The sequence below is a fragment of the Girardinichthys multiradiatus genome, chromosome 20 (genome assembly GCF_021462225.1).
Source record: "Girardinichthys multiradiatus isolate DD_20200921_A chromosome 20, DD_fGirMul_XY1, whole genome shotgun sequence".
Taxonomy (NCBI): Eukaryota; Metazoa; Chordata; class Actinopteri; order Cyprinodontiformes; family Goodeidae; genus Girardinichthys; species Girardinichthys multiradiatus.
Window position 1 is genome coordinate 51,404,880 of NC_061812.1, and position 58,929 is coordinate 51,463,808.

General features: G+C 40.9%; 2 protein-coding genes across 6 annotated transcripts; one reads left to right on the forward strand and one right to left on the reverse strand.

The window, feature by feature from the left end:
- The first annotated feature begins 4,536 nt into the window (after nt 1-4,536).
- elk4 (ETS transcription factor ELK4) lies at nt 4,537-25,215 on the forward strand. Of its 3 annotated transcripts, XM_047348146.1 has the most exons (6): nt 4,541-4,703; nt 6,214-6,428; nt 13,058-13,825; nt 14,016-14,255; nt 21,332-21,451; nt 21,555-25,215. In XM_047348146.1, exons 2-6 carry the CDS (start codon nt 6,222-6,224, stop codon nt 21,651-21,653), a joined length of 1,434 nt encoding a protein of 477 aa, XP_047204102.1. In that variant the 5' UTR covers nt 4,541-4,703; nt 6,214-6,221; the 3' UTR covers nt 21,654-25,215. The 3 variants fall into 3 exon arrangements, with proteins under 3 accessions (XP_047204104.1, XP_047204103.1, XP_047204102.1); XM_047348148.1 differs by lacking the exons at nt 21,332-21,451; nt 21,555-25,215 and adding an exon at nt 17,657-17,942 and having other exon boundaries at nt 4,537-4,703; XM_047348147.1 differs by lacking the exons at nt 21,332-21,451; nt 21,555-25,215 and adding an exon at nt 16,720-17,254 and having other exon boundaries at nt 4,537-4,703.
- Nucleotides 25,216-27,308: 2,093 nt separating this feature from the next.
- Nucleotides 27,309-54,621, reverse strand: mfsd4aa (major facilitator superfamily domain containing 4Aa). Of its 3 annotated transcripts, XM_047348300.1 has the most exons (11): nt 54,313-54,597; nt 46,149-46,347; nt 44,524-44,570; nt 42,393-42,644; nt 40,876-41,005; nt 40,691-40,806; nt 39,726-39,899; nt 36,014-36,161; nt 35,849-35,919; nt 33,824-33,944; nt 27,309-28,375 (listed from the first exon to the last, which is right to left on the reverse strand). In XM_047348300.1, the coding sequence occupies exons 1-11, from the start codon at nt 54,451-54,453 to the stop codon at nt 28,248-28,250; spliced, it is 1,527 nt and encodes a 508-aa protein (XP_047204256.1). In that variant the 5' UTR covers nt 54,454-54,597; the 3' UTR covers nt 27,309-28,247. The 3 variants fall into 3 exon arrangements, with proteins under 3 accessions (XP_047204256.1, XP_047204255.1, XP_047204257.1); XM_047348299.1 differs by lacking the exon at nt 44,524-44,570 and having other exon boundaries at nt 54,313-54,621; XM_047348301.1 differs by lacking the exons at nt 44,524-44,570; nt 46,149-46,347.
- Between the last annotated feature and the right edge of the window lie 4,308 nt (nt 54,622-58,929).

Sequence of the window (58,929 nt, forward strand, 5' to 3'; positions counted from 1 at the left end):
CACACAGAGGTCAAAATACAGCTTAAAATAATTTGAGAGTAATCCAAGGCCGTATGGACAGCAGATGATATTTGCTTGGTAGCTTCCAGTCTGAATACAGTCCCCACAAGAGGCAAGGTGTTTATTTAATGCAAACTGAAGAGAAGTTCAGATGGCATTAAATGTCTTTGTTGTTTTCATTGATCTTATTTCATTAGAGAGTATAAGCTGAGCACATTTTATCATTTGGAATTTCATTACCAACCCCATTGTCTTGAGATGCATGTCAGAACTTAGCACTTACTTTAAGCATGCAGCAGTAAATGACTGCACCATCTAACAACCAGCGTCTGATGTGGCAATAAAGCACGTTTCCTTCATACAGGTGCATCTCAATAACTTAAAATATCAGCAAAAAATTGCATTTCCGTAATTTAATTAAAAAGGGAAACTCGTATTCATTCCATTCCATATTCATTGGCTTACAGTTAATAAAAAAACACAAATATAGTTTGTTGGAAAAGTGGAATATAACATCAGACAAATTAATAAAACAGGATTTTTATTAAAGAAATGTGGGCTTACTGAAAAGTATGTTCATGTCCTGTAGAGTATATACACTCAATACGTGATCTGGCCTCCTTTTCCATGAATTACTGCATCAGTGCTGAGCGGCATGGAGGCGATCTGTCTGTGGCTCTGCTGAGGTCTTAAGGAAGCCCAGGTGGCCTTACTAGCAGCCTTCATCTCATGGCTGTTGATGGCTCTGGGTTTCTCCTGACTGGTTTTGAACAGGTGGGTTTGTTGGCCAATCAAACACAGTGATACCATGGTCATTAAACCAGGTAATGGTACTTTTAGCAGTGTGGATAAGTGTCAAATCCTGCTGGAAAATGAAATCAGCAGCTCCAGCAGAGGAACTTGATAAAACTCAGTAAACCAACACCAGCAGATGGCATGGCTCCCCAAATCATCACTGACTGTGGAAACCTTTCATTGAACCTCAAGCAGCTTAGTCTTGGTGCCATTCCACTCTTCTTCCAGAATGCAACATATGACAATGTGTGATGGTTCTTAAAGCTCTGACTAGATCTGCTCTCCATGCCTTGTGAATCTCCCTGAAACTCCAATGGGCGTTGCTTGCTGGAAGTTTGGGGTTATCCTGGTTGTGTGTGCATCATTTTCTATCACACTTTTTCCCTTCACACAATTTTCTGTTAATATGATTGGATGCAGAATTATTTTCCCCATTCTCCACAACCTAATATTTCTGTTTCAGAAACCCTCTTTTTATTGATCTGATGTAATATTCTAATCTTCTATAAAAGTGAACTGTAAGCTATAAATCATAATAAACACAACTGACACAAATAAACACTAGAAATATTTGTGATAGATCTATACGAATGTATATTTTTGAATTAAATTTCATGAATGAATAACTTTTGATAATGCTGCGGTATTCTTCATACACCGTACATGTGTCTGTTTTCTCTGGTGCTCTGGCCTCCTTCCCACAGTTATAAAACATGCAAGTTAGAGTAAATATATGATGCATTGACAGTCATTGCAATGTAATCTTACGTCACTTTAACAGCAGATTCTCTCATGCATGGGAGCTTGGGTGTTGTGTTTGCCAAACGAAAGCTGAGTGAGAGTGAGATTGGTGCAAACATGAATGAGCTGCATAGGGTCTGTATAGGTATGTTCAGTCGTTAATATGTTCTGTCAGTAAATGATCTATAATGGCATCGTAGTGTTCTGAATTAAACCTACAGAGTCCCATCCCCAAATGGGCTTCAGCAAGCAATTAAACACCAGTTTTCACAGCAAGATTAGTTAATTACAATAGCTGCACTGTGGAGAAGTTGTTGGCACTGTTGCCTTGCAGCAAGAAGGTCCCTGCTTCGAACTTTGGTCTGGTGTCTTTCTGCATGAAGTTTACATATTCTCCCCAGCATGCATGGCTTCTCTCCAGGTACTCCTTCTTCCTCCTACAGTCGAAAAATGTGACTGTTAGCTTCTATGGTCTCTAAATTGCCCTTAGGTGTGTGTGTGTGTGTGTGTTACCTTGTTATTGATTGGCTCCCTGTCCACAGGTACCCAGGTTCTCACCCATCTACTACTGGAGATAGGCTCCAATTGCCTGGCCTTTGTTGGTTTGCTGTCCACAATGTTCTCATTGACCTGTCTGCTGTCTTCCTTGGTCTTTATAATGCTGTTTGTTCACTAATGTTCTCTAACAAACCTCTGAGGCCTTCACAGAACTGCTAAATTTATACTGAAGTTAAATTATACACAGGTGGAAGTTCTATTGTACTGTTTAGACGACCTGTGAAGGCAAGCCCAGGCAATACTGGATTTTATTTATGGGTATCAGAGTAAAGGGGGCTGAAAACAAATGGCCATCAAGCATTTCTGATGTTTATTTGTAAAACATCTTGTTACCCATGTATTCCACCTCATAATCATGCACTACTTTGCAAGGCAAAGCAATTCACTTAATTTGGCCATAATCATCACAGTTATATCACAGCTTCTTCTGCAGTGTCATCAAAAAAATTACAACCCAAGCTTCCTGCTTTGGCCTTTATACACAAACGTTTTCCCTAAAGCTCCCCACATTATTGTGTACTTCAAATATTGAAAGACCCAGATCTGTTCAGTTTCATATTTAATGTTGTGGTTGATTCCTCCCTTCTGAAAGAGTTCGGCTTTAAATTGGAAAAATAAATCGATCTTTGTTTGGTAAAAATTTGTCTTTGGAGGCTCCTTTCATTCTTCTGCTGATTGTCCAAAATGCTCATATATTCCACAACTGCTTAGATGTTTTAACCTCTTTCCCAACTTCTATTTCTACTGAGAATTGTTCCTAATACCAAAATTCCAGATTTATTTGTCTTTTGTAAGCCTAAGAGGTATTTACATACATGAAATATATATTTGTATATATATTTATATTTATATACATGAAATATATATATTTCATGTATATAAATACAAAGCTGCTGAGTGCTGTGGATGACAGTGTCCCACTACTGTGGTGTACTGCCCCTTGGTGGTTATATGGTGGACATAGTTCACAATGAGTGCAGAAATAAGTTATGTTGATGTTTCTAATAATCTAGACAATTCCTTAGAAATGTGATCCCAATTGTAGGAATTCCATAACTAACAAAGACAGCGAGCATAAAAATGTTCATCAGTTCTATTTCATTTATTTAATTGTGATATAATGAATTTTACCCACAGTTAAGCAGCTTACTGTTATTTGCCTGGGTCATCCTGAAATAGGAGCACTACGTTCCACTGTCTAGTATTGTTCCTAAAATAATCATTTGCAATAAAAACCTTTATTTTTTCGATGACTCTCTTTTTTGGGTTTTGTCCTAAAAAATCTAATCCTCAATACTTAAAATTTTAAGTGGTTCTTGCAACATGACAAAACAATGTAGAGTACCTTGCAAAACAATTCATACTCGTAGAACTTTTATGTTGCATTAAAACTATGAATGTTTGTACATTTTATTGCGATTTTATGACAAAGGCCAACACAAAATAGAGTAGAATTGTGAGGCTAATTTACTACAACTGCAGCTGCATGTCTTATGGGGTATATCAACCAGCTTTACACATCTTGAAACTGAAATGTTTTCCCATTTTTTGCAAAATAATGGAAGCAGAGACGGATGAATGGAGAACGTTTGTGAACATCAGTTATTCCTGAATTCTGGTATTCCAATCTCTTCCATGGCTGCAGGTGTATAACGTTTGGTGAGGAAAAACTTGACTGGCCTGCAGACTCCTGACCTCAACCTTCTTCTACACCTTTGGGATGAATTAGAGGGGAGGTTGCAGTTCTGGTTTTCTCATCTAACTATGAAGACACTCCAAAACCTTGAGGAAGATGTTTACAGAATAGTTAAATTTGCTATTGTTGGCAACGGGGTTATAATCATATTTAATTAGAGTTTTGTGTTGTTTTATCTTCTGTGAGATCTGTTAAATGTGGTTTGGTTTGGGAGGAAGATTTGCTGTTTGTCTTCCACCAAATATCTAATATTTAACAGTTTTCTGTTTCTCATCTCGTTCGAATGGCACTGGAACATGAACTAAAATGAAAAAATAACAGGTTACCAATCACACACTTGGTCCTATTTGAACAAAATATGAAACCGAGCTAAAACCAAAGATGAAAACAAAAAACGGAGGAAGTGATCTCAGTTTGTCTAATGACGCATTTATGTGATTTTTGAAATCGTAGGAATTCTGCGCTGCATTGTTCTTACAGTCTTTTAGGGCGAAAACAAAAACCGAATCAGTTCAACAGTAGAGATTCTGCTATACAACCCGACTAATATCCTTTTATTATTTAATATTTAAACTCAAGAAGCAATTCTTGTCTCGCCTTCTTTAACCATTAATCAAATTTACAACGCAGCTTCTGTGTTGAAGGAGCTCACACAAAACGAAGTCTGTGACTAAAGTTGAAAGATATGATTTATACACAGAACATTGAACGCAACATCAGTTCCTGGTCAAAGCTTACACCGTCAGTGAGATCCAGATGCTTAGAAGTCGGATTCCTGTGTGGGAATTCGCATGACGCTTTGTTAGGACTTTGTTTCCCGATCCACTGTGCTGTAGGGAGCTTCCCAGAGATGACAGGGGAACATCTGGACGTGGCTCGACGACTCAGAAATTCAGCGGGCTCTTCGAGCGAGGTAACCTTAGCACAGAAGCTAACTTGGAGCTAGCCCCGAGCTAACTTAAATGCTAGCTAGATAACGTCGGCGCTTTGATTTGTTTGACTTCTCGGCTGTGTGTAGACGCACACCGAAGACAACAGCAGCTGTCCGAGCTCTTATTTGGGACATTAACTAACTCAGAGGCAATTTTTTAACCCGCGTCAGCTTTTCCGTAACTATCTAAGGTTTCTCCATCAACAAGTGGTCTCTGCTCTGCACAGGGGGGAGCTGCTGGTTGTCTGACAGCAGAAAGCCGTCTCTTCAGTTTAGAACCCATTCATGTAACTGCATCAAATGTCCGATTCCGTGTAGCTGTTCATCCCCATATCCTCAGCTAAGGTTTACTGTCCGTGTCATATGTTATATAAACCTCTGTGGTAATCTTCTCTGCAGACTGCGGGTTTCTCACTGTCCTATTTTCCTCTGATATCGACGCTTTTAACATGACAGCGTGGGACAGATTGGATCGTGTGTGTGGGTTGAGCTGTGTCCATCTGAGCATGTCTGGATGAGTCGGACCAGATTTATTCTAAGAAGCTTAAACATCTACACACAGAAACCAACAGATACTGTCAGGGTGGAAGTCATGTTCTGATCAGACATGCTGCTGGTAAAATGCCAGCGATGCCATTAGAAAGCTAATGATCATTTTAATATGAAAGGAATCCCTCACAACAGGGTTTGTTTACTTGCTGAGAGTGACTTTTGGCAGAGGGTAGTGGATCTGTCTGACATGCTAGTATTCTCTGTTCCAAATCCTGACTGATGGTGACATATTATTGTGTTATTAGTGCCTGGATTTGAACACAGTTGGTTGTTGTTGTTGTTTATGTCCCTCCATTCAGAGAACTGGGTTGGGTTGGATCAGTCATTGGCAGATCAAGTACTGATATTTCCTGTTCATTAAACCCATCAGAACTGAGAACTCGTTCATTCTGTAAATAAATCAAAGAATAATCGGATAATTATTGGGGTCATGCGTGGTTGTACACATTGGTACAATGACTGCATCCCTTTATTTTCTGTTAGATTAAAAACTGCTGGGAACCTGTTAGTCTTCAGAAATCAGTCAAAACAGAATCGGAATCTGCCGGTCAGATCTCACAGTAAACAAAAGCGAGTATCTGTCTGAAAATTTCTGATCCGTACATCTTTACCTGTGTATCCACCTGCTTTCTCTCAGAAAGGTTAATTAGAGATCCATCAATCAATAAGTCAGAGAGTAGAAGCGAACAGTTTTCTCTCTCTATCGACTCTGATCGGTGATTGGCAGCTCAAATACAGAGAAATCAGATATTTTCCCCTTCTAGATGTTGTTTTCTAGCTGAAAATGTATTAATATGTTGAAAACTGCATGAGAAAGACACCTCAGAACATGTTGGCTGCTTTACTAATAACACCTAAGGCAGAGTGACAGAACCCCACATTTTTCACTTTGATCTAAGAGTTTAGTGGTTGATTGTTTTTCTCCTCTGTGTTTTCCCAGTAAGCGACATGGACAACTCTGTCACCCTGTGGCAGTTCCTTCTCCAGCTCCTGTTGGATTCCAGTAATGAGCAGCTCATCTGCTGGACCAATGAGGAAGGGGAGTTCAAACTGCTGCAGGCCGAGGAGGTGGCCCGGCTTTGGGGAGCCCGCAAGAACAAGCCTAACATGAACTACGACAAGCTCAGCAGGGCGCTGAGATACTACTACGACAAGGTACGCTCCGATGACCTCTGATACCTAAACATGAGCTGGTGAGTCAGTGTTTCACACCAAAGAGAAAAGTCAAGCCTCGGTGAAGATTTTGGTAACAGCATAAGTTAACAATTCATGTGAAATTCTTGTGATTTTATGCTTTAGACATCTGGAGTCCTATTCTAGTGGTGTACAGTGACACCAAAACAAAGTAGTGCAAAAATGTGAAGTGGAAGGAAATCATAAATGTCTTGCATTTTGTATTCAGCCACGCTATATCAATACTTTCACTCCAGTTATAGCTGCCAGTGTTTGGGGGTGTGTCTCCACTATCTTTATATATTTAGAAACATCAATTTTAAACTTTTGCTAACAGCTCAAGTTCAGTCAGATTGAGTGGTGAGTGTGTGTGAAAATCAGTGTTGCCACTGATTTACAATTAGACTTGGACTGAGCCAAGTCAGTGGTGAGCTTCTGCCACAGGTTCAAGTCTTTAGCAGCCTCTACCGGGTTTTCCAGTATCGCCCCATATTTACCTCCATCCATCTTCCCGTTTATTCTGACCAGCTTCCTTTTCCCTGCAGAAGAAAAGCCTCCCTGCAGCATGATGCTGCCACAGCCATTGCCCCTTTTCCACTGGCTGTACTCGACTCGATATGCGAGCGTTTCCATTACTGTTTTTTCCATACCGGTACCTACTTTTTTGGTCCGACCGGGGCAGAGTCGGGACTACATGTGACGTGAACAGACTGCTGTTCACTGATTGGCCGTGGGACCAGGAGAAATGAGAAGGTTTTTGTTGAGACAGTGCAGGAAAAAGTTAATAAAACTCAAGAACAACTAGAATAATATTAAGGACCACAGTGGCTGGAGCAGGTCATACATGTAATTTGACCATTTATGGGTCATAAACCAGCCTGAAGGCTGACAGAAAAGAAAAAGGACAAATCAGCTTTTTGAATTACACACAGAGAGCTGTATTTAATAACATCCTAAATCAGCTGATCACACATAAAATCAGCTGTTCAGAGGCACAAACATTTCCCCCAAAACAAAACCACCATGAAACAAAGTGTTTGGTTCGGACCTTTATTGACGGTCCTGCAGGAGGAGGGAGCAGGCAGAGAGCACCTGCCCAGAATCAGACTGCTTGCATCGGATCCAACGGTAGAAAAGCCCCGGTGAATTCACGGAGAACGAATATCCAGCCTAAAACTAACTTCAAAGGTCATAAGTTCACAGTTTTGTGTTTTTAAGTCCTTGCCCTCATTATTGCCATGAGACAAAAAACCTCCTCATAAAGCCCAAAATTGTAACTTCTTCTGGCAAACCTTGGAGCTTCACCATCCAGACAGCAGCTTCTCTCCTCTCTGCTTCTCCTGCCACATCCACCTTACATCAGAACCCCTGAGCCTTATTTTAGAAGTTCTGGCTGAGCTGTGGTCCAGATAATTATCACAGTGGATCATTTTAGACATAAAAACATAAATAAGACATTCTTGTATAAATATTAATACAAACCTTGTATTACAGATTACTTTAATGTGACAATGTAACACAGTAACGTTAATAGCAGCACAGCTCTACACTCACGGCTGGAGCCGTCGGCAGGTCAGTGGAAACGTAAGTGATACGGAACCGTACCGAGCAGAGCCGCGCCGGCTAAAACCAGCCAGTGGAAGAGGGGCACATGTTTCAAAGTGGTGAGGGTGTTTTATCAGGGTTGGAGTGGGTGATCCAGCAAAAAAATCACACCATTATTAAAAAAAATCAAATCACAGAATTTTATCACCATTTACCTTCATAAAATCTTTAAAAACACATAATGGAGCATTTAGGTCAAGGTGTATTTTGAAACATATTTTATTCAGTTTTCATAATTTTGCCAACTTGTACACAGCTGAGATTTATTAAATATACAAGCATACTTAAGATTGCAGGTACATTTTGTCTTAAACTGATTTTATTTGACTCATAGAAAATCATTTTAGTTAAAAAGAAATTCTTCTCTGATGTACTTTTGCTACATAATGAAGATATACCAGTATTCAAACTTTATACCATGATTATAGCAAACCAGTTAGTTTAAATTCAGCATGATTGTTGATTTTCCTTTTTTTGTTCTTCTAATGTCCTTACACACTCACCAACACACGCTGAAGTTTTCTGAATTCTTTTTCACTTGTCAGGCATAAGTTTCACAATGCACCCAATTCTGTCATTTAAAGTTCAGAGCGCTTATTACATTGCTAAGGCTCTTATTGTGAAGGTTTCCCTTCCTGATGCTATAAAGAAGAGGGAAACACCTCATTATTTGCCCTGTCTTGCAAAGTCAAAGCTGAGCCAATAAATCTGACAAGCTGTTAACAAGTTAAATACATAAAACAGGTCTTTTGAGGAGCACCAACATCTTGCTTGATGTTAACAGCTGCTGGAGGAGAGCGCTGGTCTTGTATGAAGTGCAGCTAGAAAGTCCAAATTACAGCTACATTTAAAAGTTATGGTCGTTGGTTGTTTAAATAACCCTGGCGTACTTAAGACCAGTAACTCTTTCATCCCTTCAACATGAATTCATGAAGCTGAAGGAAGCCGATGTGTCTGAGTGAGGTCACAGAACCGCAGCACATGGAATATACACTATAGACGATCCCACAGTCTCTCTGCTTTGGCAGATCATCCATGTATTGTAACCCTTCAAGATCTAATATCATCCTCGTGCAGCTCTAGTTCTGGGTGATATACAGTCTTAGTTTTCTTCCACTCAGATCTTGTTCCAGGTGAACCAGAGAAACATCTCCCACATGTTTCTTCTGTCCCCTACATGGTTTGTCTTCCATTAACACCAGATTTGTGGAGTGCACTGTTAATAGTTTTCTTGCCTACAGCTGTGAATCTCTACAGCTCCTCTCTTGGCTGCTTCTCTTATTAATTGCTCACCATGCCTGGCCTGTCAGTTAAGGTTGTTGCCATGTCTCTGGCTGACACCAAGATGGCGCCGACGATGGCAGCCTCGGAGCTTCGCTCTCTCTTAGTTTTTGTATTTTGTGTGTTTTTATGTTTTTCGAGCCACAGTTCTGTGGTCTCATTCAGTAGAGAGGAACTTCTCAACATCAGAGAGTCCTCTCTTGGGTTTTTTTCACCATCTTTCATCAATCCGAGGTTCACTGAGCTCCTGGCAAGCGGAGCTGCGGCTCTATATGAGATTCTGTGCCGAAAACGTCGGAGGGGAAAGCGTGCTGGCGCGCTGGTAAAGCTCTGCAAAAGAGGACTTTGCACACCACTGCCTTCAATCCATCTGGCAAATGTCCGCTCTCTAAACAACAAGATGGACAAGCTGCTTCTCCTCACCGGTAAAAACATGGACCTCCACGGATCAGTGGTTCTCTGCTTCACCGAGACATGGCTGAATGAAAACATCCCGGACCGCGCACTGCTGATGCCGGATTTCCAGCTGCTCAGAGCGGATCGCAGCGTGGAGCTATCGGGGAAGAAGCGAGGAGGCGGAATCTGCTTTTATATAAACGAAGGTTGGTGCAGAGACGTAAAAGTGCTGGAAAAAACATGTAGTCCTGATCTGGAGTCATTTTCCATAATCTGTAAACCGTTTTATTCACCGAGAGAGTTTTCTTCCTTTATAATAATCGGCTCATATTTTCCACTTCATGGCTGCACTTCTGCTGCTGAAAAACATCTTGCTGAGCTGATTACAGACCTGGAGAAAAAATACCCTGACTCTTTCATCATAATACTGGGAGATTTTAACAGAGCAAATCTCTCCCATGAACTCCCCAAATACAGACAGCATATTAAGTGTCCCACCAGAGACAAAAACACACTGGACCATTGTTACACAGCTTTAAAGGACTCATATCATGCTGTTACCAGGGCTGCTCTGGGTTTTTCAGATCATTATCTAATCCACCTCATCCCAACCTACAGAAAAGACTAAGAGCTTCCAAACCCAAGGTTCACACTGTTAAGAAGTGGACTGAGGAATCAAAGCAGATGCTACAGGCCTGCTTTGAATGCACAGACTGGACTGTTTTTGAAACCTCAGTCACTGACTTAAACCAACTAACTGATGTGACATCATACATCAGTTTCTGTGAGGACATGGGTGTGCAGACCAAGACCTTCTGCACCTTTGGGAATAACAATCCATGGTTTACTCCACACCTCAGGAATCTGCGCAGGGACAAGGAAGAAGCTCACAGCAGTGGAGATTGGGCGCGGTACAGGCAGGCCAGGAACAAACTAACAAAAGAGATCAAAGCAGCTAAGAGAAGCTACAGTGAGAAGCTGAAGAACAGCCTTTCTACTGGTGACACTTCAGCTGTATGGACCGGTCTGAGAAACCTGACTGTCTACAAGAGCCCCTCCACCCATCCTGAACAGAGTCGTCTCCTGGCCAACCGTCTGAATGGCTTCTACTGCAGACATGACAAGAAGCCATTCACACCTCAAACCATCTCCTCTACATCCCATTCAGGAACAAATTCCTCCCATAAAGCAACCAACCCCCCACCTTCAGATCCTCTGCCTGCACTAAAGATCTCCGAGGAAGATGTAAACAGGCTCTTTCAGCGCATGAAAGCAAAGAAAGCTGGAGGACCTGATAACGTCTCCCCATCATGCCTGAAAGCCTGCGGAAATCAACTCGCTCCGATCTTCACAAGGATCTTCAACAAGTCACTGGAGAAATGTGAGGTCCTCTCCTGCCTCAAACGATCCACCATCATCCCGGTCCCCAAGAAACCCACCATCCTAGGATTAAATGACTACAGGCCTGTAGCCCTGACGTCTGTTATCATGAAATCCTTTGAGCGGCTGGTGTTGAAGCACCTGAAAGACATCACAGGTCCCCTGCTGGACCTCCTGCAGTTTACTTACCGAGCAAACAGGTCGGCAGATGATGCTGTTAACTTAGGTCTACACTTCATCCTGCAACACCTTGACCATCCAGGGACGTACGCCAGGATCCTGTTTGTAGACTTCAGCTCGGCCTTCAACACCATCATACCAGACATCCTCCACCAGAAGTTCACCCAGCTCAACGTCCCAGCCTCCACCTGTCAGTGGATCAACAGCTTCCTGACGGACCGACAGCAGCAGGTGAGACTGAGGAGCATCTTCTCCCGATCCAGATCAATAAGTACTGGTGCCCCCCAGGGGTGTGTTCTATCCCCACTCCTCTTCTCTCTGTACACAAATGACTGCACCTCATCGGACTCGTCCGTGAAACTCCTTAAGTTTGCAGACGACACCACAGTCATTGGACTGATCCAGGACGGTGATGAGTCTGCATACAGACAGCAGGTGGATCGGCTGGTACACTGGTGCAGTCAGAACTACCTTGAACTGAACCCACTCAAGACTGTGGAAATGGTGGTGGACTTTCAGAGAACACCACCCCCATACACCCCCCTCACCATCCTCAACAACACTGTATCGGCCGTGGACCACTTCAGGTTCTTAGGAACCACCATCTCTGAGGACCTGAGATGGTCTTCACACATAGACAATGTTCAAAAGAAGGCCCAGCAGAGACTGTACTTCCTGAGGCAACTCAAGAAGTTCAACCTTCCACAGGAGCTGCTGGTCATCTTCTCCACTGCCATCATTCAGTCTGTCCTGTCTTCATCCATCTCAGTGTGGTTTGGTTCATCCACAAAACAGGACAGGTCCAGACTGCAACGAATAATCAGGACTGCAGAGAGAATAATCAGGGCTCACCTTCCCTCCATCCAGGACTTATACAGGTCAAGGGTCAATAAAAGAGCTGCTAAAATCTCTGCAGACCCCACACACCCTGCACATAAACTGTTCAGAGTTTTACCTTCAGGTGGCGCTACAGAGCACTGTTTACTAAAACCAGCCGCCACAGAGACAGTTTCTTCCTCCAGGCTGTTTCTCTGTTGAACATTTAATAGAGTACAAAACAACAGCATACAGATGTTGCAAATGCACCTTTTTATTAGATATGTGAATATTGTAAATTGTAAATTTGTATATTCTGTAATACAAAAACAAAACCAAAGAGCAAAGTGTACCGGAGTCAAATTCCTTGTTTGTATGTACGAACTTGGCAATAAAGCTGATTCTGATTCTGATGTCTCGATAGGTCTCTTGTACTCTCTCCAATCTTTGAGGAAACAGTGCTCCATGTGATGCCTGGGATATGGTCCTCTAACCTAACCTTGCTTTGTTTCTGACTTATCTGCTGTGTTTTAATGATGCTGTTTGTTCCTAATGCTGTTCAATCAGCCTCCGAAACCTTCACAAAACTGCTGCAGATATGCCCCAAAATAAAGCTGAAGATAAACGGGAAACCGTTCTTCTCTCTGGTGTCAAACGTTAATCTGCATGGTGATCAAACTCATTTCAGCTGAATGTATAGAGGGATTTTAAAGTATTTTACTGTATTGCAAGCTCCATAGAGTGGAAGGAGAGTTGTGTGTGTTTTGCTCACCCTGTGTGTGGTTTGACTGTGTGGGCGTTCAGAGCGGTGCTACTCTGGGATGTCTGGCTGCACAGTTTGTGGCTTTCAGTTTGGTGCAGACAGGAAGGCTTTTCTGGGGTCTGATTCTGTTTTTGTTTTGGTCTTTCCTCACTGATTGTTTTCTGTGTACATGCCTTTCTGTGTCTTGTAGAACATCATAAAGAAGGTGAACGGTCAGAAGTTTGTCTACCGCTTTGTGTCCTATCCTGACATCCTTAAAGGAGATGCTACCACCCGCACAGATGGCGGCGATGGAGGTGCGGGGGGAGTCATACCAACCGCAGCTAAGAGGGGAGACGGATCTCTACTGGAGGGGGAATCTGGTGAAAGATACAAGATGGGAGCAGGTCCAGCTACTCTGGTCTCCGGCACCAAGCAGTCCAACAGAAACGACTACATTCATTCCGGCCTCTACACGTCGTTTCATCTCAACTCTCTGCAAAATGGCCGTCAGCTCTTCAAATCTGTCAAAGTAGAAAATCCTGCGGAGAAGATTGCTGACAAGAGGGATCCTGCAGTCACCACACAGAGTCCAGAGGCACCCCCTCATCTGCAAACACCGGCTGCTCTGTCGTCAGTCATCAAGTTTGGAAACAGCCCCCCAAAACCAGTCTTTACAGCGCCTCCTCAGGTTGCCCTGACGCCCAGCAGCTTGGACTCTCTGCAGGCGCCGCCTCAGAGGGCCGAGAACGTCAGCACACACTCCTCTCTGCAACCCCAGTCCGTCTACTCATTTGACCACACCCGTCGTTCAGAACCTGCCTTCAGCCTGCCAGACCTGAGCTCTGCCAGCTCATCTCCAAGCCTCGTACCAGAATCTTCTCAGGAGGCCACCATGCAAAGTGACGTGGAGTCGGGGTGCTCTGGGTCAACAGAACCTCCTGCACTAGAAGCACCAGAGGCTCAGTCACAGGACAAGGCTAGTACATCCTTCTGGATCCATCTTTTTAAAATAGCTTATGAACGTTCTGTCAGGTTCACCATGTTTCTGAGAATGAGTTGAAAACTGTTTAAATAGGCCAATCTTTTACTATTACTGCTGATACATTGAAGTGGGAGCAGTGTGTTAAAGAAACTGATGTCTAAAGACAGCTGTGTGTGTTCAGCAGGCGGACCGTGGCCTCGCCTTGTCTGTAGATGAGCCCAGTTTGGTGGAGACTGAAACCAGTTCCTCCTCAGTGAACAGCAACACAACAGGGAGCAATCAGGCTCTGGGGAAAACCCGCAAGCCACCAAAAATCCTGCAGATCAGCCCGCCTGCTCTGCTTGTCACTACGTCCGACTTCTCCCCCATGAACCTCTGCAGCCCCTCGCTACCCACCGCCTCGCTCACCCCAGCAATGCTCCAGGTGAGATCTTAGTCTCCATACCATAGTGTGTCCACAGGTTTGCTCACAGTACAACCACAAACTTCAGTGTATTGGATTGAATGTTTTGTGCTGGACCAACACAGATTTGGGCTTAATTGTGTCAGCCTTTGTGGTTTTCTATTTCAATAATACTAAATAAAATGCAGTGCAAACAAATGCTTTTGATTTAACCTAAGTTAGAAAAAACGGTTACTAGTTGTGTTCTCCAGAGCTGGCCTGTTTGGGAAAATGGCAAGAAGAAACAACTGCACTCCATAGATGTTTATAAGTTAATGGGGTGTGAAGTCTTCTGGCAGGATCTGAGTCAGACTGTATGGTCAATGTTTGCTATACATTAGTAGGTCAAATCTGTCTTCATTTCCCATCAGGTCAGTGATGTAGGTGCTTTCATTTGTTTTTCAAGTACTGGTTTGTTTTCTGCAATAAGACATTAAAGCAGACGTCCTCCTAAACAAAGGTTTTAAAACCACCAGGTTTGCTTAATCTGATTTTGGGGATAAACAGTGACTTTTATTCACCTCCCTTGGTGGTTTTTTATGTTTTGTTGCCTCACAAGCTGGAATGAAAATAGATTGTTTCAATGTTTTCATCATTTCGTTTACAGAACAATCCTATTGCAGCAATTCCAGCTGCCGGTGGTTTTGGATAAGTCTCTATGAGTTGGACACATGTTGCCACTGAGATTTCTGCCCATTTCTCAAGGGGAAACTGCTCAGCTCCTTCATATTGGATGGTTTTCACTTGTGAGCAGAGAGCTTATAGTTTAACCAAAAATTCTCATTTGGATTCAGGTCTGGACTTTGACTAGGCCATTCCAACACATTTAAATGTTTTCCTTTAAACCAGTCTGGTGTCGTTTCAGCCGTATACTTCGGGTCATTGTCCTGTTGGAAGCTGAACCTCCGTCTCAAATCACTGACTGACTGACAGGTTTTGCTCTAGAATATCCCTGTATTTAGCAGCGTCTGTTTTTCCCTCGACTCGGACCACTTTCGCACTCCCTGCTGCTGAAAGACAACGTGTTCTTGGGGTGATGGGATGTGTTGGGTTTGCACCTGACATAGCTTTTTCTATTGTGACCCAAACGTGCAGTGTTAGTCCCATCTGACCAGAGCACCATCCTCTATACGTTAGGGGAGTTGCCCACGTGTCTTTTGGCAAGCTCAAAACAAAGATGATGGATGAGATGATGCTGCTCTGGGTGAACATCAGAGATTTGGACATTTTTGGTCCGCACCCTGACTGGTACTTCTCAACAACTCTGTGGTTGACTTGTCTGGATAGCTCCTTGGTCTTCATGGCGTGATGCCTCCTGCTTGGTGCTGTTGCAGCCTCTGGACCTTTCAGAAAAGGTGTGTTTCTGCTGATAGATCACGTGGCCCCTAGATTGTACACAGATGGACTTCATTTCACTAATTATGTGTCTTTTGAAGGTAAGTAGTTGCACCTTTTTAGGAGCTTCATTGCAAACAATGTGGATACAAATTTTTAGTTTTTCTTTTTTTTATTCATTTTTTCTTTTTTTTTCATTTCACTTCACCAACTTAGACTATTTGGTGCTGATCCATCACTTAAAGTAAGATTAGGAACATTTCAAGTACAGGTTGGAATGTAAAAGCAAAGGTTAAAAGCCAAGGGGAGCGAATACCTTTGCAAGGCACTGTAAATTTGAATGTTCAGGATAGAGGTTGTGTGTGTACACACACACTGGAACCATGTCAGTGTTTTCCGTGGCCTGGTTCTGATGCATCTGTTCTTCCTGTCGTAGCTCCTCCCACCTAAAGTAGAACAGAGATGTGAGGTCACAGCTGTTCGTCAAATATAAAGCCACTGAGCTCACACTTGTATGTTTCAATATTTCTTATTTAGAAATGGTTGTAGGGCATTACTTGTATGTTAGGTTTTCCTTCAGGGATTACAGTTCATACAGGCCTTCATATCGCCTGGTGCGATTAGGTCTCCACTTCATCTGCAACATTCATATGTTTGGGCCAGAATTTGGGAAAAAGACAACATTTGTTCCTTCCTTTTATCAACGGTGCATGGTGGTGGTAGTGTAATGGTCTGGGGAATAGTTTATTGGCATACTTGAGGCCTTTTAGTACCTGCTGAGCATTGTTTAAACGCCACGGCCTACCTGAGGCCAGAAAGGAATCCACCTTCTGTAAGTGAAAAATCGGTTTTCCTCTTTTCTCAGTTTTTAAGTAGAAAGCAACTGGGCCTAAACCTGCAGCACAAGTTTTTATGGTCAATGTTGGCTCCATTTAACTGTTCGGTTATAACAAAGTCGACAAAACCAGCTTTTCTATGTTACTATCGTTAAAATAGTCAAATCGGAGCTCAGTATCTGGCACTAAAAGGCTGATTGGTGCATCTACTCAATCAAACCAAAGCTTCACTTTTGGATTTACTAACCAGTTTTTTAACGTGTTTTTTTCTTCAGCATCGAGTCCAAGAATTTATCCAAATCAACAAAGGAATAATTTCACCTGAAGAAATCTGATAGAAAATCAGTGGGTTGAGTTGAAGAGGGCTTTGGACAGGAAATGACCTCACAATCTGATAAACTCATAAACTCATAATCCAAAGTGACTTTAAAGTGTGCTTCAAGCCAACTTTTAAAGATGATCCAACTGAATGTTTGGTGTTCCTCCAGATGAGCAGCAGGGGGCAGTAGTACTGCAGGAAGGTCTTTATGACCTTGTTTTTGGAAGTTTTCTTGTTCCTGTTGATGCTGTTTGCTGATCACATGGTGCCGTGTGCCAGTGCACCATGACAAAGTCTATTAGCTGACCTTGTTCAGACTGTGTTGGTAAGGTTCAGATTGGGTCATGGGTTCCAGCTCATCCTCCCTGCCAGCTCAGATATGAAGAAGAGCCACATTTACCTGTCTCTGTGCTTCTGCCTCAGGATCAACAGAAAATGAAATGGCCAGTAGAGCTGCACAATGCATCTAACTAAAGTATCGGTGTGTATTATATTACAACTGCAACGTGTCATGACTTACATTCTGTATGCCAATACCAGCCATCAATCCTCAAGCGTTCAGTGAATGGTGAGGGCATGATTATGAGTAGAAAAGTCTGGATTTATTGCGGTTATCGTTATCGTAGTATTCAGCCGTCGTGTCATGATTCAATGTTTTCCTAATGTCCTGCAGCCCAAATAGGCAGACATGATTTAATACTAAGGTAAAAGGAACTAAAAAAGAACCACTTTCATTCCTTTACAAACATTTTTCACAAGATGCTCTGAGGAGCCATGGCACAACATTTCTCACTGGCTTTTGTTTGTCACATTTCCCCTGCAAACATGTTGGAAGGTGCAAAACCTTGTTGATTTCACTTTTTTATATGGGTCTATTTACATTCTGCACACAGGAAAGAACAGCAGCTGCACATTCGTTCCTCAGCTGGAGTGTGGACAGAATGTGGTTCTAGGTAGCCCTGTTGTGCCCCTTTTCCACTGGCTGGTTTTAGGCGGCGTGGCTCTGCTCCGCTCCACCCGGTTTCGCTCTACTCGGTACAGTATCAGTTGCGTTTCCACTGACCCGCCAATGGCTGAAGCTATGGTGGCTGAAGCCCCGCCTCCAGCCGTGAGTGTAGAGCTGTGCTGCTATTAACGTTACTGTGTTACATTGTCACATTAAAGTAATCTGTAATACAAGGTTTGTATTAATATATATACAAGAATGTCTTATTTATGTTTTTATGTCTAAAATGATCCACTGTGATAATTATCTGGACCACAGCTCAGCCAGAACTTCTAAAATAAGGCTCAGGGGTTCTGATGTAAGGTGGATGTGGCAGGAGAAGCAGAGAGGAGAGAAGCTGCTGTCTGGATGGTGAAGCTCCAAGGTTTGCCAGAAGAAGTTACAATTTTGGGCTTTATGAGGAGGTTTTTTGTCTCATGGCAATAATGAGGGCAAGGACTTAAAAACACAAAACTGTGAACTTATGACCTTTGAAGTTAGTTTTAGGCTGGATATTCGTGCTCCGTGAATTCACCGGGGCTTTTCTACCGTTGGATCCGATGCAAGCAGTCTGATTCTGGGCAGGTGCTCTCTGCCTGCTCCCTCCTCCTGCAGGACCGTCAATAAAGGTCCGAACCAAACACTTTGTTTCATGGTGGTTTTGTTTTGGGGGAAATGTTTGTGCCTCTGAACAGCTGATTTTATGTGTGATCAGCTGATTTAGGATGTTATTAAATACAGCTCTCTGTGTGTAATTCAAAAAGCTGATTTGTCCTTTTTCTTTTCTGTCAGCCTTCAGGCTGGTTTATGACCCATAAATGGTCAAATTACATGTATGACCTGCTCCAGCCACTGTGGTCCTTAATATTATTCTAGTTGTTCTTGAGTTTTATTAACTTTTTCCTGCACTGTCTCAACGAAAACCTTCTCATTTCTCCTGGTCCCACGGCCAATCAGTGAACAGCAGTCTGTTCACGTCACATGTAGTCCCGACTCTGCCCCGGTCGGACCAAAAAAGTAGGTACCGGTATGGAAAAAACAGTAATGGAAACGCTCGCATATCGAGTCGAGTACAGCCAGTGGAAAAGGGGCAATAGAAGGTTACCTGGATGCCGCTGGAAAAACTAAGAATCAGTAGTAAGGTTGTGTTTGTTAGTACTGACCCTAAAATGGTCCCATTCCATGTCTGTAAAATGTGTCCTAGGCCTGGAATATGGTAATGGGTGATAGAGGAGAAGAATGTCCCAGCCTATTCTAATCGGGTTTAGTAACATGAGCAGATAGTAAAGGAATCACCTCCTGCAGTGTAGTGAATATAAAGATTAAAAATATATTCAGAAAACTAAAGTATGTGTGAATTAGAAAATGTAACCAACTAAAGATTTGTGTCAATAAAATGTTTTTTACCGGAGGCTCTTAAATCTACTGAATACAGCTTAGTTAAAGAAAACTGTACTCAAAGAACATGGAAAAAACACACAATTATATGTCTATTATGTTGTAAGTGATGATCTAACAGATCATCAGGATAGCATTAATTCAGTCAGTTACTTTCCCCTCACCTCAGCCTTTTTATACAGTATTGATTTGTACCAATCAGCTTCAGCTGGAAGAGTCTGCAGTGAGCTGAAGTTGAAAGCTAGCATTAGCCAGCAGGGCGTTTTAAATGCAGACGTACTCCGTAGAAAAAACCTAAACATAAATGTAGAGCCAACCTCAGCTGAGCTTACTAGTCGGACCTTTCTCTCATCCTTCAGTTTGTAAAGGAAACTGGATCTAAGCAAGCTATCTGCTGTGGTAGCAAGCCTGCAGGTGATGTTTATTTACCCACAGACACACTCTTGTAGCAAGTTGGTAACTTTGGTTTAAAAGCATCCGTTCATTAAAGCGAGCAGTGGGAGATGATGCTCTAGGGTCCAAATGAAGGCAGTCTGTGTTTTCTTTGCAACAGGAAATACGTCCATGGAGCTGACTTTGTGTTTATTTAAGGTAAGTTAAAGGCTCAGGAGCCTTCATTCAGTTAGCTGGCAGCACACAGCAGCATGTTGGGGAGGGGTACCTCTGTTCTGTGCTCCAGACAATGGAAAAAAAATCACGTTTTTTACATTGAGTTGTGCTGGTACCGGTTTCCTTACGAGGTTATGGGTTATCCTCGGAAAAGTCAGTAGAGGTATTTGGGTCCTAAAAGGAAAACTACAGCCAGCCATGGCTGGACTTCCCCAGGAGACCGCACTAATAACATGGTCCATGTCTGTGGCCATCTGCTGCTACCTTTGAGTTAATGCTGTCCTTAAACAATCATTTACAACAAGATATGAAAGTTGACATTTTTATGAGGAAAATAAACAACCTGCTGCGGAGTAGCCGCCAAGGCCGATAACCAGACTAATTAACCAGCTAATATTTATTTAATTAGCAAAGAACAACACAAAACCGCTCATATTCTCCACAAACAGTATCATTGGTGTATAATATCGTTATGGTTACTGTAGCATGAACTTGAGTGAGTGTGTGGGGAAACACTGGTGTTCTGTCACTCTTGTGTTTCAGAGCAGCATTATAAAAACAGTATATAACCATTAAATGTAACACTAGCATCCAGTGAAGCTTTATTTTTCTCTTAAGTTATACATGGAACTGTTTTATGCGATAGATCAACACAGCTGTTTTTTTTTTTTTTTTTAGAAATATAGAAAATGTTTAAAATTGTAATGATGAATCTGAAAGGTGTGGTGTGCAGATCCCTGGGTTCTCTACAACCCTTCTAGAGACTGAAATGTTAGCAAAATAGCTCAAGTTGAGTGAGGCTGGACCAGGAGAAACAGCTGACGTCAGTTTTCAGGTCTTGCGACAGGTTCTCCGTTAGGATCAGGTCTGAACTCTTTTTTTTTTTTTTAACCCATGAATATGCTTCGATCTAAACCAGGGGTGTCTAGATCTAGTCCTCAAGTCCAAGTGTCCTGCATGCTTTAGGTGTGTTCTTGATCCAAACAGCTGATTCAGGCCTCGTCATATGTGCTGAAACAGGGACACTTCTAAAACCTGCAGCACAGTGGGCTTTAAGGACCAGCTCTGGACAACACTGATCTAAACCGTTCCGTTGTAGTTCTGGCTGTTTGCTCAAGGGTGAACCTCTGCTCCAATCTCAAGTCTTTAGCAATCTCCAACAGGTCTTCTTCCAGAATTACCCTGGATTTAGCAGCTCTGACCAGCTTCCCCACAGCATGATGCTGCCACCAGCATGTCTCTCCATGGGGATAGTTACTTCAGGAAGATATACTGCTTTCTGCCACACCTAGTGTTTTACAGGTTGGCCAAAAAGGTAATCCTTGGTGTCATCTGACTGAATTTGAATAACATAAAGCTGGGCAGGTAACCTCAGAAGGCATTTGGCTGCTCCCATACCGGGGCACATGGGAGCAAAGGGGCTGAATATAACGCCACATGTCTAACATTTTTATTTAGAAAGAAATTTGAAAACTAAATACATAAAGGGAAGTGAGTATGTTTGCAAGGCAATAAATATCAGCTGATACTGGAGTACGCCTCGACTATACTAATGTCATATTTCTGTCCCTCATAGACTCCAACTCTCCTGCTGACTCCCAGTCCTCTGCTGTCCAACATCCACTTCTGGAGCACGCTCAGTCCTGTCGCTCCCCTCAGCCCAGCCACCAGACGTCAGGGAGCCCACCTGTTCCAAGTGGGTGCACAAACCTTTATTTTTGATTTTTCTCTTTCGTTTTAGTCGAAAGCTTAATGAAAGGTCTGCTAACCCTAAACTGTTCACGTATTTTCTGTTGCAGTTCCCCTCAGTCCTCAACCCCCAGTTCCAGATCCCAATACAGAGCTTGGATGGGACCAATACCCCTGGCCCCATCTCACCAGACCCTCAGAAAACATAGACCTCTAACTCTCTCCTTAACTGGACTTGGATCCAGTGTCCCTTCACCGCTGGTCCCCTTCCTCCTCCTACATCCAGGAAGAAGATGTGTGAGCTCACACTACAGGCCTGTGTAGGAGGGGGATGGTGGACAACCATCAACAGGCCATGTGTGTCGGATGAGGGTAATGCACGGACCCTTCTCTGTCCTCGCACGCACTGACACCATCGCCACCATCCTGATGCACCCACATATTCATTTTGCCTGGATTTTTTTTGGGATCTCAGCAGATCAAAAGGAGAGAGGAATTTCCATGGTAACTGTGTGCACTGGCGCCTCGGCCGGCCCAATCTCCTTAACACCCAGACACACAGAGAGCGGGTGGATTTCAGCTCTCGGCTCTTTACTTTTCTTATCGTGTGCAGCAGTGTTCCTGCCAAAATACTTGTAACATTGAGTGTTTTCTGCTCTTCATCTTGAACCCCCGCTGTTGTTCAAGGTGAATGCTCTAACCTGATAACCTGCATGGTGTACCTGGAGCCATCCATGTCCTACAGCACTTTTACCCTATTGTCTTACTGGGATTTTGGCCATAATCCAAACTGAACCCTAATTTATTCTTCTACAGTGGCTTGCAAAGGTATTATTGCTCTTTTCAGACTCTTATCAATCACAAACTTCAGTGTGTTTTATTTGGATTTTCTCTGATAGACCAACACAAAATAGTTATTAATTGGGAAGAGGAAGGGAAAAAACATGGTTTTCATTTTTTCCTGCTTTAATGTGACAAAATGCCAGAGTTGAAGGAATTTGAATATTTGTGCATGCCACTGGATGTGTTCGTTGTAATGAAAAACATGTACATACCCTCAAAGCCATTTTGGCCAGTTCTGCCTTCATATGGTAAGCTTTTACGTGGATGAAAGCATTTCTGAGCAGAGATACCTTCAGCCCCAGAAGACATCCAGCCAGACTCCAGGAACAGCTGAGGAGACAGCCAACCTCCTTTGCTTTCATCTTAAATACTACAGAAAGTTGATTGGCTGTTTCTTTTAAGTGGACAACCATCAGCAGGCCATTGTCTGTCATTGCCTTGATAGGCCGTGGAAACATGGCTCCCCTCTGGCTGTGGGAATCCTAGGAGGTTCTGTGCTGCATCTTTATAGAACCATTTGAGAGTGGGCTTAGCTCCACTTTTTGTTTAGCACTAGAAACAAGTTTCCTTGGACATCCCTACATATATATCTTATTCAGTGCTTGGTTATTGCTTAATTATCGATTTAGTGGGTAAATGCATACTTCTACAACTCCAGGTGTATTCAGTAACAATATTTCCTTTATGAATAAGCTTTAGAGGTCTGCAGCATATGTTCTTGTCAACAGAGGGTGGTGGTTTCCCTCTGTCTCCAGTTTAAGCATCTGAAAACCTCAGCTACCCCCAGAACAGAAAGGGATCCTGGATAAAAATCAAGTGTGAGATCTTTGGTGACTTCTTGTAATGTCTGCATCACACTTAGATTAAGTCACAAATAGCAATACCTTTGATTGGCCTCCGAAACTCAACAGTGAGTCAACACCTGACCTCATTCCTGATGCTGCTGAGCTTCTGCATGTCCACAGGACTAGAGAAGCAGTCAGCCCTGACTACTGGCAGCCCACAGCAACAGCCCTCAGTCTGGATGTTCTTACTGGGAAAAGAAGGCTCATAGTTAGCGGTTTTCAGTTGATCGGGGGTTTTTAAAAGGAAGCATAAAAAAGGTTCAACCTGTATTTTCTATGGTAATATATTGGCCATTTATTCAAGCTGCTTCCTTAAAGAGCAGTTCAGACTTTCAGAAAATAACAGGACGGCTAAACACATTACTGCAAAGTTGCTCTGTTTTATTTGTGTTTAAGCTTTCAACCTCTGTGTCATACTGGAGTGTGAATGTTGGCATGCTCTGCTCCCGAAGGAACAGGCAGAAAACGTATTTTAGAAATTGGAATTGGATAAAATATGTACCGTCAGGTAAAAGCTTTACAAAACCTGAAGTTTGGATCTTCAGGTTACTTCTCAGTTGCAACTCAGCTTTTAATGCTTTGGATGATCATCAATATAGTATTGATGTTTTGGTTCTGTGAAACTAAACCTTTAATCCCAGGAGCTGCTTGAACCTCTCTGGAGCAAGTAAGCACCTTCTCTTTTGCCCTCAGACTGCTCCCTAACTGTCGGCCATCTGAGGTTCACACAATGCTTTTTAATTGAGCTTAAAGCCATGAGTCGGAGACAAGCTCCAGAGGTACTCCCCAACTCTCAATGCCATTTAACATTGAAATTGTGCATCACGCTTGTTTACATGATACTTGGAGAAAAAACACTGAAGCGTGTTTGTTTTTGACCAAAGTGTCACCTCCTACCCAGGGATGCATGGGCCGAAACCTTCGTACAGGACGCGCGGTCCCTCAAATGAAAACGGTGCCTTACCACAGCCACGCCCAAGGTTAGCATCGCAAAGTTCACACACAGATGATTGACTGATTTCTTTTTTTTAGAATGAACCACAGAGGTTCCCGAGGAAAGCTGTGTGGCTAAAACATGCATTACTGTACATACAGACAGCGACATGGACTGATGTGCTCAGCATGTAAAATAGCAGTTTAACGTCAGCTGCCATGTTTCTTCTTAACCTGCCTCTAAATGTTTGCTCAGAAACTGTGTAAATATATATATATATATATAGAAAGAAAACTGTCTTTAACTCATTGTAATCTCCTTTTATTTTCCTGTTATGCAATCGAACTTTCAGAATCCTTTCTATTTTTGTAAATCAAAGTCTGCTTTTTAATGGTCTCTTCGTGCATGTTTGCTTTTTTTGTATCCTTGTTTCATTTTGGGGATTTTTGGGGATTGATGTTGGAATCAAAGCCTTATTGGGAGAAACTCTGTTTTGTATGTTGACTGTTTTTTGATATTGTGTTTTTATTCATATGCATATTCATGATCAGACGTTTGCACTTAGAGTTTGGGGGTTCCTGTCATATTGGATTCTGTCACTTTTCTAGGATTTCCTCGGATAAAACGTTTGTTGACTAAAGAAATGTATTTTTCCCCCAGAGGGAGGATTTCATTATGCACTTGTATTTTATAAGACAAAAGAAGCTAAATCTAAAGTTTTACAGTTTGTATGAAACAATGACTAATTTGTAATTAGGCACTAGCACAAATATTTATAAAAATGTATACAGCCCATAGAACAGATATATAGATTTTGCATTTTTGCTGTAAGTTTACTATTAAAAACTATGAAATAGCTATAAAGTGATCCCAAAGCCTTTGAAATGCTTTCTGCTTTACTCTTCTTGGATTTTTTTGTTATTTCTTCATATCTGCCCTCTAATGGTTTCCTTTCTTTGAGATGTAAAATGCTGTTTTTAAAGAAATTGCTGTTTTTACTTTGTTTTGTCCAGTTCTCATTGTTTGATGCTTATTCAAAATGTTTACAAGCTGCTTGTCTTAAGTGGCGTAGTGATGTTCAAGAAGTTTAGAGAAAATGTAGACCAGGGAGGTTAAATATGACCAGTAATAAAACAAATCTATAACTGACAACATCTTCAATGTGTGTGTCTGTAGCCATTATGAAGACCAAAACTTGACAGAAGTCCAATGTTGTGTGGCCAATTCAGCATTGTGAGGACATCTAATGGAAAATAAATAGAAGTCAATTTAGCATCCTCACAACGATAGATAGACATGACTGTGTGTGTTTTATGCTAAAAAAAAAACCTATCTGAGCCAGATAAAAACAGTCCACTCTAGGGCTGGTTCCTGTTACTAAGAAGTTTGAAAATGTTCTGGGCCCTAAAAGTAGTTCCCAGTGACGTCATTTTAAGAAAAATCTTAGAATTTCTCGAATTCTGAGGTTTTTCTTATTTTATCTCAGTAAGATAAAAAGTTATTCATGAAGCACCTTAGGCCTTAAGAGAGCTCCTAAAGTAAACGAATGTTAAGAGTAGAGGAGGACTTTTTGTGAGCCTAAGAGTGTCTTGAGCAGAGAAGATGGTAGAAAGACAGAGAGAAAGGAGAGATATTTTCCGTACAATGAACAACAGTGAATTAATAAGATGCTACTGGCTCTATCCACCCCCTAAACAGTCATACAATTATTAATATAGAGATAAGATACACTGTATCATCCCCCTACAGGGAAATTAAATAGTTTCAGCAGCAGGACAGGTTAAAGGTGCACCTTTAGTAAGGTATTATTAGAACGAATAAATAATAGAATAATAATAAAAAGTGCATTAAATTACAATGTAGTACAGAATAATTTAAATATTATTTACCGACTAAAAATAATAATTAGGGAAAACTCAAAAAAAATATATAAACAAATATAAACACTAGAAAAGATAAAGTACAATAATCAAAACACTATATACATAGAAGGTAAATGTAAATGAGGTGAATGAGTATTTGCTGTATTGTACACCCATCTGTCCGCTGAGACGCTTGCTGGTGTGCTACAATTACCCCCAGCTTCTTTTTTTCTTCTTTTTTAATGTGTTCTGTTTGGCAGAGTAGCACTTAGAATTGTTGTCTGAGGGCCAAGAAGAAGCCAGATTTACTTTCCCAAGTGGAGCACTGCGGCTATCGCTATAATGCTCTGCTATATACATAAAAAAAACCTTATTAGGAACTGCTTTGGGCTTATTTTAAAAAGCACTGGACACAGAGATGGAAATGAAAGGGAAAAAGAAAGAAAGAAAGGGAGATAAGATAAGAATAGAGGAGAGAAAGAAGGATAAAGAGAATAAACGATAGCACCCGAGAGGTCCGCTTCTACACCTGTAGAAAGAGAGAAAGAAGAAAAAAAACAGGAAAAAACGCATATGTATATCAACAACAACGTTCATGAAAAGTACATGGTACTAATTATACTAATTTATACAACCTCTCGTGAGTGCAACAGAGCAGACACCACCGAGCCCCGACCCCACACCAGGAGGGGATTAACTCACTCACCAAGCAGTCCCCGGCAGGCAGCGGTCACCCGAGGCTGATGGCCCCCACCATGTCCGCACAAACACACAATATCACTGCCACTTCAACGCTAGCCTCAGGAGAACCACCAACCGGCTCAGCTTCAATGTCACCACCCGGTCAGTTGTGGGTCAGGGACTAAACCCTCCCACCACATACTCTGCAAACCCCAATCCACCGCCCTGACAACCCCTCCCCCAGTGAGTGGAGCAGCACACAGCCAAGCCTGCCGAACCAGCCGGCCAATGCCAGCAACCCCAGCCCATCCATGAGAGAGGAACAAAAAAAACGAAAGAAAGTAAATATGTGCCCACGCCAGCTGGGTACCCGCACCCGGGCCGACCAACCACCCCAGGCCAAGCACATCCTGCCAGCCACCTCAGAGAAGGCACACAAGACGCACATAAGCGCCCATCCACCCAACTGTTGCCCGGCGCCAAGCAAGATCCAAAGAGGGGGCCAGAGCTGGATGAAGCAGCAGAGGAAAGCCACCACTGCGCGCCAAAGACCGGACACTCCACCAACCCCACACCACAAACCCGGAGGCGTCCTGGCATGCTGATATCAAAACGATGACAAACAAGGTGAGTAAACAGAACAATGAGCTAATCAAGATAATGATGAGCTTGCAAATAAGGTACATTCAAACATTTTGATGCTGTGTGACAATTAATTTATTTGGATAAGTTTCATCGAGATTTACACATTTCTTAATTCAGTCTAAATTCTTAAGAGTTAATTTCCCTCCATTGATTATTAGGAGTGCATTTGTTTGTTGTTTGACTTTTTGTTTTCTTTAACAACCAAGCTTAGAAGGCAGCGTCACACCTAGCAACAAGGTCAACCTCACCTCCTCACTAAGATAGGATGTTTCTGTCGTCTCATCATTCAGAGTCACTCTCAGCAGCTACCTGAGAGGACTCTGAGAATCTTTGTGAATATGGGCTCTCGTTTCAAAACTGCTTAAAGGTTTTCCTCCTAACCTTCTTATGGTTTAAAGTTCTTTTAAAGAGATGCCAGAGAACATGTAGGAGTGACCAGAGTTTTTTTTTCCAACTGTATACTTCGTAGAGAACCCATCACTGCTGTTCAGCTGGCTGAAAGAGGGCTGCTACACTTTTCTGTTGAACTCACATATTTCTGGTGGCTAAAAACACAGAATCTGGACTTTATCAACCAAATATAATAACCAGATAATATCTGTTTTTTGTATACAATAAAGAGCAGAAGAACAAAAAGTTCTGCTCAATATTTACCTGAAAACTAAAACCAATGAATGTTTATTCATTATTTTTTGCTTAAGGATATGTAACAAGATTAAAATAGCAAAAATAATCGAGAATATTATTATAGCAATGTTATAATAATAAATTCTACATTTTGGTGTAACATTTTTGCATTACCATGTTACAGTAAAACTGTGATCTAATTATTGGAGGTTATCAAACTGGTCCATGCCTTGCTAACTTGTGGTTATACAAAGAAGTTGCTGCTTGGTAATAACACAATCTTTAATGTCACTGCTGGTTTAATGATCCACTGAGCTACCCATATGGATCCTCAGACTAAAGAATATCACATGGTCAGTCCAAGTGTCACGATGAAGATGAGCTTCCACATTGAGAGGATTCTTCTTCCTTTGCTTTGATGTGTGATTCAGACGTCTGGAGATCAGGAGCCTCCAGCCTTTGCTGCTCTTTCATGTCCATAAATTCAGATGAATCTGAAAGACAAACATTGCCTTTTTACAAACTACCTTTAAAAATATTAGAATTAAAGCAAAGTGTTGTTCACTAACAGAAAAAACCTATAACATTTCAAAAATTTCTACAAAAGCCCAGTTAAGAGCATTTTGTGAATCAATAAAAATCATTATTACACGCATAAAATATAGAAGCGTACAAATGAAGTCCAAAGGTCCCCATAAAACACACCAGTGAGAGAAGTTCTACATAAAGTGGAGGCTAAATGCGGTAGCACTCCTGCTAAAGATGTGTTAAAAATCAATTCATCTGTTACTGCAGGAGCATAATCTCACGCTGAAAACTTGAGAAAAATCCAACATATTAGTTGGGTAAATTTGTTCTATGGGGAAAAAAAAGCATTTCTGTTCCCCTCTTTTTCCAGTAAGATAGCACATTGTCTTCTTATAACATTTCAAAAGGCTTGGACCACACACAGAGACAGATGCAAAATCCCCCTAGATGATCCTGGGTCCTCTCTGTCCTTGTCTCTCTCACTCACCACACAGTTTTCAACAGGATTACACTCTCGGGACTGGACATGGTTAAATCCGTTGAAATGGACCTGATAATTCAAAGACTTCATGATATCCATCTTTTGTTTTAGTGTTTGCCAACAAGAACCAAATATCTTGGCTGTTTTTTTAACCCTTGTGGCCTGAATTTATTTACAAGTAGGGAAAAAATGTCAAGCAGATACTAAACTAATTACAAATAGTTAATTGAACACAGCCCGTACAACAGATATAATTTAGGTACGATGCAAATTAGTATAATTAGGCATTAATTCGACATATTATTAAACCCATTTGTTTGTCTCAAGTATATAGATTATCTTATTGATACTGCTACTGCTGAAGTAGATCTTTGAAATTGCATCAAAGGGATGAAAGTAGTTATCAACATGGCATGGTAGGTAAACCCAAAGCTGTAACAGCGGTAATCATTTCAGTGGAATGTATTTTTAAAAGGTCGTTTAGCCAGATTATTAAGGTATGCAAGGTGGTGGTTTTAAGCGACTGCTAGCTATGCTTGACACAGCTGCTCTTCTGCAAACACATTGAGTGAGACAGAGAACAGGCACAAGGAAAGGTGTGCAGCAGAGGGCTTGTCCTATGCTTTTTGATAAGTAAATATCACATGACATCATCTGAATTGTCCACAGTGCCTTCAACGCGTCCCAGTATGCAGCAGTCTAACAGGGACCGTGGGATATGCTGACTTGCAAATAAAAAAGACAAAACTGCCAGTCTGAGTCAGAGAAAGCACAGCAGCATCTAGATGCACTCTCTGATGACAGAAATAGTAAAAAAAATATTAGCCAAGTAATCTTATAAATCAAAAAATAAATTTGAACCATAATTAAAAAATCGAAGCAATAAGACATTAAAATCTAGTCCACACATGTCGCAGGAAATTACAATCAACCTTTCAATGAATTCAAAATCATTTATTCCACAAATAGAATATATATTGGTGCAATGCTTTATATTTGAATGGGTCTCATGCAAATTTGACCCAATCATTCCTATCACTGGGCTTTTAAACCAGCTATGCACTGGAAGTGGTTTAATGGAAAAGGGAGGTCGGTGATTTTTTTTCCCCACATAAAATTGACGACAGTCTTTTAAACAGCTCTGTGAAAGTAACAAAGCCATAGGATCCAGCTCCCTTCTAAGAGCCTTAATTCGCACCTTGTTTTAAGTCAAAGTGGCCTATAGTGCTTACCCAGTCTTAAACTGAACAGCACAAAGCACACTGTTCCAGTTAAAATTCCAGTAGAACTCCAAATGCTTGAGATGGTAGAACAGAAAACTAACTTTTTCTGGCATCCCTCCCAAACAGCTGCTTGCAAGCAGCACTGTTTGCTGCAGTTCTCTAATGGATACAAAATATAAGTTTCTTTGACTAGCTTAGTTTTTAATTTCACTGAAAGAGATGTGGTTTTATTTGGGCTAAAACTTTTAACTTACAAAAAAACTAATAAAAAAAAACTTGCTTCTGCTTTGACTGTGCTTGACACCAGAGCGGTATGGTGGGGCAAAGTCATTCAAACATTTAAAAATGAGCTCTAAAAGGCACAGATAATCAGTGGAGTGAGGCCAGAACAGGGCTGATGTGTTCTGTTTTTGGAGTACCAGTTAAGAGATGTGCAGCACATTCTGAACCATCTGCAGACAAGAGAGAGCAAGGACAGACTTACTCCAATATAAAGTCCATTACAATAATCTAAGAAGGACAAAATAAAGGCATAGATTACTGTTTCAAAAGGTTGCCTGAACAGGAAAGATTTCACCTTTGCTGACCACCTTAAGTGATAAAAGCATGATTGCTCAAATTTGACTGTTCAATTCAAAACCACTCTCTAACTAAAAACCCAAATTAGTGAAAGTTGGTTTAAAATATACTGTCAGGGTTCCCAAATCAGCAGTGGTGGACTCAAGATGTCAATAATGACCCTTGATAATGCTGATTCGATACTATGGCGGGCTTTAAAACCAGACTGAAAGATTTCCAGAACAACATTTTCATCGAAGAATGACTGTAGACAAAATACTTAAATTAGCCAACACAGAGTGATCTAGACCAGCTTTCTTACAAAGAGGTTGAACAACTGCAAGTTTAGGTTTAGCAGGGACCACACCAGGAGACACACTGTGATTTATAATGACTCAGACTCAAAAGGATTAGAAACAGCAGAATAAGGTGCTGAAACAGAAGGGTTGGTATCAGGAGATACAATAAGAGCTCTGCTGCGGCAACCTTTTCAATAAAAAACATTAAGACATTATTACCTATTTTGGCCAATGCTTCCAAACAAGGGTTCTCAGGAGGGTTAAGAGTCAGTCATGTTAAATAATACAAGAGGATTATGTCTGTTGGATGACACAACAATTTCAAAATATGTTATTTTTTCCTCTCTAACAGTGTTCTGGTACTGACACCAGCCTTCTTTCATGATTTAATTCAACACCTAAAGGTATGTCCTTTTTCAGCTTGAAGTTTTTACAGGTGAGTTCTTGAAGGTCTTAGAAAGACTCCGGTTGGCCCACCTGAATAAGCAACCAGTAAACTATCAGGACCTCCTTCAGTTTGCTTATTGCTATGGAGTTGGAGTTGAAGATGCCATCATACACCTGCTTCATACACTACAGGGGACTGTACTCTCACCATTCCTTTTCACTCTGTACACCTCAGACTTCCAGTACAAGACAGACTCCTGTCATCTGCAGAAATACTCAGATGATTCTGCAGTCGTGGGGTGGATCAGAGATGGACAAGAAGCTGAGTACAGGAAGGTGATGGACCGCTTTGTGGCATGGTGTGGAAACAATCATCTCATTTTAAACGTGACTAAAACAAAGGAGATGATTGTAGATTTGAAGAGAAACAGGAATAAGTCAAAAACTATTTCTATCATGGGAGAAGAAGTGGAGGTGGAGGAGGAGTATAAATACCTCGGTGTTCACCTGGACAACAGACTAGAGTGGAGATGCAACTGTGAAGCCATCTACAAGAAGGGACAGAGCAGACTGTACTTCTTGAGGAAGCTTAGGTCCTTTGGTGTTTGCAGCAAGATGCTGCAGATCTTCTATAAGTCTGTTGTGGAAAATCTGATCTCTTCTCCATCATCTGCTGGGGAAGCAGCATCAGAACCAGGGACTTAAAAAAGCTCAACAAGCTGATAAAAAAGGCTGGCTCTGTTCTGGGGACTCCTCTGGAACCTCTGGAGAATATTGTGCAAAGAAGGATGCTTCATAAACATTGACATTATGGAGAATCCTGAGCATCCTCTTCATGAGACTATAGTAGTCTTCTTCAGATCTGCTGTAAGACGGAGCGCTACAGGAGATCCTTCCTGCCCACAGCCATCAGCATCTACAACGGCTCTTTGAGGAAACCTTCATAATATGAGCTATAACAACATTTCATTTCCCTTTTGGAAGAATAAAGTATTTTTGAATTGAATTGAAGTGCAGAGCAGAGCAGGATATTTACCTTATTGCTGTTGAAAAATGCCTACAATGACAAAGGTTTGGTTTGGTCCATCTTTCTTTTTTTTACCGTAGCTCCATATGAAACCTTAATGTTCCCAAATCAAAGAGTTCAGTTATAGCTGGGAGTCCCCCTTGTTTTGTTGTCGCTTTTTAAAGATAAGCTACAGAATACTGAATTACACACTTAGTTCTGCACAAAACATTTCTGCAAGTTTTCAGGTATAAAACAAAGTTGAATTCATTTGGTGAATACCGTACTTTTCGGACTATAAGGCACACGGGTCTGTTTTCATACACAAGGCGCCCCGGGTTAAAAGGCGCATGATAAATATATGTAGAGTGAAACGAAAGCGTCACGTAAGTTGAACTTTATTCAATTTATTTACTCATTCACAATAACTCATTGTTGTTTAGTTGTAACAAATACAGAAAAATACACACATTTTAAATCATTCATCTTCCACAAATCAATCGAATTCCTCATCTTCAGTGTCTTGACTTGAACAGTTGGGCGATTTCGGCATCAAGCATGCCGGGTTCTCTCTTGTCACTATTCAAGTCAGTCTCGTTGTTGTTACTTGGCTGTTCAGCGATGATTACGGATTTTGTGAAAGCTCAGACCACAGATGCAGATAGATAGATACCTCATCCCAGGCATCCACGATCCATTGGCCGATAGTGGCGTAACTCCCCGGCGCTGCCTCCCTGTCTTGTTAAATGTGTGTTCGCCTTATGTCATCCAATGCTCCCACGCCGCTCGCAATTTAACTTTGAATGCCCTGTAGACACCAATATCCAGCAGTTGAAGTTCTTTGGTTAATCCTCCCGCAATGATGGCAAGCTCCGAATAAGTTTGCTTCACTTGGTTTTCAACGGCATTGGTGAGATGGGCAGTAAGCATAACAAGAATTCATACATAAGTTGCACTGCCGATTTTTGAGAAAATGTAAGGCTTTTAGGTGCGCCTTATAGTGCGGAAAATACAGTATGCGTAACAAATTGACAAGACTGTGCCAGATATTTTCAGTACCACAATGAAACTAGTAGTTTCTATTTGTTTGCATGTGATTCTCCAAGCAGAGGAAGAATATTTACTGTATTTCTTAAAAGTCATAGTAATAGTACCAATCAAGACAAATACAGGTGAAATGACATCCAGATTGCCCCCAGTGTCAGACCTTTAAGGCAGATCAGTGAAGAGAAAAGGCTTTGATAATACTGATGATATTGTACTGATTGATTTAATCATCATGTGTTTTATCATCATTGGGAGGTGGGACCCTGTATCGGTTTAAAATTTATGCCAATACAGATGCTAATTAGATTGACCTCTATGTCACTACAGCAGCTTTAACACATGAAGCTTAGCGCCTGTATCGCATTGAAGAAGGGTGTGTTTTTCCTAATTGTTTTTCCTTTGTGTGTATCTACCTGTTTGATGGTTTCTGTGAACACGATGAGTGTAGAGGAGCAGTTGGAACAGACAGAAGCCGATGAAGGACGTTATGGTAGTACACAACAGGAATGAGTAGCTGCCTTTACTGTTGATCACCTGCAGGAAACAACACACACCCTGAGTTTCAACTCTTAACATATCTGCCTTGGACACAATGTTGACACCCACTTACGTCATTAAGAAGCTTCTTTTATTTACACTTATCTGGTCAGCACTCCCTCTAAAGTACGTGCAGCCCATATGGCAACATAGGGTAATGTTAGCTGCTGATTTTCTTTTATTGTTTTTGGGGGAATCTGAAGACCATGGTTTAAGTCAAATGCACACATTTTCACTTGGATATTAAATTTTTAAACAATCTGATATTTAAACAATAGGAAATAGTCAGTCAGTCAGTCATTTTCTACCGCTTATTCCATAGTGGGTCACGGGGGAGCTGGTGTCTATCTCCAGCAGTCCATGGGCGAGAGGCAGGGTACACCCTGGACAGGTCGCCAGTCCATCGCAAGGCAACACACAAACAACCAAACAAACACACTCATTCATACACCTAAGGGCAATTTAGAGTTACCAATTAACCTAACAGGCATGTCTTTGGACAATAGGAAATAGTTTTTATTAAATTAAAACAATTTTTTAGCAATACAATTTTATGTGGCCTGTATTTGTTTCCCACACCATTTACTCTGTAACCCCTAAATACAAACCTGTGGAAACAATTACCACTTAATCCGTAACTGAAGTCCACCTGTGTTTAATTTAATGTCAGTATAAATCCAGCTGTTCTGTGATGATCTTACAGGATGTTAGAGAACATTATTGAACAAACAGCATCATGAAGACCAAGAAACAAAAACAGCTCAGGGAGTTTCTCAAGATTTGAAGATCTGATGGAGCACAGTTCAGTCCACCATTGAAAGGAGTGCTGAACAACAGCAAACATTCTGATACATCCCTTTCTACCTAAACTGACAGGCTGGGCATCAAGAGCAGTGCAGTAATCCAGCCAAACTTTGGAGGAGCTGCAGAGATCCACTCCTCAGGCGAGAGAGTCTGTTGACACGACAGCATAAGTTGTGCACTTTACAAACCAGGTCTTTATAGATAAATAAGAAGAAAAAAACATATGAAGTTTTGTTCTGGTTGCAACAAGCCTTGAAGGAGTTTAGATAAGGAACAGCAAATATGCAGCAAGAAAGAGCTCTGGTCAGATGAGACCACAATTAAAACCTTAGGACAGTGCTTTACTGTGGTGGCAGCATCATGCTGTGGAGATGTTTTTCTTCAGCAGGGACAGGGAAGCAGTTCAAATGGGAAGGAAGGTAAATACAGACATATTATTGAAGAAAACCTGGTAAAGTTGACAAAAGACTTGAGAACTGGGTGGAGTTTCACCTCCCAGCAGGAAAACGATCCAAAACATAAAGCCAGAGCAACAATGGGATGGTTTAGATCAAAACATATAGTGTTATGAGTTGGAATGGTCCAGTCAAAGTTCAGACCTAAATCCAACTGTGGCGAGACTTGAAAATTAATGTTCATAGACCCTCTTCATCCAATCTGAGTGAGCCTGAGCTGTCTTACACATAAGAATTGGTAAACATTCGAGTGTGTAGATGTGCAAAGCTAGTAGAGACATACTCTGAAACATTTACAGCTGTAATTGCAGAATAAACTGGTTCTGCAAAGTAGTGAGTCTGGGGTGCTGATTATAAATGCACGGCACACTTTTAATATTTATACATAACAATTTTTAAAAACCATAGATGATTTTCCTTCTACTTCACAACTATGGATTAGTTTGGAACTATCACATAAAATCTATTTTATTTGGAGTGTAGCTGAAAGGGGAGGCTTCGGACATCCATGTAAAGCAAACAAATGGTTTTTTACCATTAGACAGAAGTAGCTCTGCCAGAATAATGTTGTAAAATGCTCAGTTGACTGGAAGTGTGTCATGTGATTAGAATCATTATTCAATGAGATAGAGTCATTCTTACTGATCCAACAAGCAGCTGCAGTGCCATCTCTCCTGTGCTGGCACTTGTCACGAGGACAGTTGTGGCACAACCTTTGGCACACAAATAATAAACACGTTGGCATAGAAAACAGAAATAACAGATATGATAAAATGTTAAACGAGTAGCTTTAGAGTGGCATCTCACCTTTGTAATCCAAAATGTCCTCAGTAAAAGCCAGTATGGAAGGGAACACGCTGCTGACAGACAGTCCGAGTACAGAAGTGCCGATGAAAAGAAACACATGGCTGGTGTAGAAGATCAACAGCAGGCACTGAACCAGAATGACACCTGCCTGACAAGCAGACAGAGAAAATCACACTCATCAGTTCTTTGAACAGCTCTTTGAAAGAGGCCTAAGGCAGCCAAGATGCCTGTTGATGCATATTCTCCACACATAATTAAAAACAGAAACACAATTAATTATTTTTTATACTATTGTAAAAGAATTCAGGCAATAAGATAAAAAATGTTTTTGTTGATGTTTTATTTTATCTCTGAGGCAACCATGTGACAGGTGATCATAAAATATTTTGAGCAACTGGTGCTGAATCACCTTAAGAATATTACAAGCTTCATGCTGGACCCTGCAGTTAGCCTAGCAGGAAAACATGTCAGCGGAAGATGCAGTCAGCATGGGACTACACTACATCCTGCACCACCATGACTGTCCAGAGATCTACATCAGGATTCTATTGCTTGTCTTTCATTACCATCAACCCACACATCCTCCATCTTACAATGTATTGTAATGTAAGCTTCCCGATTGACCGGCAGCAGTAGGTGAGGCTTGGCGGCATCTTCTATGCTGTTCTTCTCCCTTTATACAAATGACTGCACATCAGTGGATTTCTCTCCTGAGGTTTGTGGACCACTAAAAGGTGAGGGTGGCAGAGGAGTATGGATATCTTGATGTTCACCTAAACAACAGACTGAACTAGACTAGACTTTAATGCAAGGAGAAACAGATCAGACTGTACTCAAGAATGTTTTGGTCTTTCAGTGTTTGCTGCAAGCTGCTGCAGGTCTTCTGTAAATCTGTTTTGAGAGTGCAATCTTTTCTGTCATAATCTGTTGGGGTAGCAGTATCAGAACCAGTGACTTAAAATAGCTGAACAAGCTGATAAACAAGGTTGGTTCTATTTTGAGGACTACTCTGCAGAGATTAGTGTATAAAGATTTTTCTCTGAATTCTGGGCATTCTCTTCACTAGACTATAATTCATCAGTAAAGTGTCTTCAGCAAGAGGCTTCTTCAGATTATCTGTAATACAGACCACTGCACAAAATCCTTCCTGCCCACAGCCATCACTATCTTCAAGAAACAAACCTTTTAATATGAGTTACAACAGCACTTAATTTCCCTTTGGGTTAAATGAAGTATTTTTAAACTGAGTTGAAATGGCACTGTCATTGGTCTGATCCACGATAAAGTCTGCGTTTAAACAGGAGGTGCATCAGCTGGTCGACTGGTGGAATGAGAACCACCTGAAACTTGACCCGCTCAAGACTGTGGGGATGATGATAAACGTTCAAAAAGAACCTCCCCCACCGCCCCCAACCACACTCTCTTCAAATATTTACCTTCAGGCAGGCGATACAGTGAAATGTTGGCAAAAACCTGCCAACACTTGGACTACGTTCACACTGCAGGTCCTAAAGCTCAATTCTGATTTTTGCTGTAATCCAATTGTTTTTGCATGGTCATTCAAACTACTAATTAAATGTGACTGTCATCACACTCCAGTCTGAATGGTTCACAATCCCGAATCGACGCACATACGTAGATGTAGAATGTAGACGTCACACAGCAGCACACAGTTTACGGAAGTAATAGTGGATGTCGGTGTCTCTGTGTTATTATTAAGTTGTTGAGCAATGGGAGCCGGTAATATAATGACAACATTATAAGATGAAGAAAGGTACAAAAAAGAGAGCACTATTATTTACAATGGCCTGTTGTGGAGCTGGGACTGCTACTGCTGTAGAGAAGGACTGTGTAGATGTGTAGTTGGAGCTGTGAAATGACGTGAAAATCAGAGAAAATGCAACATTACCGTTCTGACTGCGGAAAACTATCGGACACATATTCAATTTAGTTCCACATAAGGAAGTGGCATAATTCAGATTTTTTTGGCGGTAAAAACATCAGAATAGGGCTCACTGCCATGAAAAAGTCTGATATGGGCTGCATTTGCCTGCAGTGAAAGTAGCCATAGACAGTTTCTTCCTCCAGCATGTCCCTCTTATGAACATGATGAACACTTAACTTCTCAACTGGGAAACAATAACATGCATATTTGCATAATTCAACCTGTTTTCTAGAACACAAATATGTATATATTTATTGATATACATATGTATCATTTGTATCTTCTTTAAAGGTAATGTATTTATATTTGTACTTTACTATCAGAGCATGTGGAACTTAAGTCAAATTCCTTGCTTCTGTAGACAAACTTAACCAATGAAGCTGATTCAAATTCTGGCCCAATGTAAAAAGATGATTGCATCCCTAACTCAAACAACTGGTTGTGTCACCTTTTTCAGCAACAACTCCCATCAGGGGTGTCTGGGGAGTGGCAAAGAGCCCTTTACATCGCCGAGGAGGAATGTTTACCAACTTTCTACTTTGGTTGAGCCTGCTTGGTGTATCGATCCATCAGATCAGTTGGTGGGTCCACTGGAATAATAAAAAACTATAAAAAATTTGAGACATGGAAAAGACAGGAACATTCCATCTTTAATCCTGCTGTACACATGTCAGTTTGACTCTAAATCTGAAAGTTTTCTCCATTCTTGGTGGAGCTAGGGAGGACTGATGAGCAGTGTTGGGAGTAATGGTGTTACAAAATAACGGCGTTAGTAACCACATTACTTTTTAGATAACGGAGTAATCTAACTAATTACTTTTTATAATGTAACGTGACACATTACTACAACTCAATAAGCAGGGTTTAATAAGAGCACAGTATGCTGCTGCTTCCCGCAGCTGCAGTTAGTGTTTATTAAAGCTCTTCAAGGAAAAAGCAGAAAGTGGGGGAGTAGAAAAAGTGGGCACGGACAAATAGCGGTATATGTAACGCTGATTGGCTGAGAAGGCATCAGGTAGGGGGGTTTTCACCACAGACAGGGTAAACCAACAGCAAGAGAGAAACATAAAGATGGAGGGGAGTCTTGTAAATTCAAAGACAGCGTTAGAAAGTTGTAAGTATAGGCAATAAGTTCGCTGAGGTTATAGGCAAAAATGTACATGTGATTTGCAAGTTATGTCCGTCTCACCCTTTCACATTACTTGTGGCTAACAACCTGAGCCCTGCAGCGGCCACCACGAGCTCCGACAATCTTACACCGTGCAAACAGAAAAGGCCTGATTTTTCTGGTCAGCAACTTGTAACTTCATTTTATATTCTAAAAGGTAACTGAGTAGTTACTTTGCCTAGTTACTAGTTACTTTGATAGTGTAGTAACTGAGTTACTAACTTAGTTACTTTTTGGGAGAAGTAACTAGTAACTATAACTAGTTTATCTTTTTATCCTGGAACAAATAATCAACAACTTCAGGTGTCACTGTTACATCTCCTCAGCCATTATCCGTGTTTTCAGCAGGTAAGACAAGACAACAGAATCAGAATGTGAGACAGGTGACTTTTCAACAAGATGCTGAGCCTGTATCACCGTTTAGCTCAAATGTCGTATCCTGTGACACATAATCCCAGTGTTTACATTCCCACCTACTTCAAATATTTGATTTTAAGTACCATGCCAGACCTTTGCCAGAGTTCATTTTAGCTGTGTTAAGTCAAAAGTTGCTTTCCTTCATTCTAGACAGAAATCATCCTTTCAATGTGTGGGCATACCAGACTAATGGTGAGAAGGATAGGTGCTGTGTATCTGGATGAGAAGAAGATGAAAGATAGTCTTCCTGCTGTGACTGAGGCCCAAAATACACTGTCCAGACAGCCTGCTGTCTTGTGGCCCATCAGCAGAGGAGGGGAGACAGCGTAGGTGTAGACAAAACCAGCATAGCACCCCTACAACAAAAGAAACACAAAGAAAAACAAGAGCCTCCAAAGAGTAATTGGTATCCTGATACCTGACTGCAAACAAAAAATGTTATGCCCAAAGGAATGTTAACATGGTTTAGTGAAGCCAGGCAGGGCTTCTCTATTTGTTACAGTGCATTCCAGAATTCTTCACCCACCTTGAACTTTCTCCCATTTCAATAAACTTTATTATATTTCTTTGGGATAAAAAGCTGCACTTCATTTATAATTAGACAATAAATATCACCCTGAACACACCCTCCTCACCATTAAACATGGCGGTAGCGGCATCATACAGTGGCAGATGGAGCTAAATCCAGGGCAATTCTAGAACGAAACCTGTCAGAAGTTCTCCTTCTAGCAGAACAACAACCCTAAACCTAGAGCCAGAGCTACTATGAAATGAATTAGATCAAAGCATCCTCATGGGTTAAAATAATTCAGTAAAACTTCAGACCCGAATCCAATTGAGGATCTGTAGTAAGACTTGACAATAGATGTTCAAAAGCATTATCCATCCAAACTGACCGAGCTTATAGTATTTTGCAAAGAACAATGGGACTTGTGTATGTAATTGCAGCAAAATGTGGTTCAACAAAGTATGACCTTTTACATTGAAGACCTCAAGCAGTTTATTTAATTCTTGTCTTCATCACTTCCTAATCTCTGAAGAACATCAGCAACATAAAATGGCTATATTCTCATCATTTTCACTTCATTCATGTCTCAGACTGTGTTCAAATAAGTCAGTTCAAACATAGATTTTCATATGTGCTCACTATAATTCCATCCGTAATGAAAACGATAGCTCCGCCCAGGGCATGAATGATGAAGAAAGTAGCAGGATGACCTCGGAGATTGTTGCGTCTGCAGCAGTCAAACACTCCCCCATGTCCTGCAGAGACAGGGTTGCTTAGATCTGGTGTCTTATAATGGAGTGGTTACAATCACAAACATATGTCACCTTGACCATCGTCCCTGGCAGGGCTTGAACTGATGTTGGGCTCCTTCTCAAGCAGAGGGGGGCTGCTGTTGGAGCAGGACACCAGTCTCTCATGGAACATCAGTACGAGGACTGCTACTGGCACAGGGAGCTGTGTACATACACACACAGCGTGCACACACACACACACCCACAAGAATGTTATTTCTTTCTATCTTTACAAGGACCATGCATTGACTTCCATTAATTAACCATTCATTTCTATGGCGTACGCCTGACCTATAGCCTAAACCTAACCCCTAGCCTAACAACAGCATTTTTCTCATGGGGACCAAACTTTGGTCCCCACAAGGAGCAGAGAGTCCTCACAACGTGGTATATTTTCAGAAAATGGGCCTCATCATGCTACAAAAACAAACACTCAAGCACTCACACAAAGAGACAGCTGTTTACCTTAATAACTAGCAACGCTTCCTGTCACCTGATTTCACTTATGAGCTCCCTCTCATAAAAGTAGACTTCATTCTGTTCTTTCTTGTCTTCTGCATAAAACAGATCCTGTTCAAACAGACAAGAATATAAAATCTAAGTCTGTGTATGTGGCAAGTATCTGTTTTATCTGGCTGTTGTCCAAAATGGACACAAAGACACAGCTCTGAACAGTTCTGAAGACGGACACCAATTTTTGGAAGTCATTTATTGTCATATTTAGGTCATCTTTATGTACAGTAACACAACTTACCTCTGTGTAAATCTGTGTAAATAATACACAATTAAAACAAAAGCAGAAACATTTCTTTAGCAAATCCTCAATAATTTGATTCTATGATCCTCAGAGTTGTTTTTTAGTCTAACCAGGCACCTGTACAACAGCTATAATAAATGCTTAATGTAATAATCCACTTTGCCTTTCATTGCTTCAGTAAACTCTGAGAGTACAAACTAGAACTGCAGAGAGAATTGTGCTGTTTAACTTCAGTCCTCCATGTGAAAAAGCCACCTGTTGCTGTTCTGCTTTATAATTGCAGGCTAATTTCTGTCTTTGAACAATTTAATGAATTTCATTATGAATCAAGCACTCTCATATGCACCATGTTAAATCACTACTCTGTAGTTCAGTTCTGTTTATTTATATAGCGCCAATTCTCAACACATGTTGTCTCAAGGCACTTCACAAAAGTCAGGTACATACATTCCAGTTAATCTTTACACCCCTACAGGGGTGTAAAGATTCATTTATGAAAATCCAACCTGTCCCTTTAACTCAGGTTAGTGAGATATATTGCATGTGTAACCAAACTTGTTGACAAATTGTATAGCAGATATTAATATAAGACCAAACCTAGAGACATTTAAGTTCTTCATAAACACAAAGCTATATGGTTAGTGGAAATATTTGACCTGCTAAATTTCACGGTTAGATGCAGATATCAATACTTTCATTCATATACCCCAGCTGCACCTGCTATAGGAGCGGACTTTGTCATAACAGTTGTAACTAAGGAACTATATAACATGTTCTACTGATATAAACTCACATTAATAATAGCCATGATCCAGAAAGCATATGACACCCTGGTGATGACTATACCCTCGGTGTATAGAGGGTACTGAGAGGTATTATGCAGTGCAGACCCGTGCCCGGCCAGGGTGTTACGGAGGTGTTCGAGGTCCGAGGAGGAAGAGTTGGCAGTCCAGTTGGCTGAAAGGACACAGCTGTCCTCTGCCAGGAATGGATCAACCACGAGGGGGCTGACCAGAGCCCCCAGGCCTATGAAGAAATGCAAAGCCTACAGACAGACATGAAGGTGGATCTTTGAAAGACTGTGAGTGAAAATGTAACATAGTATTTATACAAATTGAACTTTTCAGAATTTTGTCATATTACAACCACAAACATGAATTTTATTGGGATTTTATGCCATACACCAAAACAAATTAGTGCATAAATGTAAAGAGGAAGAAAATGTTACTTTCAATGGTTCCAATACGTTTAGAAATAAATATCTGAAAAGTGTGGCACACATTTGTATTCAGCTCCCTTTACTCTGACACCCCTAAATATAACTCAGTGCAACCAATTGCCTTCAGAAGCCACTTAACAAAAAATAGAGTCCAAATACAGCTTTCCATAAAGGCCTCAGCGTTTGTTAGAGAACAAAGTCAAACAAACCCGAGCAAACCACAGACCCTCAGAAATAAGAAAAAATATATATAATGGGGATAGGGGAAACCATTCAGACCCGAAAGCACTTTACACTACAATTAGTCATCCACCCATTCATACACACATTCACACACTGACTGTGGTGTCAGAGAGAAGGATCTTGTCCAAGGTGAAGGTCATCTTGGACAACAAGTCTCATCCACTTCATGACATGCTGGCCAGCTACAGGAGCACCTTCAGCCAGAGACTCATTACACCAAAATTCACCAGCGGAAATCATTTCTGCCTGTAGCCATCAGACTAGGAGGCGACTGTGGCTCAGTAGGAAGAGTAGTCGTCTTACAATCAGAAGGTTGTGGGTTCAATTCCAGCTTCCTCCTGCCATAGGTTGAAGTGCCCTGGGCAAGGCACTTAACCGCAAGTTGCCTACCGATCTGCGTATCGGTGTATGAATGTGTGAGCGTTAGTGAGTGCGATTGGGTGAATGTGGCTCTAGTGTAAAGTGCTTTGAGCGGTTTGTATGACTGGAAAAGCGCTATATAAGTTCAGTCCATTTACTTTACAATGCCCAACTCTGAGTAACTTAATCTAATTTTCTCTGGACTCATTTTTAGATTTATTTACAGATTAACATATTTCAATGTACATGCTTATTATTTTATTTATTTATTTATTTTCAGTCATATTTAAATTAATTATACATTTCTATCACTTATGGTTATATTTGTATTATTAATATTTAACACCTTGGATGGAGTAGCTTGTCAATGAATAAGCAATTTTCCCTTAGGATCAATAAAGTATATTTGTCAGGATCTGCCATTTTGGGTTTTGTGTTTGTTTACTTTCTCAGTTAGGTCTTTCTATTCCTTTGGGTTTAGTAGTTATGTTTGTTTATTCCTTCTGTCATCCTGATAGTTTTGTTCTCTCTCCTGCCCCTTAGTTTTAGTAGTTCCTTCTCCCCTCGCCTATAGTTCCTCTTGTCCCTGCTTTGTCTAGTTAGTGTTCCTTCCAGATTTAGCCTTGTGTTTTATGTTAGGATTTATATTATATAGGTTTCCTTAGGTCAGTTTTCCATTAGTTTAGCTTTTCCCCATGTCCCTGTTTAGTTCTTCCTAGAATTACTATTCATGTTAGTTTATGTTTAGGTTTCTTTTCCCTAGAGTCGTCTCTAGTTTAGTTTAGTCCTCTCTTCCAGTCTCTGCATTCTCTATCTCCCGTTTCCATAGTAACATATTCCCTCAGTTCTCTGCGGCCTGGTCCACACCTGTTTCATGTTTCCTCTGATTACCTGCCTCCCTGTCTCATTGGTCCATATCCACTTCCCTCAGCTTATATGCTCTCTAGTTTTCATTGTTCCCCGACTGGTTCCTTATGTTAACAACCCTAGTTGTCTTCCCCGAGTTTCTCCAAGTGGTTTGTTGTCTGTTTGCCTCCTGAACTTGTGCTACAAGCCTGTAAGTCTACCTTCAGTTTCATTATTAAAAACTTCATCTACTCACCATGCTGCCATACAATCGGCACCACCGGGACCGCTGACTACTATCAGCTGGCAAGACAAGGAAACAAGGCAGAGGAAACAATGACTGAGACAAATGGGGGTTTTAACAAGCAACCCATTGGTTACAGGAATAATTCCTACCACCCATTTACAATGTACTCAAAATATCTCGAATATAATTTTGGACATTCAAAAAAAAAATGTTTTTGGCAGATATTTAAAGCAATAAAACAGCCCTGTTATACAACAGTAATAAGATTAATAATGACTAGAAACGATCACTGAAGTTCTATCTATCTATCTATCTATCTATCTATCTCTCTCTCTCTCTCTCTCTCTCTCTCTCTCTCTATCTATCTATCTATCTATCTATCTATCTATCTATCTATCTCTCTCTCTCTCTCTCTCTCTCTCTCTCTCTCTCTCTCTCTCTCTCTCTCTCTCCCTCTCTCTCTCTCTCTCTCTCTCTCTCTCTCTCTCTCTCTCTCTCTCTCTCTCTCTCTCTCTATCTATCTATCTATCTATCTATCTATCTATCTATCTATCTATCTATCTATCTATCTATCTATCTATCTATCTATCTATCTATCTATCTATCTATCTATCTATCTATCTATCTATCTATCTATCTATCTATTTATCTTTTTTCTCACTCTCAGGTCTATGATGTTAGTGTTACACCTAAGGTTGAAGTGAGTGCAGTTATTTTCAAGAACAATATTTTTCAGTATTTACCTCCCTAAAGGTAATCAGAGGTTTGTGTATCTGAACGCTAACTAAATGTTAAGTTTTTTTTAGGTTCAGGATAAAAAGTGCTACTGAAGAGAGATTTTTTTCCACAATGCAGTCTTGAGGAGTGAGAGAGGATAGTCAGGTGAAGCGACATGGTTTAAGTTTCTAAAATTCTCAGCAGTTCTGTTTTTATTTTATGCATTTGGCTTGAAAACACTAAAACAGTTAAACTGTTAAAAAAGACTGAAAAGTTGCTAATTGTTCTGATTAGTGACGGTATATAAGGAAAACCATGAAATTTCCTTGACTTTGGCTCCAGTTTTAAATAAAGGGTGATGGTAGGTCCTGAAACAGCTGAACAGTTGAAAGTGACTAATTTAGAACGGCCCAGTCAAAGTCCAGACCTCCATCCAATTAAGAATCAGTGGCAAAACCTAAAAAAATATGTTCATAAGCACTCTCCTTCCAATGTGACTGAGCTTTCTGCTATTTTGCTTTAAAAGGTGGTTGTAGAAAGTATTAAATCAGGGTGGCTGAATACAAATGCACACCAGACTTATAAGATGTTTTTGTTTTCTTCCAAATTAAATCTATGCACTACTTTGAGTTGGTCTATCGCATAAAATCATAATACATTCAAGTTTGCAGACAGAACATTAAAAAATTTTATAAGGTTCAAGGGGTATGAATACTTTGTATGGCACTATTGTAGGCTAATTTTTTTATTAAGGCTGAATAGTAGAATTACAAAGAAAAAAATATATTTCATCATTATTTTATATAAAATATTTATTTTCTTTATATAGTTTTTATATCTTTTCTTTGTATAGTGTGCTTATGCCCCAGAATAAGGCACCAGAAAAAATGAAACAGGCACATTTACTTCTTACTGACCTGCAGGAAGATGGCTGAGTCCTTCTGGTAGAGCTTCACCAGCTGCAGGTTCCCAATGGTGTCTATGACACCCATGGCTTTTCCAGCCACTCCCATTGCAATGGACAGCAGTATCACATGGTGACACAGTGGTATGATGGCAAATATGAGTGAGATGATGAGCGTCGAGGTGAAGAGGGCTGACAGGAAGGACAACAGGCTGGATAAAACAAAGAACAATACACACTGGCTGACATGGTAGGAAGTATTTTTGCCAAAGTTCTGCATAAGCTTTGTGTTTTTTCTTTCAGCGGAACCACACACGTGGCCCTGTGGTTTTGTGTTTAACTGTGTCTCTCTTCTGGACAAAGAAACAGCAGGAGCTATTGATGGCAATAACTAAGGCTTATTTTCCACTCACTCCTCTCTGCTCTACCTCACTCTACATAGCATGAAACCTGTTGTACAGGTCCTTCTCAAAATATTAGCATATTGTGATAAAGTTCATTATTTTCCATAATGTAATGATGAAAATTTAACATTCATATATTTTAGATTCATTGCACACTAACTGAAATATTTCAGGTATTTTATTGTCTTAATACGGATGATTTTGGCATACAGCTCATGAAAACCCAAAATTCCTATCTCACAAAATTAGCATATTTCATCCGACCAATAAAAGAAAAGTGTTTTTAATACAAAAAACGTCAACCTTCAAATAATCATGTACAGTTATGCACTCAATACTTGGTCGGGAATCCTTTGGCAGAAATGACTGCTTCAATGCGGCGTGGCATGGAGGCAATCAGCCTGTGGCACTGCTGAGGTCTTATGGAGGCCCAGGATGCTTCGATAGCGGCCTTTAGCTCATCCAGAGTGTTGGGTCTTGAGTCTCTCAACATTCTCTTCACAATATCCCACAGATTCTCTATGGGGTTCAGGTCAGGAGAGTTGGCAGGCCAATTGAGCACAGTGATACCATGGTCAGTAAACCATTTACCAGTGGTTTTGGCACTGTGAGCAGGTGCCAGGTCGTGCTGAAAAATGAAATCTTCATCTCCATAAAGCTTTTCAGCAGATGGAAGCATGAAGTGCTCCAAAATCTCCTGATAGCTAGCTGCATTGACCCTGCCCTTGATAAAACACAGTGGACCAACACCAGCAGCTGACACGGCACCCCAGACCATCACTGACTGTGGGTACTTGACACTGGACTTCTGGCATTTTGGCATTTCCTTCTCCCCAGTCTTCCTCCAGACTCTGGCACCTTGATTTCCGAATGACATGCAGAATTTGCTTTCATCTAAAAAAAGTACTTTGGACCACTGAGCAACAGTCCAGTGCTGCTTCTCTGTAGCCCAGGTCTGGGGAATGCGGCACCTGTAGCCCATTTCCTGCACACACCTGTGCACGGTGGCTCTGGATGTTTCTACTCCACACTCAGTCCACTGCTTCCGCAGGTCCCCCAAGGTCTGGAATCGGCCCTTCTCCACAATCTTCCTCAGAGTCCGGTCACCTCTTCTCGTTGTGCAGCGTTTTCTGCCACACTTTTTCCTTCCCACAGACTTCCCACTGAGGTGCCTTGATACAGCACTCTGGGAACAGCCTATTCGTTCAGAAATTTCTTTCTGTGTCTTACCCTCTTGCTTGAGGGTGTCAATAGTGGCCTTCTGGACAGCAGTCAGGTCAGCAGTCTTACCCATGATTGGGGTTTTGAGTGATGAACCAGGCTGGGAGTTTTAAAGGCCTCAGGAATCTTTTGCAGGTGTTTAGAGTTAACTCGTTGATTCAGATGATTAGGTTCATAGCTCGTTTAGAGACCCTTTTAATGATATGCTAATTTTGTGAGATAGGAATTTTGGGTTTTCATGAGCTGTATGCCAAAATCATCTGTATTAAGACAATAAAAGACCTGAAATATTTCAGTTAGTGTGCAATGAATCTAAAATATATGAATGTTAAATTTTCATCATGACATTATGGAAAATAATGAACTTTATCACAATATGCTAATATTTTGAGAAGGACCTGTATTTCCACTCACCTTTGACATCATGTCCTCTTAAAAAAGTGAGGTTGTGGAGTCCAGACCACCAATCGCATGCATGATTTTGAACCCCTGCCATGTCTTTCAGTTTCACCCACTCCGGCCATGGTGGTGTTTAATATTTTTGTAGTCGTACTTCCGTTTTTTGTAAACTCAAAAACTTTGTAAACTGAAAAATCCACTATCTCGGTGAACATTTTCTCATGTCGCTGACATACAGCTGACCCTCTCATGGCCAATCAGTGAACAGCAGTCTGTGCACGTCACATTTCGGCCTTACTCCGCCCCAATGGGATCGGCTGATGAGCAAGGGCCAAGAAAGCCAGTACCGGGCTGGAAATGCCAGTAATGGAATCGGTCACAAAACAGGTTGAGTGGATGGAACCAGCATAAGTAGAGCTCATGGAAAAGAGGCACAAGGTAACCTCTTTGTTTTCAATCCTTATGTGGTCAATGCTTTCAGTTTTTTTAATTTAACTGTGATTTTTGTCCTAGATGAAGCGACTAACTGAGCTATTGTTGCCATGACTGCTATGTCCCCTTTTCTTGTCAGTAGAAAGCACTCCTAGAGCAGTGCTTCTATCTTTGTATGCATTTCTTTTTCTGCCTTCTGTCTTTCAGCCTTTCTATGGCTGCTGCAGATGGCCTGGTTCTGTTGGAAGTTTCTTCCAGTTTAAATGAGTGGTTCCCCACCACTAATGCCACATTTTTCTGCCTATTTTATTTTAGGAACAATCTCAGAATGGGTCATGGGTGTAACTGATTAAGGATACAAAACGCCACACTGCAGATTGAAATGCTAAGAAACAAAACACCCTGCGTTCCTTTTACCTGAGAACTGGGAATGACGTAACGACCAGTTTAACTGTGTTCCAGTAGAATTTTACTATTACTGTGTTTAGTGGCCTGGCCAGGCAAGACACAAAGGATGACATCATCTTTCTCTGCATTTTAAGCAGTCAAGCTTTAAACATATGTTCACTCACAATGGCTGTGAACTGTATTTGTATCTGTTATTTACTAGAGAGCTACCACTATTTTAAAAAAAGCAGCAGCTGCATTAGATTTAAGGTTAGGGCTGATAAGGAAAAACTTTCCACCATGGGATTCTGACATCATAAGCCATTCCAGTTCATTTATGTGACCTGAAACTCAGCAGCTATGACTTTGGATGGAACATCATGCACCATTATTATACCAGTGTCAGCTTCATGTGCCTTTATAAGCTATAGTGTTTACCATGCGCCATCCATTTATATGTGATTAGTAGCTAACGATAAAATTATTACTATTGCTTACACATTTGTTTTGTATGCTTTGCCTTCCATTAATGGTGCACGTGATTACAGACAGAACATCTCAATTCTAATCTTCCAGTAGGGGGAAAAATTATAGGTTGGACATTTTCAGTCAGTCAGTCATTTTCTACAGCTTATTCCATAGTGGGTCATGGGGGAGCTGGTGCCTATTTCCAGCAGTCTATGGGTGAGAGGCGGGGTACACCCTGGACAGGTCGCCAGTCCATCACAGGGCAACACACATACAACCATGCACACACTCATTCAATTCAGTTCAATTCAATTCAATTCAAAAATACTTTATTAATCCCAAAGGGAAATTAAATGTTGTTATAGCTCATATTATGAAGGTTTCCTCAAAGAGCCGTTGTAGATGCTGATGGCTGTGGGCAGGAAGGATCTCCTGTAGCGCTCCATCTTACAGCAGATCTGAAGAAGCCTCTGACTGAAGACACTCTGTTGTTGTAGGACAGTCTCATGAAGAGGATGCTCAGGGTTCTCCATGATGTTCTTCATTTTATGAAGAATCCGTCTTTCCCCAATGATCTCCAGAGGTTCCAGAGGAGTCCCCAGAACAGAGCCAGCCTTCTTTATCAGTTTGTTGAGCTTTTTTAAGTCCCTGGCTCGGATGCTGCTTCCCCAGCAGATGATGGTAGAAGAGATCACACTCTCCACAACAGACTTATAGAAGATATGCAGCATCTTGCTGCAAACACCAAAGGACCTAAGCTTCCTCAAGAAGTACAGTCTGCTCTGTCCCTTCTTGTAGATGGCTTCACAGTTGCATCTCCACTCTAGTCGGTTGTCCAGGTGAACACCGAGGTATTTATACTCCTCCACCACCTCCACTTCTTCTCCCATGATAGAAATAGTTTTTGACTTATTCCTGTTTCTCTTAAAATCTACAATCATCTCCTTTGTTTTAGTCACGTTCAAAATGAGATGATTGTTTCCACACCATGCTACAAAGAGGTCCACCACCTTCCTGTACTCAGCTTCTTGTCCATCTCTGATCCACCCAACGACTGCAGAATCATCCGAGTATTTCTGCAGATGACAGGAGTCTGTCTTGTACTGGAAGTCTGAGGTGTACAGAGAATACACCTAAGGGCAATTTAGAGACCAATTAACCTAACAGGCATGTCTTTGGACTGTGGGAGAAAGCTGGAGTACCTGGTGAGAACCCAGGAATGCACGGGGTGAACATGCAAACTCCATTCAGAAAGACCCCCGGCCGGGAATCGAACACAGAACCTTCTTGCTGCAAGGCAACAGTGCTATCAACTGCGCCCTAGGTTGGAAATTATTCAATTAATTTTCTAATAAGGATAGAACTCTATTTGAACTTATAGCAGGAGAGGTGAAAGGTAAATAATTACACTTTTCACCTTAGTTCAGTGTATGCTACATTATTTAGAGTCAATTTACTGAGAATAAAACTGAAGACACTTCAAAACTGGTCTTCCTGGGATGTTTATTATCTTCCACCTTTCTCATCTTACCTGTTATTTCTCTGCTGGGGATCTCATCATGGACAGAGCCGACTACACTCACCTGATCCTCATGCCACTAATTAGTGAGCTGTGTCAGAGTCACCTCCACATCAAACTGTGGAGGTGACTCTGAAATTTGTCTTTCTTCTGGACAGTTGCTGCTAGTCTCACTCACCCAGACAGTCCCCCTCAACCATCTCCACTCCATCAGCCATTCCTAAAAACTCCACCACATAGCTGCCTGGTCAACAATATTCCTCCAGCTGCTCCACCAACCAGCCTCAGTGTTTGCGATAGTTAACTTTAATTCACCTTATTCAGACCCAGCTCTGAACCTAAAACTCTTTCAGACCTCTCATGGATTAGCACATGCAAATTCCACAATAAATCCCCAACTTTTCATCTGGGGTTTCAGTTTTCCTACTGGGAAAAACAGGACAGATTGTGCTGCCAGTTTAAAAGGACAGCCTTGGACTTTTTAAGTAAAGTTACCTTAATGTTCCACTAACTTGTATTTACCTAGTCGGCTTATCACAGCCTTTTAGCCTCCCTGCTTCTTCTATTTAATCTTTACCTTGTGAACTCAGTAATTCCTGCCAATGTTCCCTTTTCCTCTTCAACCTGTTGCTGATAAATGTTATTCCACATTAGTGAGATTCACATCAAGCCGGTGGAAAAATAACCAGATTAACAACTGCCCATTAGAAGGCACTAGATAGTGGTTCAATGAGTTATTTTCCCTTATTGTTTTATTTGTCAAAAAGCTGAAATAGAAAAGCAATTCAAACATGCAGAATTCATTTCATGGGTGCAAAACCGGGTGACTCAAACCAGGTAACTCCACATAGAAACACTGGTGTTGTTTGGCTAAAAGAAACAGCACCGAACATAACAATGACTTTTTGTGAAATTGTAAACTGTTAATATCTGCTGACATAGCTTTCTATGCTCCTGATATTAACATTTTAGGTTTGCTTAACTTTGTCAGCGAGAGCTCAGCGCTCAGTCTAAAGAGAATATCTAGGAGTCAAGAAGAACAACAAATAAGTCCTCTCCCAAGCAATGATGTTTTGTAGCAATCCATTCATCCATCACCCACAACAGGGTTAGGGATGGTCGATCCTATCTCCAGCAGTCAGTTAGCAAAAGGCAGCTTACACCACACAGCATCATGTGGCCACCACCATGTGTCACCATGGCGATGGTGTGTTCAGGTTGATGTGTAATGTTCATTTTCCTAGCATATACTTTTTAGACTGGAGGTCAACAAGTTCAAATTTGGAATCATTTGACCAGAGCAACTTCTTTCATGTGTTTACTTTCTTCTTGCTACTTTTCAATAAAGGTCACAATTGTGTAGAGCATGACTGTGATTGTCCTGATTCTGAGCTGTGGATCTCTGCAGTTCCTCAGATTACCATGAGCTTCCTGCTTACTTCTGCGATGAATCCTTTCCTGATCTGTCTGCTGTGTTCCTAATGCCTGGTTCACGCGGCAAGATTTTAAAATGGTCGGTTGATTTTCAAAACCTGAGAGACCCCACACACGACAATAAAAAATCTTAGATATAAGAGGTTTGGTCCCACAGTGTGGGGTGTCCAGCCACACAGCAAGCACAACACTACACACACAAACAAATTTCACTCATTCAAATTTCAGACGGGAAATCTTGCAAACCCACTCGAGATCAAACATAAGTTCACAGTAATTCCCCTCCATGTTCCCGTCACCTCGCTTTCTGATTGGCTGTACGATACAGGCCGTGTGCTCGTTTGTCCTCAGGGAACACCCCAAACGGTAGGATATCGGGCTGAGACAACATGTTGAATATCCCCGATTTGAGGTTGGAGCAGTCTTGATGGAGCAGACTAGATCACTCTTAACACACCACACAGGGCAGGAAACATCATAAGATTATCTTAAAAGCCATCATGATGATCGGGGCATGTTGGAAGGGGAAAATTGGGTCAAAAGTCAGCAGACAAATTCTGCCATGTGGACCAGGCATAAGTCTTCATGATGCTGTTTGTTGACTAATGTTCTCTAAAAAACCTCTAACACCTTCACAGAGCAGCTGAATTTATTTTGAGATATAATTTCACACAGGTTGACCATGTATACACTAATTAGGGAATCCCTCCACTTGATTTTACTTAATGGAGTGCAGGGGACTGAATTCATAGGCAGACCACACTTTTCAGATATTAATTTGCAAAAAAATGTTAAAAACCATCAATAATTTTCTGTTCCATCACAATTATAGCCTACTATGTGTTGGTATCTAACATGAAATCCACACTCAACTACATTAAAGTTTGTGGTTATAATGTGAAGAATATGAAACGTTTCAGTGAATATGTTTGCAATGTAGAATCTCCAATTAACCTAACTTTTAAAGTGTGGAAAATCTGAATACAGGCTAGAAACCCAGGCTTGCACAGGGAGAACATGCAGTTCCACAGAGAAATGCTTTTTCAGAACCCAGAATAATCCTGTCAGTGCTGCGTTGCTATCCAGTCTGCTTAAGCCATTTTATGTTGAAAGATTCTTTTTTATGTGCTTTTCCTGCTTGACACACATCATAAAACAGTTTGTAAGGTCAGAAGTTAATAAGTACTTTACTGTATTTAATTTATTAAGCTTCATTTAAAACAGCTTCTGCAAGAGTCACAAGGCATAAAACATCTTTGTGTCCATCTACTGAACTGTGAGGTTGCCGGTGTCCACGTCTTTGGAGGAACCATCCGTCCCATTAAAATACAACACATTCTTTATTTTTTGCCTATTTTCAATTTTTCCTTTCGAGCAGGAGATTTCCTCAACAAACATCTTTTTTCAGTGTACACACACACTTCTGCTCATTTCAGACATTGCACTGAGACAAGCAGGTGTTATTTGAATGCTGCAGATTTGAAAGTCAAATTAATTCAGTCCAACTGTCCACAGTCGGAGAGGGGACGTAAAACTGTTCTTGAATTCTTACAAAACCTCTTTAAATCTTCAAACTTTCTCATTTATTCAACATTTTTACTGATTTATATCTTCTTTACATTTTATTGCATTAAAATAACATGTTGAGGTTGTTTTTGGCAGAATGCCATAAAGTTATTATGGACGGGTCCCTTTTTTCTTCTGACTGTTCTGAACACATTTTAAAAAAAAACAGAGCAGAACTTTCTGCATACTAAAATAGCATAAGAATACTACATTAAAAACATAATGTTTTACAAAATTCTAAGGTGATATTTTTAATTAAAGTATATCTAAAACTGTACAATTGTACATTTACCCTATGATCAAACTTACAGTCTACCACTAAAACATTAGAAATATATCTCTCTTACGTTTTTTTGAAAAGTCCGCCCACGCTGCTGCCCACGAGCAGAAAGAACTGCTGCGAGAAGAAGACCCAGGTGATCTGCTGCAAGGTGGACTGGGTCTGACACCGCAGGTCCAGGATGGTGGGCCCCAGAAAGGCGATGCATAGACCGAAGCTGAAGAACACACTCCAGTAGGTGAGAGTTTGCTGCAAGTGACGTCTGAACAGCGACCAGATGCGCTCATCCAGTAGCTTCATGTTGCCTCCTGGGGGAGAGGAGACGGAACTTCTCTGCTGCTGCTGCCGACCAACCCAGACAGTAAACACAAGTTAATAAGTGGGAAAAAGAGCTCCACTTTAGAGTCAGTTAGCCCATTGACGGATGTGGTGCTGATTGGCTAATTTTGTCTGGAGGTTCAGCCCCCTTTTTATCAATTGGGTCTACTCTGTACCACTCGGCCGGTGGCTTGTCCAGCTAAAACTGATGACGAGCACAGGGGGAGGGGTTAAGTTTACATTTAATCAACCGCCGTACATATGTAATTCTTATTTTAGATAGCAATAACATAATTTCTCTTCGTTAAAATATTATTCTTACTAGTCGACATTTTAATTAAAGAACACAGCAAGTGATTTATTACTAGTAGATATGATCTTTTAGAATCTTTTAGACTAATAAGAAAGAAGCTTGAAATATCTTAAAATATCCAATATTAATATCCAGATTTGATATGTGTTTCATATATCTATAAATCAATTCTTCCTAGTAATAAATATTATTTGACATATTCGTAATAGCAGTTTTACTGTCTAAGATAAGATCATAATTTATATTAGATAGCCAGAACTACAATCTTACTAGGATCAATTAAGTTGCTCTTTGTATCATTATTGTTGTATCAGGAATAGTGGACAGCAACAGGAATGGATACATCAGTGGGACAGATCATGTTAGATGTGTTGTAGATAAAGCCAGAGAGGTCAGACTGAGATGGCTTGGACATGTAAAGAGGAGGGATAGTGAGTACATCGGTAGAAGGATGCTGAGGCTGGAACTGCCAGGCAGGAGACCTAGTGGAAGACCTACAAGGAGATTTATGGACGAAGTGAAAGAAGGCATGAAGGTAGTGGGTGTGAGAGAAGAGGATGCAGAAAACAGGGTTAGATTGAGACAGATGACTTGGTGTGGAGACCCATGAGAGGGAAAAGCCAAAAGAAGAAGAAGAAGATGATCTGTATTATTATTGTTTATGTCAATAATTTTATTCCTCCTGTTCATAATGCTGTTTTGTTGACAGTTGTCGATAGTCAGTAAGTGCAAAGGTAAGGCATGGGGTTGGAAATGATGTGAAATCAGCAAGTGCTTGCTAGGGACAGTGCTGACATTTTACACAAATGATCCTAATTTCCAGTCTGTTATTTTGGCTTCATAAAACAAGCCCGTGGATGGATCTGACACTTCACAAAATCAAAATAAGATCCAGTTTTTCCCTTTTCCAGTTAAACTGGAATTTATTATTTGTACAAAGAAGGATGATCAGTATTTGATCACAAAAAATAATTTATTAGTCAACATAGGATTACTGACAAGACTTAACTTTGCAAAACAAATTTGTCTCAAACAGATTAGAACTTTGTAGACAACTATTTCACCATTTCTTTTTGTAATGTTGGAGCATATTTGCCTGAATCAAGGCTATCTTGTTTTCTGCAGTTTTTCTCGGGAGGCAACTTTAACTTTTGTTGCCACATCCAATGTGGTGGTCAGGTAAGGATGCTGTTGGTGACATCCCACAAACTGACAGCTGCCTGGCTCCAGCCTATAACCATCTACAGAAAGAGGTGGTCGTCAAGGGTCTCTGAATGCCTCATGATTATACCACTTACAGGATGTGAAAGATGGATCTGGCCTCCTTTGTGATGCTGATTCCACTAGAGGGACATCCTTGCTTATTGCCATTGCTGTGATGAGGGGAGCGATATCTGGTGGGAAGTCTGTGGTACAACAGTAATTGATGACATCAGGATCAGGCCACTCATGCCTCACTGCCTTATAGCATTTGCTCCTTTTTTTTTGTCTTTCTTTTTTTCCAGCACTAGAGGCCTTTTTATTTTTGATAGTAGGCAGACAGGAAGGAGGGGGAGACATTCGGAAAAGGTTGCCAGATCCGGGACTCAAACCCAGGACGGCTGCTTTGAGGACTATAGCCTCTATATGTGGTCACGCACTAACCCCTACACCACCAGCGCTAAAACAAACATTTTAACAAAGGTTGCACTGTTATGCAGCTACAATCAGAAACTAAACTGCAGTTTGGTGAAAAAAAAACCTCTGTTCAACCTGGTTGAACACTCTTTAAATGAAAGGAAGATTTGCCTAACAGTGTAGTAAGAATGACATGAAAAATGGACATAATTCTTATTTCACTGTAAGGCAAATCTACCTTTGGGTATTAATGAAGTAACCTGAACCCGAACCTGAAGGATGCTTGCTTATAGGCCTTTGCCAGCACTGCGCGGTTTGTCTGCAGCTCAGGACAGGCAGTACAGAACCAAGCATGAGGGAATAGTGCAGTGCAGTTTGCAATGACACTGATTGCAGAGGTTGGTGCCAGCCACACAACAACATTCTGCCACTGCAACCAATATTCATGTAACATATACAAAAACAAGTTAAATAAATCATTTACCAAGAAGAGTACTTTACTAGGGCTCCATGGTGGCGCAGTTGGTAGCACTGTTGCCTTGCAGCAAGAAGGTCCTGGGGTCTTTCTGCATGGAGTTTGCATGTTCTCCCCATGCATGTGTGGATTCTCACCGGGTACTCTGGCTTCCTCCCACAGTCCAAAGACATGCCTGTTAGGTTAATTGGTCTCTCTAAATTTCCCTTAGGTGTGTGAATGTGTGTTGCCCTGCAATGGACTGGCGACCTGTCCAGGGTGTACCCTGCCTCTCACCCATACACTGCTGGAGATAGGCACCAGCTCCCCCGTGACCCACTATGGAATAAGTGGTAGAAAATGACCTACTGACTGAGTACTTTACTAACAAAGTAAAAAAATAACATAGGAAACCAAGAAGAGGTTTCTGGAGTAAAACATGCTGTGTTTCTAATAATAAAATAAACCAGATTTGATATTTAAACAAATAAAGCAAAGAACATCAGAAAATAATATTTAGTGTTCTTCAATTATTACAGTTCAGTTGTAAATGTGAACACTAAATTGTGCGGTAAAGGTAAAACTCACTGTGGGGCATTTATTGAAATATTAGTGTGAGAGTATTTATATATTTGAGCTTCCATATACAGCTGGAGTCTCTGTCTTGATTTGAGAAAATGCACAATTAAATTAAACTCATGTAACAAATACTAGTTTTTAAAATTCATTTGTTGTCCAGTAAATGCCCCTTCCAGGCTTGAAGAGCAGTTCAAATAAAATAAACCTTAATATCAAATTTTACATGAATGATTTAATGGAAACATCTGATGTGAACTGTGGAATTCGACTTAAAATGATAATTAATCTAACTCACAGATTTATGGAAAGATTCTAGTCTACCTGCTCAGCGTTTTTTTCCCCCCTTTTATTAGTTTTTGTGCTTCACTTGTTGACGCTGTGAGACAAGAGTTCACACAATATTTAGACTAATAAGACATAAAAATATATTCAGAGCCAATGTAGTAATGTTTCACATTGTTCTACCTCACAGTAGCGCTCTTAGTTTTGGGGCTCGTCTTTTTTTCATCCTGCACACATTCTGGGTTGCAGGCTGAGCAACAGTTGGGGTATTCTCCTTTAAAGCTGAAAAAAATCAAACCTATGCAGTTGCTAGGAGTAAACAAGTTTGCATTGCTCACATGTAGCTGTCCAACAGCGACTTCTTCTGTTCATTTATGCTACTGCATCTTTTCACGTACAAAATGATTCTGTTTCATGAAAAACTCCAACTCAGCCTATCATGACATAATTAGAAATGCAATTGCTAAAATGAAAGAAAGGAAGAAATACAGAAGAACAGATTGTTTCCATAATATCAATATTTTCTTTAATAATTAATCAATTTTAGGACTGTTGGCAGTCACAGTACATTCAATTTCTCATCGCAACAGAATAGACAATTCACACAAAATATCACATCTCATACAAAATCTAAAACCTTTATAAAACATTTAGACATCTGTATTTTTTTAAACTTATTTTCAATACAGAACTCTATTGTTTGCTTTTCTGCATCGTTTACAGTATATTTACTGATATAGATAAAACATCTGTCTATATATATATAATCATCTCTTTTCCAGGGCAGTACTTAAAATAGCTTAATTTAACACAACTAAACACACAGTAACATATTTCCGTCACTGAAGGAAGGGGAGGGGAAGTTTGGAAGTGTAACATCCCTGGCTGTACACCCCTCTGAAGCTCCAGCTGGTTTACCAGAATCTCTCTCCTTTTTCTACCCATCTTCCCTCTCACTCACTGACTGGTGGACAAACCTGGGGATGGTAAGAACCACTCTTTCTTGGAATGGTAGAGGTAGAAAAGTGTCTCTGATACAGAACCCTCCTGACTAGAATGAATGAGGATGTTAATACCTGGACTCTGCCAAGGACTATGCTGGGGTTTTGTCTTTAGCTTGA

Coding starts and splice junctions, on each gene's coding strand:
- elk4 (XM_047348146.1), top strand. CDS start 6,222: ATGGACAACTCTGTCACCCTGTGGCAGTTCCTTCTCCAGCTCCTGTTG. Junction 13,826..14,015: donor AGGCTCAGTCACAGGACAAG/GCTAGTACATCC, acceptor TGTGTTCAGCAG/GCGGACCGTGGCCTCGCCTT. Junction 14,256..21,331: donor TCACCCCAGCAATGCTCCAG/GTGAGATCTTAG, acceptor TGTCCCTCATAG/ACTCCAACTCTCCTGCTGAC.
- mfsd4aa (XM_047348299.1), bottom strand. CDS start 54,545: ATGAAGCTACTGGATGAGCGCATCTGGTCGCTGTTCAGACGTCACTTG. Junction 46,348..54,312: donor GGCGGACTTTTCAAAAAAAC/GTAAGAGAGATA, acceptor TGTTTTATCCAG/CCTGTTGTCCTTCCTGTCAG. Junction 39,900..40,690: donor TCATTACGGATGGAATTATA/GTGAGCACATAT, acceptor CTTTTGTTGTAG/GGGTGCTATGCTGGTTTTGT.